Source organism: Bidens hawaiensis, unplaced genomic scaffold, assembly GCF_021521415.1.
Source record: "Bidens hawaiensis isolate Kalapana, Puna unplaced genomic scaffold, B.hawaiensis_p1.1 tig00008762_1, whole genome shotgun sequence".
In the NCBI taxonomy this organism is placed as follows: Eukaryota; Viridiplantae; Streptophyta; class Magnoliopsida; order Asterales; family Asteraceae; genus Bidens; species Bidens hawaiensis.
Window position 1 is genome coordinate 107,271 of NW_027491632.1, and position 71,837 is coordinate 179,107.

A 71,837-nucleotide genomic window follows, 5' to 3' on the forward strand; every position below is an offset into this window, starting at 1 on the left:
ATGTTGATTAAAAATAAATATAAAAAAATATTCAAAAGTAGGTAAAAGATAACTAAATAGGAAAAAAAAAACTAAAAGACTTTAATATGTTGAGTTAAAAAGAAAAATTGAATTCAAAATAAATAAAAACACTAGTTTGGTAAATAGTTTTCCAATAACACTAAAATGGTAAATAGTTTTTTCATAAAAACTACTTTAAAAAAAATTCCTTTTATTTAGTTATAAAGCTCACTTTAATATTATTATTTTATATAAAGAAATCTGTAGATGAATGATATATCTTCAAATTAAATGGTACATCTATCTTGAAAAAATGTGCAATAAATTCACCTTTGGCGTCTTTAGACCACCAGAAAGTATTATTCCCACTCTGTCATTAACTCGTACATACATCTGCTCATTTCCGACGAAGATTTCTGACACCGTTACTTCAACCCACTAATCTTTTTAACAATTAACCACAAACCCACTAATATTTTCGTCTTTCTTGATCTGGGTTTGATCCAGATTCCCTTTAATTTCATCAAGCACAAATCTTTACCTTTATTCATGGGTTCATAGGGGGGTTCTTGAACCAATTCGAAACATGGGTTGTGTGTCGTCCAAACAGACAATGTCTGTAACCCCGGCGGCGGATCATTCCGGGGGGTTCCGGGACGATGCGGCGGTGGGTTCTTGCCGGAGTATGGGTGGGAACGGCGGCGATATGGTGGCGCAGTTGGATAATAAGAGGAGGAGGAAGAAGAATATAAGGAGTGTGTCAGGGAGTGAGATGGGTGGGTCAGGGAGGAGTGAGGCGGTCAGTTTTAGGTTGGGGAATTGGCGGAGGTATGTGGAAGTGGAGCATGTGGCTGCCGGTTGGCCCGACTGGCTCAGTGCGGTTGCGGGTGAAGCAATTCATGGTTGGGTGCCTCTCAAAGCTGAATCTTTTGAGAAGTTAGAAAAGGTTGATTCATTATTCACTTCATTTCTTGTTAAATTGATTTGGATATTTTTGTCTTGGTTTTAGTTAGTTTGATTATTATCTCATTTAGGGTTAGTGATGCCGAAAAAGGCGAAAATCCTTATTTGGATCTTTATAAATTAAAGTGTCAAATTTAGGTTTGACAGCTGCAAAAACAAGCTGTGATAATCAGTTTTGGAACCATCCTAATACCCCATAATGGATGATGCAATACTAATATTTTTTTTGATTTTGAGGGCCACACCTCAATTTTACTCGTTAAATGGGGCCCGCATTGTGACTTGCACGACCGGCGTGTTTGTTTGCCATTGTGCTTCGAAAATGATTTATGTGATATGGAACAATCAAAGTATTATTGTGTTTAAGATGTGCTTCTGTTGATTGAAGCTGTAATAATCAAATAATGAGCTATGTGTGTTTGGCAAGTTATGGTTATTTAAGGATTTGAATATAAAATGACACTTTGATTATTAGTTTTGTTGTATCTACTCCTAAACTATTTTTCTTGTTTATTTATTTTTATTTTCGTGACCGTGAGGACCTGTTATGGTAAAGTCATAGGACCAGTGGAAGCTGGATTCAAACCTACATTTGTGCTTCTTAGGTGTTTGTTGGTTAATGACTATGTTATTGAATTTGCTTATATAGGTTGGACAAGGTACATATAGTAGTGTTTTCCGTGCTCGTGACCTAGAAGGCGGGAGGATAGTCGCCCTAAAGAAGGTGCGGTTTGACAATTTCGAACCCGGAAGTGTTCGGTTTATGGCTCGTGAAGTTATGATTCTTCGTAGACTCAACCATCCAAATGTCATGAAACTTGATGGGATAATAACCTCAAAGTTATCATGTAGCATATATCTTGTCTTTGAGTACATGGAACATGATATTTCAGGACTTTTATCATCCCCTGACATCAAATTCACCGAACCACAGGTTTGTAACACCAAAAATTTTACATTTTTATTAAACATAAATACCCTCAAACTTTTTGCTGATGTGGCAAATGACATGCCAGTATCTTTGACCGTGTTGACTTATATTTTGTCAAGGCTATTTTGAATTTAAAATTTTGAAAGTTGGATTTTTATCCCGTTAAACAAAATGACACGTCGATACCTTTGACCATGTTGACTTTTTTTTTCTTCCGTCAAGGTTAAGCTTTAAAGATGTTCTTGAATTGAAATTTTTTAAAGTTAGGATTTTTATCCCGTGAAACGTAGTTGGTTTCTTTTTTATGCGTTAACAATTTATTATAAAATCTAACGAGTTTTTCAAAAATTGAAACAGATTAAATGCTACATGAAGCAGTTATTGTCGGGACTCGAGCATTGTCATTCACGGGGAGTGATGCATCGGGACATCAAAGGGGCAAATCTTTTGGTAAATAATGAAGGGATTATGAAAATAGGCGATTTCGGGTTGGCAAATTTTTGTAATGTGGATCGTGACAGAAGGCCTTTGACCAGTAAAGTTGTTACTTTATGGTACCGACCGCCTGAACTTTTACTGGGGTCCACGGATTATGAAGCTTCGGTGGATCTTTGGAGTATTGGGTGTGTTTTTGCAGAGCTTCTTCTTGGTGTACCTCTTCTTCAGGGTAGAACTGAGGTAAAGTGAGTTTGACTTTTGGAGGTCAAAGAGATAGCTTTTGAAATTGCAAATTTACGAGCAAGGTGTGATCTTGGAATGGAATTATTTAGTAATCACGTTCACGTGTGTAATCAGTATAAAAGTATTGAAATAGAGTTTTCAAAGTTTATGGAGTTTAAATGGATTTGAGTTTGAGGGGCACTATGTTTGACATTTAAAAGTCAAATGTAGTGTTGAGTTTTATAATCAATACACAGCGTGGAAACTGGGTTTCAGAAATTATAAGATTGGTATAGTTACGACAATTCAGGTTTTTAAGTACTATGTTTGACTTTTAAACGTCAAACGGTTTATTTTTTTGATTTTCTGAAGTGTGAACCAATACATGCATTTAATTGAACAATATGAACTACCTTAGGAGATTGAGTTTGGACGATGCCATGATTGACTTTTGAATGTCAAACCGGTTGCTTTTCAACTTCCTAATTGATGGGTATCCCATAATTCCAAAAAATCATCTTAATACTTGTACAGATATTGGGTTTGAAAAACAAAGGAATTGTATCAATTTTAACTTCCAAGTTCTAAGAGTAGTATGTTTGACTTTCAAAAGTCAAAGCTAGATTTCTTTTTATAATGTTATTGAGTTGTTATTCTTTTTATCTTAACTTCAGGTGGAACAGTTGCATAAAATCTTAAAGCTTTGTGGATCCCCGTGTGACGATTATTGGAACAGGTCAAAACTTCCTCATGCTATGTTGTTTAAACCACAACGTCCCTATGAAAGTTGTCTACGGGAAACTTTTAAAGATCTACCCAATAACACGGTGGAACTCATAGAAACTTTGTTGTCTATTGAACCATATAAGCGTGGGACCGCCTCTTCCGCTCTTGCATCCGAGGTAACATTCAGACATTTTTGTAATTTGCATATGAAAATCGAACAATTTGATTATATATATTGGCAGCTTAGACTTTGATATGTTATTACAGTATTTCATGACAAAACCGTATGTGTGCGAGCCATCAAGTTTACCAAAATACCCTCCTAGCAAAGAGATTGATGCTAAGAATCGTGAAGACTCAAGAAGGCAAACCATTTTTACGCGTATACATAAGAGTAATATCAAGTTTGGAAGTGATTATTGTGACTTGAATTCACAATACTAAGTTTTTTCTTTAGATAAACTGATTTTGATTATCTGGTTAAATATATGACGAGTTTTGAAAAAAAAAAATGATTGTGTAAGGGTGAAATAAATTTAGTAGCTTTTGGCTTGTAACTTATGAGAATGCTACATGTGTTTTCAGGAAGAATCACGTTGGAAGAACACGCGGGCCTGAAGTGTCACGAAGATTGAGTAGAAAACCGAGTGGCACAAGTAAATTGGTGCCCGAGGAGGTCTCTCTATATATATACACGCGCGCGCGCACACACATACACATACTTATTGATGAATGACTATTTTTTTTACAGAATTTGTCAGACAAAACTGAAGTTAGGCTCAAAATCAACGGAAGTAGCTTAAACAAACAAAAAGACAATGACATAATCTTAGCTTTTGAGCCACGTAAGCCGTTTGAAAGCACAATAGGCACCGAGTCTCAAGGAGACATTACATTTTCGGGCCCGTTACAAGTTCCAGGTTCAAGTGGTTTTGCATGGGCTAAACGGCGGTTTGATGATTCATCATCTTTAAGGTCATTCGGTAGATCGAGTTCCAAAAGTCTTGTATCCGAGCCTGAAGTTACATTACATCAAAGGGAAACAAAACATACTGTCAAGATTGAACGAACCAGTTCTAGAGGTCGAGATTCGAAAGTTACATTTGATGGAGGGCCCCACGGTTACCCCTCTCGAGATCTATCTATGGAATTTTTCAAGAAAATAGATTCGGTAAGTTTGTTTTCGTTTGAATGAAAGGCTAGTGGTGGTAGTTTCATCCCGTTTGACTTATGAACGGGTCAAACGGGTAACATAAGAAAATTAGTTAAAAAGGAAACATGTTAAATGGGTTGAGCGGGTGAGAATCGCTAAACGTGTACTTTTAATGCATAAAACCTTTAAACCGTTTTTAAATGAAAAGTTGGATTATTATTGGAATAATACCATTTTTGTAATAAGATTTGACAAACTAATTGTTTTAAAACATTAAAGAAGTTTAGACAAAAGTGTATCATGTCAACTCAACCGGACTCCTAAAATCATATTTTACAAACCAATTACTTATAATGCATGACCTCCTACTTTATTTCATTTAATATGTTAGATTATTATTCCCATAATATAATTTTTGTAATCATATTTAACACTAACTATTTTGAAAAATATAAAAAAAAATTGAACAAAAAGATTCGTGTCAACTCAACCTAATCCAACTCCTTAGTCATTTTTATCACAATAATACAACTTTTGCAATCCTATTTGACCCTCTAATTATTTAAATAAAGTTAAGACAAAAGGTGATTGGTCAACCCAACCTAAGTCCTAAATCATCTCTGTCACAATAATATAATATCTATGTAATCATATTTAACAAGCTAATTATTTTAAAAAAATTGGACAAAAGGTGTTTCGGGTCAACCAAACCAACTCGTACCCAAAATTACTTTTTGACCCGTTAACGAACCCGCTCATTTTACCACCTCTACCAAAACCCATGAAGGGCTTTGTTTGTTTTCGTGTTTCTTGGTGCAAGTTTTCAACTTTTGGACTTGTTGACACAGATTTATCAGAATCAAGAAGACAAGATTGAGTTTTCAGGTCCTTTGTTAACTCAGCCCCACCAAATCACTGAACTTCTAGAGAAGAACGACCGCCATATCCGCCAAGCGGCCCGAAGATCATTGTTGCAAAAAGGTAAAAACCAAAATTCTTTTATAAAATATCAACAATAGACAGTTAATCACTTCCATGATTTTTGCAGGTAGGAAGAACGGCTGGTGAACCGACATTTTTCTTGAATCTGGTCATGGAATCTTGATCCATAGCCGTTAAGGGAATCATTATGACAGTTTAACAGACCAGAGTCGTTCGAATTACACGCATTTGATGGTCCTAAATTTTTTTAACCTCCATTGATTAGTTAAGAGTTAATTTTAGACTAATATCTTCTTTCCTGTAAAAGGAAGGTGATTGAAAATGAATGTATAGTAGCAAAAAATTTGCATTGATCTTTTTATGGTTTTGAATATTTACAGTAGTCTATTTTTGAGTTACAACTAAAATGACATGTACAACATCAAAAGTTGTTCTTTTTATAATGTTATTATTTGAGTTGTTGATGAAAGAACAAGTAGCTGGTGACGAACAACTTGTTACTGTCGACGATTGTTTATACTGAAAGACAAGTGGCTTGCTAATAATCTGTACATAATGTGTTGCTAACATTCATGGATGATAATAACGAACACATTCCGACAGGATTCCCATCATGTTCTTGCCGCAACGACTGGGCAATCCAATTATTATTAGTTATCTCTAAAGCTTACGTTGGATGATTCATAGCCTCGCCAGCTGCCAACAGGACAACGTACCATACAATACATGATGTAAAAACTTTGGTTTTTTGAGATTTACTACTTTGTCGTTAATTAACATGTAATTCCACTTACAAATAACTAAAAAGGTGTTAAACAAAACTTTTGGAAGTGTAGGTTGTTGCTCCAAGGAGTAAAAATAAGTAGGCCGTGTATAGTAACTTACCGCAATGTTTTGGTTGTTGATAAGCTTTGTGAATGAATGAAGTTTGACATGTTATTAGGTTAATAACACAATTTCACGTATGTTCAATTTTAAAAATTTCATGACCTGTTTATGCAAATAAGCTGTTTATGGAGTCATAAAAACACGCCCGATTGCACCCCCCTAGATCAGTCCCTAGCTAGAGTTGTTAAACCAAAGTCTAAATCTTTGCTATGTATTTGAAAATGATATAATTATGCCTTTTACCATCTTTAATTAAACCCAATTCATCAACTATATATAAATCAGTTTCACGGACATAATATACATCTATATATATTTAAGAAACCGTTAAAGCATAATCTAACATAGGCATATATATATGGAAATTCCTAAACAAACCCCCATGATGATCTTAAGCGAAAACAGGTTGGGGTCACGTTCTGGTCATCAAACAAAGGGTGTTCAAAGGAAAAAAATAAAAGCAATTATGGTTCTTCTAAATCTTATCTTGATTACATTATTCGGTAAAAAAAAATCATCAAAAAAAGTTATACCGAAAACCTCCTCTAGTACAAGTTTAGTTCTCTCAAACCCGTTTATTCTCATATCCCTAACATGCCATCACATACTTAGTAAAGTAGACCAGAAGATTAAAATGATTGAAAACTTTCACGTTACTTTAATATAAGATTTCTCAGTGTTTTATAAAAAAATATAGATGATCATATATTTCAGGTATAGTTTTGTGTACTTTTCAGTGGGTAGTAAATTCACCTTAATAATTAACTCTATAATCTATTAGTGAAGAAACACTAAGTGACACCGACAGATTAAGGATAATCTTAGGGTTAAGTAGATGTTTCCCACGAGGGTTAGGTCCGGCAAAGATGGTTATTCTTCTCAACCTGCAAAACAGACACCGTAAGCTCGTCACTGAGGGGGGGGGGGGGGGTTCCTCCTTGTGACCACCCTCCGGCGTGAGAATCAGACTAGATTGCTCTGAATATAAGGGGGTGTTTGGTAGAGGGATTTGATTGGGGAGAAATGGAATTAGAAATATTTCTTTTGTTTGTTTTCCACTTTTCATTTCTATTTCTCTTTCTATTTCTCTAAAACTAGAGAATTCCATTTCTCTTTAAAACAAAGAGAAATCCATTTCTCAGCAGCCTCCTCATAGCATGTCACCACTTCGTCTCCGGCCACCACCCCGTCTCCGGCCGCCACCCCGTCTCCGGCCGCCACCTTGTCTCCAAGTCTACAACCGCCACCTCGTCTCCAAGTCTGCAACCACCACCCCGTCTCCGCCGTTCGCAGTGGTGAACACAGAAATGGTAACCGGTTATAGGTTGCAGGTGGTACGGGTGAACCGAGATTAGGGTTTCAAGTGGTGGTTCGTGGTAGGTTAGGGTTTTCAGATGGTCGGGTGATTGTGGTCGCAGGTGGGTGACAGTGGTGGTGGAAATCGGCGGTGGTCGCAGGTGGCTTCTGATTATCATCATCATCATCGCCACCACAACCACCACCACAAAATCTCCAAAGAGGCAGTGATGACAGATCTGAGCCTCCTTTTTCTATATCTTATGTTCCAAAAATTTGAATCTTTTTAATTTCTTGTGTACTGTGGTTGAAGAAGGGGATTTGGTGGCGGCAGCCGGTGGTGGTGGGCTGTGGTTGAAGAAAGGGCTGTGGTGGTGGGGCGGTGGTGGTGGGGCTGTGGTGGTGGGGCGGTGGTGGTGGGGCTGTGGTGGTGGGGGCTGCGGTGGTGAGTGGTGTCAGGTTGGGTGGAGGTGGGGTTGGGTATGGTAGAGTTCTCTGTTTATTTTCTCGTGTACCAAACAAGAGAAATGATTCTCATTCTCTATACCAATTCTCTTTCTCTACAATTCCATTTCCATTTCTATTTTCTCTCCTTTTCCATTCTCTGTACCAAACACCCCTAAGTGTATATTGAGAGAAATAGCTAGAGCGAAGATAAGATAAGATGATCCTACCGTTCCAAGGTGTTGGAGTATTTATAGCCGAATGTAGGTTTCCAAGCAGGTACGGCCAGCTGTATATAATATTCCTTTTCCACCAACTATGGGCTACGTTCGTGCCACGATGGGAGTTGGTGGGTAGGCAGCGGCTGATAGTGACATTTTGTACTGGAGCGTGCTCCTCCTCGTACAATTTGTCGGTAAGCTGTCACCCTGTGATTGGTTCATGGGTCGCTTTTGTCAGATCTTGTTTATTTGTCCATACCTTGGTAGGTATAGTACAAAAGATCTTCTAGAAGTGTACGGACTGGCTCTTTTGGGCGGGAATATTCCCTCCCTGCTCATTCCTTCTTCAGGTGACATTACTGAAGTATAAGAGCTAGTGCCTTATGCGTGTAGCCTTACTGTTAGTGCGGGTAGCCTTCCTTCTTGGCTTGTACCCACAGCTGCGGGGACAGGCAGGGTACTGTACCAAGGGAGGCTTTCATGCAGGGACAGCTGGCTTACTGCGTGTAAGGTCTTCATCTCTCTGAGCATGGTGGGTCCTGCGGATCCAGTTGGTCTTTGTGCAGACGTACCTATTTAAGGTGAGTCTTGTGGGTCCAACTGGGCTTTGCGGGGACCTACCTCTTCAAGTCCCCCCAGTCCATTGTTCTTCTCATGAATTGTTAATAAGTGAGGTGAACTTTTGGACTTTAAGCAAGGGGTTTTAAAGGGGTTTTCGTTTTCTAAGGTTCTCCGTGGGGATTCTTCCCGCAGTTTTCCTAATGTCACTTGCAGAAAATTCCCGACTTTTTCTGCCTGATCTTTGGGTATGATGCGGGTAGGTGCGTAACCTCTCTGCAAGTCGGGAGCGTTGAGTTTCACTTGTGTAGATTCTCCACGGGGTATTGGTAATTTTAGACATAGTGATCAGTTATGTTAAATAACCAATTCCACCTTGAAGCTTCAAACAATCTAGTTCTCAACGTTTCCGCCATGCGGGGGTGTTATTTCCCTTTCAGCAAGCATGACCCATAAGATCCATCTTGGGTTCAATTCCCTGCAAGTGCTAAGTATGTGAAGGGTTTTGCCTTGACACTGTACCCGCACTTGTCTTATGGTTTCTTGTTTTCCAAGGTATCTTCTTGGCTTCAATTCCCTGCAAGTGTTAAGTATGTAAAGGGTTTCGCCTTGACACTGTACCCGCACTTGTCTTATGGTTTCTTGCTTTCCAAGGTAAGGGGGTATATTCCCTCTTATTTTTGAATCTTTTTGAATCTTTTTGAATCTTTTTTGAAATTCGGAGGGTTGGTGAAAGGATAAGGACAGTCCAAACGGTTGAAAGGACGTTGGCGTCTTCTGACGGTTTCAGGACGTGCAGGCAGTTATGACGACGTGACAGCATGTGGTCAATCGAAACTCTTTTTCAGGCGCGTGGGCGCGGGTTTTATGGCACGCGCCCTTTTGACACATGTTGCCAGCTTGCTTTATCCACACGTGTCGCCGTGTCATTGCTCCTGCGCCCCTTTTGACACCTGTTGCCAGCTTGCTTTATCCACACGTGTCGCCGTGTCATTGCTCCTGCGCCTTCTCTCTCATCCGCATTAAATTCATCGCATTCATTGCGATGAGTATATAAGGGGGAGATGGTGTATTTCATCCATCATCTTCACTTCACTCTCCTTTTCCTTTTAAGCGATTTCCGGCGAATACTCATCTTTTCCGGCGAGCATTCTCCTGAAACCGCTTTCTTAACACTAAAAAATGTCTTCTTCTACTCATGACCCAGAGGTTAACGTCGAGGAGTCCGACGTTTACCTCGAGAACCAGACGTCTACGTCCGATAAGGACGATAAGAGTACTGCTGGCGAGTGTCAGTGTACTCTTTCTTTCGATGTATACCATTACATCGTCAAGAAGTTCCTGCTGGAGCCTTATGAGCCTGAGTTTCCGGAGGCCAACCAGACGGTGTACGATGCCCCTAAGGGCAAGATAGGGGTTTACGCTTCGTTCTTCCTATATGGGAATCTAAGATTCCCATTAATGAAGTTCGTATACCGTGTTTTGGAGAAACACGGTGTTCATCTGACAGAGGTGCACCCAATGGCAATTGCCAAAGTTCGCTATTTCGAATGGGTGTGCCGTATTTTTGGTATCGAGCCCCGAGTCGACCGCCTGATGACCTTCTATATTTGGAGGTGCATCCAAGGTTGGTATACCCTTGTCACTCAGATCAAGGGTTTGAAGATCTGCGCTACTGAGCGTAGTCTTCGTTCTTGGAAGCGGGAGTTTTTCTACATTTCCGCTCGTGTCGTTCCCATCGCGATGACGCTCAAGAATGGGAGGGCACTTCCTAACCTTCACGCCTCCAACTACCAGGAGACGGAATGGTTCACCAAGATCTCCCAGGTTCAGACTCCGGTTTATCGCTTCGCGGAGTCTGGGATGGTGATGCTTGGGATGAGCCGCGTGTGGAAGGATGCCGGGTCTGGGACGCCGCAAATACCCATCGTTCTCGAATACAGTTTGAACTATCTTCCTTTTGGTACGCACCGTCTTTTGTGTTGGTTTAGGGTTTTCCTTCTAACATTTTTATCGTTTTTATTTTAGAAGGGAACAACTTACATTCGCTCTTGCACCCGCGGGAGACTGGTGGTCCCGCACGGTTGGGTACTCGTGATCTCGATGAGAACGAGTTGCCCATTTTGGAGCAGACTGCGGATAGATTCGTAGAGGTCTACCCGCCAGGCCACGAGATTTTAAGCGCCACTCGGCCAGGTAAGGAGTTCTTTAATCCCCGTCCTCTTCATGCTCAAACTTCTGCTGGAATTCCTCTGATCTTGTCATCTTCTGATGAGGAATCCGCAGATGGGCCTTTTATTGTGAGGAAGAAGAAGGCGGCCAGCGTGAACGGCAAAACGAAGGTTGCTACCTTCGTTGACCTGGTGAATCAGTCTGATTCCGAGACTAAAAGTGAGGAGGCGGCGGGGAACCTTGGTGGTGGCGAGACCATTGTCTCAGAGGTTGAGACTGTCACTTCCGAGCCGCCAAGCGTTGCGAAGGTAACTGGCGTGAAGAGGCCAGTTTCTTCGGGTCCATCTCCGCCTGTCAGGGCTTTCAAGATCAAGAAAACTAGTAAGTATACTTTTTGTGTACCTTTTCCGCATTTCCTTCCGCTTTTGTTTTTTATCTTTGGTTTCTTTATGCAGGAGTGGACTTATCCGCTTTTGAGAGCGGTGTGGGAGGAAGTGGTTCAGGACCCACGACGATAGGTTTGGTCAACCTATCCGAGGCGATGACCCAGGCGGCTGCGCCTGTTTCTGGTACTGGTTTAGTTGCTTATACTGTTGAAGCAACTGTTCCGGTTATGACGTCATCTGTCATGGCTGCTGTGCCGACGATGGCGTCCAGTTTTGTTGCTGCGTTGAGCAGTTCAACTTCTCCGCCGGCCGTCAGTGCCATCTTTACTGCATCACTCACCGGACCGGCGGTGACTTTTTCTGCGAGCTCATCTGCAGCGGCTACCACGGTTATGAGTTCATCTCAAATAAGTTCATCTCCGATGGTCTCTACCTCAGTGGCTTCTACAGTGTCAACGACTACTTCGTCCTTGGCCGGTTCTTCAGGTATGTTTAGAGTTGGGACCTCTAGACTTACCTCTGTTGATGAGGGAGTCCAATCTTTGCCTCCTTCCCATCTCCTTGACCTCTTGGATGGATATCCTTTAGGTTCGGGTGATGGGTTTAGCGGCTATCGGCCTGTTATCGACTTTACAGGTGCGTGGGGTTACTTTGGCCTGTTACCCCTCCTTAGTCATTTTCTCTTAACTGTTTTTTGTTGTTGCAGTTTCAGATTCCAATGAGGTCTATGCCCCAAGGTGGAATATCCGCCGAGGCACGACTCTCAGGACGGCCGCAGATTGCGTCGACTGGGCGCGCCATGCCGCTCCAAGTGGTGCATTGGGGGAGGCAATGGTTAGTTACCAGGAAGGCCGGTTGTCCACTGAGCTCCGCATTCTTCTCGCTCGGATGCAGCCGCGTGTCGAGTTACTTTGTCGTGAAAACGACAAGTTAAGGACTGCGCGTAGCTTGGAGGGGGCTCAGGTGCGATCACTGAGAGAAGAAAATAAGAAGCTTGCCACCACCGCTGCTGAGAAGGAAAAGGCCTTCAAGGATCTTGAGGCCGAGATCCAAGCTAGGCATGAGGCCAGTTCCAAGGCTACTCAAGCTGTTAATGAACAGCTTAGGTTGGCTAAGGAAACTGCGCGTAATGCGACTGAAAGGGCCACCAAAGCCGAAGCTGTTGCTGAGCCTCTGCGCGCTGAGAATGAAGAACTGAAAGCTAAATTGGAGAAGCTTCAGCAGGCTCATGATGCTTTGGCTTTGGAGGACGCCAAGAAGCTACAAGAGCTCTTGGATCAGAAGGGTGTGCTTGATCGCACTGAGCGCAAGCTTAAAAGCGTTGAGGAAGCTACTGCCAAGGAGGTGTTGCTTGCCAACCTTAATAAGATTGAAGCTGAACGCGCACGCGATCAAGCTCAAGCTACCCTTCAGGAGGCTCTATCCCATAAGGATTGGCTTCTGCGAGAAGCGTTTCCGCAGGTACGCACAGCTCAATTATTCTTCGCGTTTTGCTTTCTATACTTAGAAAATTATTTTATATATATATATATATATATATATATATATATATATATATATTTGTTGGTTGTGCATCGGATTTTCGCGAACACATCCTATGATGATGCCATGATCGCAGCCCTCAACGCTTCTCATGAGGATGGAGAGAAAGCTGGTTTCCTACTTGGCCTAGGATTTGCAGAGAAAGGCATCTCGCCTTCCAAATTTCCTTTACACGATGTTGATACTGAAGCTGCCTATGACCAAGCTGTGAACCAGTATGCTGCTTTCTCTCATCCGGTTGTGGAGAAGGTTAATGAAGTTGCTGCTGCTGATGACGGGCTAGCTGTTCTCAAATCTTTCCTTGAACAGCCGCAGCCAACTGATGGTGCGGGTTCAAGTGGGTTTGGAGGGAGTGGTCCCGAAGCCTGAATCTTGAGATTCCTCCTAGCCGTTAGGATAGATTTGTATTTTTTGTAGGCGGGTAGATACCCAGCCATTTTGTAATGTTTGAACAGCTTTTAATGTGAATATAAATGTTTTGTTAACGCCTTGCCTTGTAAACATTATATGATTTGCTCATGCATATTTTAGTTTAACTTAGCAATTTTCTAAGTGTTTTGAATAAGTTAACCTTTCGACGCGTGTCAGATAATAGGTTAATGTTCTGTTTCCTCTATCATGATTGTGCGGGTAGGACCGTCACTTTCACTTAGTAGGATGACCAAACTTCATCTATGTCTGACCTGCGTGAAGGTTTTCCTCATCTTCCCCTTAGAAATTTTTACTGTTTTTGTGTTTATGCGGGTTGTGCCGCTTTCCACACGTAACGGCTTACTTCCTCCCTCACTTATTTATGCGGTGAATACCGGCATATCAGTGTGGTCAGTTCATAAGTATAAAGGTAAGGCTATCAACATCAATGTGATAAGGAGAATCATTTCCATTAGAAGTGGCTCTAGGCCTTTTCTTTACAAGTTTGGAATTGATCTACATGTAACATCTGCGTAATTGAGATCCATTCCATGTTCTTGGGATGGGGGTGCCATCGAGCCTTTCGAGCCGGTATGCGCTTTTTCCCAGAACTTCTTTTATAGCGTATAGCCCTTCCCATATCGGGGCCAGCTTTCCTGGGTGTTCCTGGTTCGAAGCATCGTTGTTACGCAGTATGTAGTCTCCTATATTGAAGTTGCAGAGTTTCACCCGCGTGTTGTAGTACTTTTGCATTTGTCGCTTGTAGTTCTCTTCACGCGCTGCGGCTAAGTCTCTGCGCTCCTCGGTTAGCATAAGGTCTAACCGTCTTTCCGCATCATTGTCTTCTGGTTGAGTTATGACTCTTGGTGAGGGTAGACCAATCTCGATTGGAACCATGGCTTCAGTGCCATAGGTGAGGCTGAACGGGGTTTCGCCCGTGCTTGCTTTTTTCAGCGTTCTGTTTGCCCAAAGGACATGTGGAACTTCGTCCACCCAGCCGGATCTATGCTCCAAGAGTCTTTTCTTTATGCCATTGACGATGCTTTTGTTTGCTCTTTCCACCTCATCATTACCCTGCGGGTGTGCCACTGAGGTAAAGTTGTGGGTGATTTGAAGCTCTTTCAGCCACTTTTGTAGCTTCTAGTAAGCAAAGTTGGTGCCGTTTGTTATCGCTCACCAAATTCTGTGGAAGTCCAAAACGACAAATAATAAATTCCTAAATAAATTTTTTGATATGTTTTGCGGTTGTTTGGGCTAGGGGTTTTGCTTCTATCCACTTGGTGAAGTAGTCGATGGCCACCACTAGGAACTGAACGTTCCCTGCTGCTATGGGAAATGGGCCTGTCACATCGATGGCCCACTTCTGGAATGGCCATGAAGAAGTGACTGGAACAAGTTCGTTCTTCGGGCGATGCGTGTTGGGTGCGTAGAGCTGGCAGGATCTACATTTTCTGATGTAGGCCAGCGCATCCGTATGCATCCCCGGCCAAAAGTATCCCGCGTTGTTTAGCTTGGCTACAACTGCGCGTGGACCTGCATGTACTTCACAGATGCCTTCGTGTACTTCCCTTAGGAGGTAGTCGGCATCTTGGTCGTCAACGCATCTGAGGAGTGGGCCAAGAAAATTACTCCTGTAAAGTATGTCATCAACAAGTTGATAGTTCAGTGATTTACAGCGTATCTTTCTTGCTCGTGTCTTTGACTCTGGTAGTACACCCGTCGCAAGGTAATTTATGATTGGCGTCATCCATGTTTCCGTGCCAGTTTGGATGACACAAATTTCCTTGTGCGGGACTGATGGTGCACCAAGAAGTTCAACGCGGATGTCCTTTCCCAAGTGGGTGAAGGCCAACGATGCAAGCTTTCTTAACGCATCCGCAGATTTGTTTTCGCTTCGCTTGATGTGCACAACTTTGCAATCGTTGAAATCGCGCATAAGGGTTTTTGCTTGTGCGAGGTACAGGGCCATTGTGTCGTTCGCGGCCGTGTACGTCCCGTTTATCTGGTTGGCTACTAGCATGGAATTCACGTGGCTTCCAAGTTTTTCACCCCCATCTTACGCGCAATTCTTAATCCGGCCAAGAATGTTTCGTACTCCGCTTCGTTATTCGTGCTTGGGAAATCTAGCCGAATAGCGTAAGTGTATTCTTGGCCTGCTGGGTTAGTTAGTTTCAACCCTGCGCCTGAACCCTCTTTGTTGACTGCTCCATCAGTGTAGAGTCGCCAGACATCGTTAATGTCTTGTGCTGGGGAGGGTTGAGCCTCTTACTGGCACTCTTTTTCCCGCGAAGCGGGGACTTCTGCAATAAAGTCGGCCAAGACCTGGCCTTTTATGGCTGGTCTTGGCTTGTACTTTATCGCGTATTCTCCCAACTCAATTGCCCATTTGGCTAGGCGCCCTGACAACTCGGGTTTGCCTAGAACGTTTGCAAGTTTGAAGTTGGTGAGAATGGTGATTTGGTGGCCTTGGAAATATCGTCTTAGCCTGCGTGAAGCCTGTACAAGCGCTAAGACTAATTTTTCCAGGGTGGAGTACCGGGTTTCCACGTCTATTAAGACGCGGCTTACATTGTAGATGGGAATCTGGATGCCTTTTCGTTCTACTAGTAAGACTGCCCCGGTTGCCCTGTCTGTGGCGGAGAGGTAGAGAATTAATTCCTCCCCCACTTCTGGTGCTGTGAGCGTTGGGAGTTCGATCAAGCGTGACCGAATCTCTTGAAAAGCTGCTTCCGTTTCTGGTTTCCAGCGGAAGTGCGTTTTCTTCAAGCAATTTCTCAATGTTGACACGAATGGGAACGACCTATCCGCATGGTTTGCCAAAAAGAGGTTAAGTGCGACTAGTCGTCCATTCAGTGTCTGAGCCTGTTTGATGGTAGTAGGTGATTCCATTTTCATAATGGCTTCGACCTTTTCAGGGTTCGCGCTGAAGCCATCTTTGGTAACGATGACTCCTAAGAACTTCCCTTCTTCCATCCCAAAGGAACACTTGCTCGGGTTGAGCTTCATGTTTATCTTTCTGAGCGTGTTGAAAGTTTCTTCGATGTCTTTCAACATCGCTTCTGGCTCAAGGCTTTTGATGACCAAGTCATCCATGTAAACTTCCAAGTTCCTCCCAATTTGGGCATGAAACTCTTTGTCCATCAGGCGTTGGTATGTGGACCCGGCATTCTTAAGTCCGAATGGCATCATTTGGTAACAAAATGTGCCATCGGGCGTCCAAAATGCGGTTTTATCTTGATCGTCAACAGCCATGTGGATTTGATGGTACCCTTTATACGCATCAAGGAAGCATTTAAGGCGAAACGGTGCTAATGAATACACCTTAAGGTCAATTTTGGGTAACGGGTAACAATCCTTGGGGCATGCTTTGTTTAGGTCTTTAAAATCTATGCACATGCGCCATTGTTTGTTGGATTTCGGTACCATGACGGGATTTGCTACCCATGTTTGATATTTACTAACGCGTACGATGCCTGCGTCAAGGAGTTCCTTGACTTGGGTTCTACACGCGTTAGCCTGTTCAGCACCCATTACGCGACGCTTTTGTATGACCGGCGCAAATGCCGGGTCACACTTGAGCTTATGCTCAGCCTTACTTCGAGGTACACCAGTCATGTCAGCTGGTGTCCACGCGAAGATGTCGGCATTTTTTTGCAACAAACGTTTGAGTAAGGTGCGTGTGGGGTTAGTGATCGTTGGGCCAATGGTAACAGCCTGGTCAGGGTATTTGCCATTGAAGGCCCATTCTTCTGGTTCAGAGGTGGTTGGTTTAGCCATTTTTGGTTTGGGTTTAGATGAGACAGATGCGATGCATACCTGGGGAATGCCCGTGATCATAGCAACGCCCTCGGCTGTTGGCCATCCCATCATCCCATGGACTGAAGACACCACGACATTAAATCTTGCCATCCCATCTCTCCCAAAGAGAATGTCGTATGTGTGGTGTGGCTTCCTCATTACAACGAAGTCCACGTCTTCTGTGCGGGAGTACTTCCCGTCCGTGAGAGTGACGGGGAAGGATAAGATACCCAAGGGGGTGTTTGTGTTGCCATCGAGCCCTTCCATCGAGGCGTAAACTGTTTCTAGGCGTTTTTTGTCATCGTCGTCTAGCTTGTCGAAGAACTGCCTATACATGACCGTTGACGAAGCGCCATTATCAGCAAGAGTGCGGGAGGTGATGTAGTGCCCCAGCTGGCTTTTGATGACTATGGGGCCTTCTTTGTTGGGCCCTCCTGGCACACGCGGGAAGCGCACTTCAGCTTCCTTCCACGCAATTGGCTCTGTTGTTCGTCGTTTTCTTCCTCTGACGTTGCCATGAACCATGTGAATGCTAATGTCGACGGGTTTTCGTCCATTGCCCTTGTACCGATTGTCATTCCTCCCTCCGTTCTTGATTGACGCCACGAGGTGTGTGAGTTTCCCATCTCTGACGAATGTTTCGACGATATCCTTCAAAGATGTGCACTCCTCCGTGGTGTGGCATTTTGTCCCGTGGAAGTCACAGGATTTGCTCTGATCAGCGTTATGACGCTGTCGGATTATTGGAGCCTTTGGCCATGGGAGCTTCTCGGTGGCAAATATCTCGGTGACGCTTTTGGTGAGTGGCGTCCATCTGGGATTCCGGTTCGACGAGTGCATGTTGTCCCTTCCGCCTAAGAGAGGGCGAGAGCTGGATGAGGTGTCAAAGTTTATCCTTGACTGCCAAATACCAAGCTTCCTCTTTTTATTTTGTCGGGCGGTACGGACGTTATTTTCTCTTGTTCTCTGCGTGTAGAGGTTTGTGCTATGGGGAAGATTTCTACCCAGTTGCTTCTCCGTTTCGGCAAAGCGTTTAGCTGCCGTCATGATGGCATCCCACGTGGATGGCATGCCATCTTTACCTGTCAACGTGCGTATGAGCTCTGGGTACTCAGCGCCCTGGATGAAAGCGGCGCGAACAAGATCTTCGCTTATAGTGCTCAGACTTAGCTTCTTCGAGTTGAAGCGAGTGATGAAGTCTAGCAAAGATTTGTCTTCCTCTCGGATGCAGTTGAGGATCGTCCATTGCTCTTCAGTATATTTTCTTTGTTGACTGAAGTGCTGGCTGAACTTGTGCTGGAAGTCTGCCCAATCATAGATGTGGTGGACCGGTAGACGATCAAACCACGCTCTGGCTGCCCCCACGAGCGTCATCTGGAACATGTAACACCATGTGGGTTCCGTCCAATTACTGACGGTTGCCCCCGCTATAAATCTGTTCAAGTGATCGTCCGGGTCAGATATGCCATCGTAAGTGCCTATGTTGGACATCTGTTTGGCACTCTTTGGAGCGATTGCTTCCGCAATGTCCCTTGCAAATTTGGACGTTCCCGCATTCGCAACAGTTGGTCTGAAAGTTTTGGAGAAGTCACGTGGGTTTCCCCCCGTGTTCTTTGGTTTGAAGGTTCCCTCGAAATTTCTTCTCGAGTGGAAGTCTGCTTCTTTACGCTTCCCTTTCGCCTTATGACGAGGGTTTGCGTCACTGTCAGATTCTTCCCAATCTTCATCATCCAAATACTCGCAATCATTGCTCATGTTGAGCTGTTGTCGAGTGCTTCCGAATTCGCCATTGGCCTGTTGGAGTGAACGTAAACGTTCGTCCAACTCGGCTTGAAATTCTTTCTGACGTGCTTCCGCCCAAGCTTTAACTTGATCTAGTGTTTGTCGGGGAAGCCTCGTCTGTTGTTTCTCCAACCGGGTATCAATGAATCCCAGGGGAGGATTGTTTACTGCACTTGCCCCGGCTTGGGTAACCGGGGTAGTGTTCGTAAAAATCGTGTATTCACCGGTGTTCCCCCCAATAGCTGGGGTTGTGGTTACCGGAGTTTCTTGGTCACTCGGTGGCTTTGGCATCAGAGTAACCTTAACCATCTTTCCAGAAGTTTGAAAAAACTGAGAAAAAGAAGAATTAGTTCTAGCTTAATGCACGGATGGCGCCAATGAAGAAACACCAAGTGACCCCGGCAGATTAAGGATAATCTTAGGGTTAAGTAGATGTTTCCCACGAGGGTTAGGTCCGGCAAAGATGGTTATTCTTCTTAACCTGCAAAACAGACACCGTAAGCTCGTCACTGAGAAGGGGGGGGGGGTTCCTCTTTGTGACCACCCTCCGGCGTGAGAATAAGACTAGATTGCTCTGAATATAAGTGTATATTGAGAGAAATAGCTAGAGAGAAGATAAGATAAGATGATCCTACCGTTCCAAGGTGTTGGAGTATTTATAGCCGAAGGTAGGTTTCCAAGCAGGTACGGCCAGCTGTATATAATATTCCATTTCCACCAACTATGGGCTACGTTCGTGCCACGATGGGAGTTGGTGGGTAGGCAGCGGCTGATAGTGACATTTTGTACTGGAGCGTGCTCCTCCTCGTACTATTTGTCGGTGAGCTGTCACCCTGTGATTGGTTCATGGGTCGCTTTTGTCAGATCTTGTCTATTTGTCCATACCTTGGTAGGTATAGTACAAAAGATCTTCTAGAAGCGTACGGACTGACTCTTTTGGGCGGGAATATTCCCGCCCTGCTCATTCATTCTTCAGGTGACATTACTGAAGTATAAGAGTTAGTGCCTTATGCGTGTAGCCTTACTGTTAGTGCGGGTAGCCTTCCTTCTTGGCTTGTACCCACAGCTGCGGGGACAGGCAGGGTACTGTACCAAGGGAGGCTTTCCTGCGGGGACAGCTGGCTTACTGCGTGTAAGGTCTTCATCTCTCTGAGCATGGTGGGTCCTGCGGATCCAGTTGGTCTTTGCGCAGACGTACCTCTTTAAGGTGAGTCTTGCGGGTCCAACTGGGCTTTGCGGGGACCTACCTATTCAGTTAGCAACTTCAAAAAATAATTAAAATGAACATAAATACCTATTTGAACCAAAAAAGGAAGGAAACAAAAACAACTATATATTCCAATGAATATTTTCTAGAACGTGTTTACCACTCTCGGACTATAAAATTCTCCGACTAGAATAAGAAAAATCGTTATTAGTCATAGACTAATACTCTTTTAATAATAAAATACAAATATGTGTCTTTTTTTACCTTTTAAATATTATTAGACATAGACTTATATTATTTAAATAACAAAAATTGTGTGGTGTGTACCACTCTCGGACTATACAAGACATTGAATTGAATAAAAAATTATTAGTCATAGACTTATATTATATTTTGTCCTTTTAATTATATGAAGAGAAATGAAAGATGCAATATATAATAATAATAATAATAATAATAATAATAATAAAGAGAAAAGGTAGCTGAAATGAATGATGAATATATATATATATATATATATATAGAGAGAGAGAGAGAGAGAGAGAGAGTTGCATGTTGGATCGACAATTAATTTGACAAACCCTAACAACAATAATAATAATAATAATAATAATAATAATAATAATAATAATAATAATAATAATAATAATCTTTCAGTCAGTGAGAAGACATTGATGTTCATGTTAAATTACCTGAATCAGAAAATAATACTTGTTGATGAGTATACCTCGCAATTGAATTTGGCGAATTAATTAAACGGCATGGCGCTGTTGAGACGGTTGTTTTATCGTAAGCCACCGGACCACCTCCTTGAGATCACCGATAGGGTTTTCAGTACGTATTGTAATTCATTCATTTTATTTATATATAATTATAAATCTAATCATTTGCACTTGGATTTCATTTTCGATGTAATTTTTACTTCATACTTACCAATTTAGCTTCTAATTGGTACGTACCTTGTTATAGTGTTACTTATGTTCAATTCAATGAAGATTAATTCTCATGTAGCAAGCTCCTAGATGATTAAACAATATCACATATTCACTTTTGATTTTCAAAACATACGTACATCCAAGTAGATGCCATATTATCTAACCTTTTTTCCTTTATTTATTTCACATGCAGTCTTCGATTGCTGCTTCTCAACTAATGTGCTGCAACCAGATGCATACAAAACTTACATCAATGCCATTCTAGCTCAGCTTCAACAATACTATCCTGATTCTTCTTTCATGCTTTTCAACTTCAAACAACCACATCACCAAAAAACTCAAATTTCGGCTATACTATCCGAGCGTGATATCAAACTCACAGAGTACCCTTGGCAGCATGAAGGGTGTGCCATGTTACCATTACAAGTTGTCTGTCTTTCCTTGCAGTCATGTGAAAACTGGCTTTCGCTTTCAGACCAAAAAAACGTGCTTCTAATGCACTGCGAAAGAGGAGGGTGGCCCGTTCTTGCTTTTATGCTTGCAGGGCTTCTTTTATTTACCAAACAATATACAGGTGAACAAAAAACACTCGAAATGGTATATAAACAAGCTCCGCACGAGCTCTTTAATATATTATTGCAATTGAATCCTCAACCGTCACAACTGAGATATCTTCAGTATGTCACCAAGAGAAATTTAGGGATTGACTGGCCACCTGAAGAAGCACATTTAGCTATAGATTGTGTTATACTTCGCTTCCTTCCGCTAATTGGTGGAAAGGGTTACCGACCCATTATCCGTATATATGGCCGTGACCCGCTTTTAACAGAATCTGATAAAAGCTGTAAGCTTTTATTTTCCACCTTAACGCCAACCTCAAACACCAAGAAGCATGTTCGCTGTTATCGAATGGTAAAATGTTTGCTTCCTTGTTAATGAAAACTAGATGTGGCAAAACGAGCCGGATGGGTAACTAGTCAAAACAATGGGTTGACCCAAAACAGTTTTTGTTTCAGAATGTTTCTAGTACAGAAGTAATGTTGTTTCTACAAAAATCTTATTGTTTGAATAAAGATAACACTTTGGTCAATTTTAATCTTGCAACTCATTTGACCAGTTTCCTTTCGAGTGTTTTTGTTTACTTGTTAGATATAACATATAACTTAAATCGACCCCTTGTTAACGGGTCGAAATGCCCATATCTAGTGAAAACATATGGAAACACAACTTGCTATGTAATATAATCTTGTAGCTTATGACTGCAGAATGAATGCCGGCTGGTAAAGATAGATATTGATTGCCGTGTTCAAGGGGATATTGTTCTTGAATGCGTTCATTTAGAGGATGATTATGTAAAGGAGGACGTGTTGTTTAGAGCAACGTTCCATACGGCTTTTATCCGGGGTAATGCATTGATGTTGGCTCGTGATGAAGTTGATCTTAAGTGGGATGTCCGGGAACAGATGCCAAAAGACTTCAAGGTGGAGGTAGGTCCCTGACTTTGACCTTTCTATGCACTAATTAGAGGTGGCAATTTCGACCTGCTTACTTCAGAATGAATCAATTTATGTTGTGTTTTATTTAAAACGGGCCAAACAAAAATTATTATCAATGCATACAACATTCTAAATTGTTTTACTATATTTTGAATATTTTCTTATAATATTGTTTTGTGATCATATCTGTGTAGGTACTTTTTGTGGATGCTGATCCTCTACCATCTGTTATCACCACAGACAGAGTATCTGCTGATGGAAGTGAGACAACTGGCAGTGGTTCAGCTGATGAGTTCTTCGAGATTGAAGATATACTTGAAGACAATATTTCAGAATTTGAAGCAGAACTACATTCATCTCAGCATCATGTGTCATATGATAGGAATCATAACCATCATGTTGAGGTTGACTTGAGTCTGCAATCAGTGGAAGATGTTAACATAAAAAACACATTAGTAAGAGACGTAGATTTGAAGCTAGTTGTTGATTTGAAGCCCACAATAGTCCAAGAGGTAAATATGAAGTCTACAATGTTGGGTACGGGTGACTCTGATAAAGTGGAGAGCTCGGAAGTGAAATCGGATGATTTATCAGAGGAAGTGAAAACCATCAAAGATAAAGAAGAGAATCAAAGGGCGAAGAAGGTTGAGCCCACTTGTCGAAAGATGTCAAAAAAGGAAATTCCGAAAAATGCAAGACTGGCGAAACCGAATGCTGTGTCACGATGGATTCCGTCTAATAAAGGGTCGTTTATGAATTCCATGCATGTACATTATCCATATTCTAGACATTTGAGTGCACCACCTGTGGTGACACCATTGAAAGATTCTCGGTTAGTAGAGAAGAAGAAAGGATCAAAGAAACAAGCTTCATGTCCACCATCTTTGGATGTAAAACGAGTGACAAAAGCTAATGATGGATCACTTGAATTGCCAAAACATTTGAAAATTTTGGAAATTGAATCAGCGGTGGCGTCTTCACCAGAATTGTCACTATTGCCTTCTCCACCTCCAAGTTCTTTGTCCAACCTCTCACAACCACTACCAGCTCCTGCTACCCAATCACTTGGTGATGATTCTACAACTAAAAAACCTGCACATGATGGTTTGGTAGTTACACCTATAGTCCTTAGGGTACCATCTCCACCACCGTTGCCCTATGGTGGCACTCCTCCACTAGGTGTTCATGCACATGCACCTCCTCCATTACCTGGAGGAGTGCCTCAACCTCCACCACCTCCGCCTCCGCCACCATTTGGAGAACCACCTCCACCTCCACCTATGCCACCATTTGGAGGAGCGCTTCCACCTCCACCACTACTAGGAGGACCACCTCCACCACCGCGACCATTTGGAGGACCACCTGCACCTCCACCACTACCGGGAGGTCCACCTCCCCCACCTTTTGGAGGACCACCTCCGCCGCCTCCACCACCACTAGGAGGAGCGCCTGCACCTCCACTACCAGGAGGACCATCTCCACCACCTCCTCCGCCATTTGGAGGACCGCAACTACCTGGAGGAGCACCTCCACCTCCTCCACTACCTGGAGGAGCACGGGGACCTCCTCCACCGCCTGGAGGAGCTCCTGGACCTCCAGGTGGCCCTCCACCTCCACCTGGTCGATTAGGTGGCGGCCCGGGTAGAGGTCGTGGGCGTGGACCTGCAGTGAAAAAGTTTAACCTAAAGCCACTACACTGGAGCAAGGTAACGAGGGCTATGCAAGGAAGCTTGTGGGAGGAACTGCAAGCACAAGGGTAACCATCATTCTTCTTTGCTTTCTATATTTGTTGCTTCATTTTTTCTTTTGTAAAATAACTGAATCTTGCTAAGAAAAATCTTATTTTTATTGCTTCATTTAATAAAATCCAGTATTTGCATGCATGCATTTATATATCATTTATTCTAACAACTAATGTTGTATAACTGAATTGTAGTCCGCCAGAATTTGATATTATAGAACTTGAGGCACTTTTCTCCAACATAGCCCCCAAAAAAGCTGCTCCTAAAGAGAGTGATAAAAAGGCTGCTAGTTCAAAACCTGAAAAAATCCAATTGGTAATGCAATATAAATTTAGTTCTTTTAATTACCTTGTACTTTTCAATATTTTGGTTTTATCTTATAATCGAAAAATACCATTATTTGTGTTCTTTAGATTGATCTGAGGAGGGCTAATAACACGGAAATCATGCTTACAAAGGTTAAAATGCCTCTACCTGACCTAGTGGTAAGTGCCGATTTTATATCAAATGTTTCTGTTAATTTGATTTGGTATGCGGGATAGTGATAACAACTTTGCGTGTCACCTGAAGGATGCAGTTTTAGCAATGGATGAAACACTTTTAGATGTTGATCAAGTAGAAAATATTCTTAAATTTTGTCCTACAAAAGAAGAGATGGATCAACTCAAGGTGAAGCCACCACTCATATTGATGCATTTACTTGGTATTTTAGGGGAAAAAATAAAGAAGTTTCTTAATTCTAACTGAACCTTTCTTTTCTTCATTTTCCCATTAAAGTATTAATCTTATGCATTGTGATTGTTCAGAATTTTACAGGCGACAAGGATAAACTGGGCAAGTGTGAACATGTGAGTATCAAGATTATAATATATATATATATATATATATATATATATATATATATATATATATATATATTTTATTTAAGATTATCCATGTATGAACAACTTATCTTATCATTCTGTTACCATTGTCTCCAGTCTGTCAAGGTTCAATTTTATATAAGAGTCATAATCAGGACCTAATAACACTCAAGAATTTAACCGTGTTGCAGTTTTTTCTGGAGCTAATGAAGGTGCCACGCATGGAGACGAAATTAAACGTTTTCTTATTCAAAATTATGTTTAACACACAGGTTTGTGATTGTGGGTTGAAGGTTCGCATGATCTTTGTTTTTTTCATCATCTCATATCTCCATTCTTTCAGCTTGCAGATTTTAAGAAGAGTTTAGACATTGTAAACTCTGCATGTGACGAGGTGCTTCATTATTATAAATGCAATGGGGTGGAAATTTCGACCTCTTAACATATACACGGGTTGATTCTGGTTATCTTTTATTTCTAACAGGTCAAATATGTAAATCGGTTAAGCTAGAGGATCAAAACCTTCTTACTTGCTTTATTAAAGAACATTTTACTATTTTTGTAGTAAACTAGTAATACAGTTTCTCTAATCATATTTATCACATTGATTATTCATAAAGTTAAAAAAGTAGATAAAAAAGGTCTTTATGGGCCGTTCTAGCCCGACATAACCCGTGTTTGCTTAAACTTATAAATTACCATTTTTTTGGCATGAACCCACTTTGACCCGTTATTCAACCCGTCCAAATTTTCACCTTTAGCTCTATTGTTTTATCTTAATTTATGTCTGCATAATCCAGTTCTGTTGGTTTATTAGGTCCGGAGATCTGTCAAGTTGAAGGAAATTATTAAGAGAATTTTATATTTGGGGAATACATTAAATCAAGGAACTAATAGAGGTAATAACATCACTTAACCCGCATTAAATAAAAGGTATTGGTATCATTTTGCAGGTTTCCTCATGCTACACTAAATTTTCAGGTGCTGCAGTTGGCTTCAAGTTAGATAGTCTTTTAAAATTGACCGATACACGAGCTTCAAACAGCAGGATGACTTTAATGCATTATCTCTGCAAGGTAACATTTTTGGTTCCACACTCATGTACCTTAATTGTTGACGTGCCATAAAACTTTAAAATTTTCTTTCTATAGGTTGTTGCCGCCAAATCACCAACTCTTTTAGATTTCCATGAGGATCTTGTTAGTCTAGAATCTGCAACAAAGGTTTGAATTAAAATAAACCGTGTCGGTTAGTGACTACAGCTAGTAGTTTACTTATTAAAGGTCTAACTTGCAGATACAATTGAAAACTTTAGCAGAAGAAATGCTATCACTTACAAGTGGATTAAAAAAAGTGAAGCAAGAACTCGATGCATCTGCAAACGATGGCCCAATATCTGAAGGTTTTCATAAGGTTGGTAAACATTTTATAGGGAATTTTATAATAGATTTTATGTTTTAATCTGAATTCTGATCAATATATTCTCACATTGTTAGACATTGAAGGAGTTCATTGCCAATTCTGAGGCTGATGTGATGAATGTAACAAATTTCTATACCGTTGTGGTAAATCCTTGTCAATTCAACCATTAATTTAGGAACATGCTTTTAACTGGCCTTATTTTGTTATGAACTTAACATAGTCAAGTGTTAGTGTTTATTTTGACAGCATAAATTTGAATTGTTTTTCCCAGAAATTCAATATTATCTCACAAAACCACCTTTTTCCCTTGCGATATAGTTGCTTTTTTGGATTATTTTATTAAATTGTTTCGGTTGCAGGATAGAAATGCTGATTCATTGGCCCAATATTTTGGTGAAGACCCTAGTCGTTGCCTTTTTGAACAAGGTATGTCTTCTTATAATTACCTCTTTACACGTAAAATATTAAAAAAAAAACAATTAACACAAAAGGGGGCCAAACAGGTAAAAAATTACCCAAAATGTTTCAAATGATTAGACTATTATTGTTTATTGAAATAATATAAACTTTATAACTATATTTAACACATTAACTGGTTGTTTTTCGTCCGTGTGGACTGAAATGGCAAAAATACTGAAACTCCCTTACTTTAAATAGACAAGAAAGACCGAAATGCCCTTACTTTATACTTAAACAAAGAGACCGAAATGCCCTTACTTTAACAAAAAACAAAAAGACTGAAATGCCCTTCCTTTATACCTAAAACAAAACGACTAACATGCCTGAAGTTATAACAAAATAAATTAACGGAGTCATTTGGACTGAAGTGACAATTTTGACCGAACCACATGGTCGAAAAATGAACTTAACTCTAAAACAATCTTATAGTTTTGGACCAAAAGTGCTTCTCGTCAATAGAACACAACCGACCCGTTTCAAAATATACATAATTACTTATTTTGTCATGCCACCCAACCCAACCCGGCCCATTTTCATTAAGACCTTATATTGATTATGCAGCTACTCAAACCCTTCTAAATTTTGTGAGGCTATTTGGAAAATGCCATGAGGAGAACATTAAACAGGCTGAAGTTGAAAGAAAGAAAGCCGAAAAGGAGGCTCAAATGGAAAAGGAGGGTGGAAAAAAGAGCGGTTGAGAAGTAAACACACGATACTTAAATTGATATTCAGAGAGTCCTTGAAAGTGGATTTCATGCGAAAAGTCAAACTGTCGGGTCAATGAAGAATTTGCTAGTCTGCTGCCAACCAGACCAGAAACCGAAACACAACTGATGATGAGAAAGGTCAAACTAGAAGAATCTATGGGACGGGCTTGCAGAACTCAGATGAAAAAAGTCAATATGTTTGGTGTCAATGTAAGCACCATAAAGAAGGCAGGATTCCACCCTTGAAGATTATTTGAGGGATCAATATTATGATCTCCATGAAACCATTGTTGTATCTGCTCCCAGAATTTTACGGACCCCATCTGGCCATAAATTCTGGGTCCGCTTGGCTGCTCGTGGGGCGCATATGACAGTGTAGCATAACGGTGTACAGATTTCTAACCTTGACTAACTTAGCCGTATACGTTTATTCGTCATCGTATCATACCCTACCCACATTAAGGTTGTTTGTTAAGTTCCCTTTTTAAACAAACGAGTTTTATGGGAACCGAACGATGATGGAAGTGCAATGTATATAAAACTAAAATGGAAGATAAAATAGGAAACATAAGATAGGCTGTTGAATGTAATTGTTGTACCAGGAGATATAGGCTGTAGATTTTTAGATTAAAAATGCGGAATTTGTTGGTTCTATGTTATCACATACTGAGTTTTGAGTGAGATTTTGGCTGAGAATTATGATCAGAGTAAATTATGTAAATTGTAACTGTGGTATGTTAAGTTTCGACTTTGGTTTTTAGATTTGAGAAATTATGGCTATGGTCTTATTGTTCACTTGACCATCGCGCCTTTGGTACTCAAAAGTGTGTTCCCAAGTTTAAAATCAACATTCTGGCTTTTATGTACTTGCAACAACTCTTATGAGTTATATAACCAAAATCAAACTCTTGAGAATGTTATAACATTCAATATGTTTAATTATATCTATAGACCTAAACCTCTCAGAGGACATGGTTGAGGATATGAATTCTTGAAGACTTAGAAATAAGGCTAAGGATTTTTAGGGAGAAAGGAATACCTTAGAGGCTTTTTTGCTTCTTTACCTAATTTTGGTCACACACCATTATGTTTCTCTTCTCATATAGTTCTATATGGTTATCTATACATGTATTGGTAATTTTACTAAGTGTTATTATCAATTTTACTACTATTGTATGTTGATGCCACTTATTTTCTCCCATACTATGTTACTTTGAGCTGAGGGTCTCACTGGAAGCCACCTCTCTATCCCTTCGGATAGAGGTACGGTGTGCCTACATCCCACTCTCCCCAGACCCTACTTATAGCTTTGCTATGGGTGAGATTCTACTGGGTATGATTGATTGATTGAAGAGATGCTGCAATTTAGCCCATAAACAAATGACTATAGTTGCGTAACGAGACTCACTTTAGATAGAAATATAAAATGGCCTTAAATAGACTGTTTTTTTCTCTCAACCTGTTTCTTCATCTCCTCCTTGTTCGAGTACAACATTACACTAAGGAACCATTTGTCCCCTCTGTTTTCAAGGCCAAATCCTCATCTCATCCATTATTCTCACTTACCATACCATCTTCCATGGGAATTTTTTTTCAAAGTGGTGTTTATTCAACAAAAAAAAAAGGAAAACAGGGAAAGTAAAAAAAAAAGGGAAATGGTGTATCCGCTACCGCCAACAGCAGATTAGGAAGAACCAGGTTGAAAATCGTTTTTTTTAAAGTGGTGTTTATTCGGTAAAAAGAAAACGAAAACGGGGAAGTAAAAAAAAAGAAAAGGGAAATGGTGTATCCGCTGCTGCCAACATGCAAGCTCCTGCCAATTTAAAGGTATGAGGTAGAAGAGTTGGTAATATTTTTATTACCCACTTGCCAAACATCCACATTGACCCAAGCCATAATTTTAAAGCTGCACAAATTTAAAGCAGGAGGTAGAAGACGAGTAGGAAAATATATACACCTAATCCGCTAGTGGCAGTAGGGGATTAGGTTCTTTTTTCACTTTCAGCTTTTAAGTATTTAAATAATCCAAATGATTTTATAATGCACGTCGCTGGTAGCCCAACTGGTAAGTATATTAGTTACGGAATGGGAGGTCACGGGCAGAGGGCTGTTCACGAACCGAGCCGAACCGAGCGAGCGTCTGCTCGAACTCGGCTCGAATTGAAACCGAGCGGCTTGGTTCGGTTCGAATTTAAGGAAACGAGCATAAAAGTCTTGCTCGAACCGCTTAGTTTACAACCGAGCGGCTCGGTTCTGCTCGATTTGGCTCGAATTAAAAAAGAAATTATAATAAAAGTTGCAACATTAAGGTTATGGGATGAGCGGCAGAGCGGCGGAGCAAAACAGTGGCAGAGCGGAAGAGCAGTGGAGCAGCAGAGCGGCACAGCGGAGGAGCGGCGGAGCAGCGGAATGGAGAGCGGCAGAGTAGACGGAAATTAGGGTTGTAACAATGAGAAGAGAGGAAGAGAATAGATGTCTGAACTTTGAACCAAGTCACCAACGATGTTAAAGTTTTATAATTAGGGTTTGCTTTTAGTTCTTTTTTTTGGTAATTTATGTTGGGTTTTTTTTATCGGGCTGGCATTGGCATGAATGGGCTTCATAACATTTAGATATATATATATATATATATATATATATATATATATATATAAGTTAAACATAATACTTAGACCCTATCGCGAGAACATATATATAATTATATATAAAATCAATTAAAAATATTCGAGCCGAACTAAACCGAGCAGACATTTGCTCGTTGCTTGGCTCGTTTGCAAACCGAATCGAGCAGAGCGGCTCGTTTACAATCGAGTGAAAAACGAGTGAGCAACTTTCGAGCAATTTTCAAGCGAGCGGCGAGCGAGTTCGAGCGACGAGCGCTTTGGACAGCCCTACACGGGCTCAAACCCCTCCCAGCCCGTTTTTGGTAAAAAAATTTTAAATAAATTTCCATCATTTACTTGTTTTTAAATAACTTTCCCCGCTAACTTATTTTTTGCTGTGACTTTTTTTGAGTAACTTTCGTCATTCAATTTTTTTTTTTTGTGAAGAACAAGTTATCAACCCCGTTTTTGTTCTGTTTTCTTCCGTTAACTTCAGAACCCCATCTAACTAAATTTTGTATTTTTACCTAATAATAACATTATATAAATTGAAGATTAATGATATAAATTGAAGATTAATGTTACAATTAACCAAGGCAAATGACACGACTTACAACTAAATTTAGATAACATAAAATAAGTAGAGGTACAATATGATGACAATACAACAAACGCTAAACAAGGTCGGGTTCCACGCGCCACTTATATAATTCAAGAGCCATCTTACGTCGGTAGTTAGCACATGCCTCATTAACGTCATTTTCAATCACTAAGGGCTTCTTTTTAACTAACATTTCCATTATCATACAAAACAGAACACCTGAATTAGAAGTGTTACCCTTGTCTTGAGGCACGTTAACTTCACTTAAACCGATAACCATTTCTGTTTTCTCGTATGAAATATTCGAGTTTCTCCAGTAACGTATACGATCAAGAAACCATGGGAAAAACACTGATAACATCTCCATTTTAGCGCTTTAAAGTTTTTCATTTCTCCACCTTTTATCTGTCCATGGTTTCAAAGCGTGGAATGGAGATGTTATCAGTGTTTTTCCCATGGTTTCTTGATCGTATACGTTACTGGAGAAACTCGAATATTTCATACGAGAAAACAGAAATGGTTATCGATTTAAGTGAAGTTAACGTGCCTCAAGACAAGGGTAACACTTCTAATTCAGGTGTTCTGTTTTGTATGATGATGGAAATGTTAGTTAAAAAGAAGCCCTTAGTGATTGAAAATGACGTTGATAAGGCATGTGCTAACTACCGATGTCAGATGGCTCTTAAATTATATAAGTGGCGCGTGGAACCCGACCTTGTTTAGCGTTTGTTGTATTGTCATCATATTGTACCTCTACTTATTTTATGTTATCTAAATTTAGTTGTAAGTCATGTCATTTGCCTTGGTTACTTGTAACATTAATCTTCAATTTATATCATTAATCTTCAATTTATATCATGTTATTATTAGGTAAAAAAACAAAATTTAGTTAGATGGGGGTTTGAAGTTAACGGAGAAAACAGAACAAAAACGGGGTTGATAACTTGTTCTTCACAAAAAAATAATTGAATGGCGAAAGTTACTCAAAAAAAGTCGCAAAAAAAAAAAAAAAAGTTAGCGGGGAAAGTTATTTAAAAACAAGTAAATGATGGAAATTTATTTAAAAAAATGTTACCAAAAACGGGTTGGGAGGGGTTTGAGCCCGTGACATCCCATTCCGTAACTAATGTACTTACCAGCTGGGCTACCAGCGACGTGCGTTATAATATCATTTGGATTATTTAAATACTTAAAAGCTGAAAGTGAGAAAAGAACCTAATCCCCTACTGCCACCAGCTGATTAGGTGTATATATTTTCCTACTCGTCTTCTACCTCCTGCTTTAAATTTGTGCAGCTTTAAAATTATGGCTTGGGTCGCTGTGGATGTTTGGAAGGTGGGTAATAAAAATATTACCAACTCTTCTACCTCACAGCTTTAAAATTGGCAGGAGCTTGCATGTGACACTTGCAGTTTTCATGTTGCATTAGGCAGCATTGATTGAGCATTTATGGCAGCTTTATTTCACGGGTTGAACATTGAAGACACAACATGTAATAAAACAAAATTAGGTGGGGGTTTGATATAAACGTCGTTAGTTCAAACGGAAACGGAATAAGGAATACTTATCCTAATCCGCCATTGGCAGTGGAGAAATAGGTCCAATGATGGATCCGCTCCAGCCAATGGCGAATCCAACTCCATTTTCTTCCTAATTTGCTGCTGGCAGCAGCGGATACACCATTTCCCTTTTCTTTTTTTTTTTGACTTCCCCGTTTTCCTTTTTTTTACCGAATAAACACCACTTTAAAAAAATTCTTGAAAATCAAGTAGGATCCGCCATTGGTAATGGCGGATTAATCATTGGGACCTATTCCGTCACTGCCAATGGCGGATTAAGAAGAACAAGTTTACAACCCCATTTTCTTCCGTTAACTTCAAGCTAGGTTTACCCAACCTAACAAAATTTTGTTTTACCTGCTGCCTTTATTGTCTTCACCTGTGAACTACCAGGTGACATTAAATCAATGTTGTCATGAAAGCATCATGTGAAGGGGATAAGGCTGAAAAGAGGAAATCATTCAATGCATGTGTTCAAAGCTGCTGCCAAAGCTGCATAATAATTGAAAGACTCGTGAAAAATTGCAGGCCACTCACATGCCTAATGCCTGCCATTTGCCCGTGAGTTGCTGACCATCACATGCATAAATATCAAAGCCGTAATTTTAAAGCTGCAAGTGGTAGGGTTTCTGGAGGTAGAAGACGAGTCAGAAAAAAAAAATTCTTCCTAATACACTACCTCCAATAGCGGGTTTTATTTTTTGTTCCTAATCCGTTGCTAGCAATAGAGGATTAGGGGTTTTATGTTTTGTTCCTAATCCGCCATTGGCAGGAGCGGACTAGGGTTTATTTTTTTTCTCCCTTTTATCATTTAAGTATTTAAATAATCCAAATGGTGTTCTAACGCATGTCGCTAGCAAGTACATTAGTTACAGAATGGAAGGTCACGGGTTCAAACCCCTTCCAGCCCATTTTTGGTAACATTTTTTAAAATAAATTTCCATCACTCAGTTATTTGTTTTAACTTTCCCCATTAACTTATTTTTTGTTGTAACCTTTTTTGAGTAACTTTCACCATTCGTAATTATTTCTGAAGCATTCAAAATTTTGTTTTTCAAATCAAAATTATTAGGTTTTCTTTTGAACCAGCAAAAAAAAAAATTTGTTCCTAATCCTCTATGGCCAATAGAGGATTAAGAGTTATATTTAAAACCCTAATGTGTACACGGTATTTTCAAAGTGGTGTATAAATAGTGAGAGTAGAAGGTAAATTACTTGGTAATTCATCATCGACTATAAAGGATCCTAACGTCATGTATGCTAGCAGTCCAACAAGAGTCATTCCCAAGGAGTTATGTTATCTTTGTGGTGCTCCTACTTTCTACCGTATGATTTGCGATACGTGGATCCTACATTGTGCAAGCGATTATGTATTTATTATGTTGATCAAATATATCTTTTGATTAACTAATTATCTGTTTTCTTAGTGTAGTTGTGAGCTTCCTCAGCCTGAAGCACTCAGCCTGAAGCAAAAGTACACCCTCCGACACAACCCCTCTCACCGGAGTTAACTTTTGACCAGTTGAATCCAGACTAGTTAGAAGACCCAGATGTGTTAAAGAGTATTTATGAAAACGAAGGGAAAAAGGAAGTTGAACCGGAGTACCACCATTACCCGTATCCTGGAGAGCACTCATCGAATTCGGAGTGGTCAAATGATGATTGGCATTGGAAGTAATCTATGTTTTATTATAGTTGTTATGTGTTTTTTAATGTGTTTTTAATAAAGTTGTTATGTGTTTCATCAATTTGTTTTTAATCAACTTGTTTCTTAATTCTTGTTTTCTTAATTATAGTTTGTTTCTTTTTAACACTTTAAAATCTAGAGGAATAAGTCATAAAATTTACTTTAACAAAATAAAAAACAAAAAAATTGAATTACCATTTATAAATTTACAATTTATAAAAAACAAAAACAACTCACAAATTACTTCTACTAAATACTATATATATAACACCCCCACCTTCTACTAAATACTATATTCTCAAACTCACACTTATACAATATCTACTAAATCTCACACTCAATCTTACAAACCACATCCAACATCTCAAACCCACACCCAAATTCACCCACGAAAATGAATCCGAACGTGTATCTCAACCCAGGTCCAAGCAATGATACTCTTTTGTACCTAGGAGCCGAACACCGAGCCCGAAAGTTGTTCCTCAATCCACGAGAGGGGGAGACTTCTACATTTTATTTTAAACGGGGGATGGTACATTTTGGGTGCGAGCCATGGAAGGTATCTGATATGGTTTAAAATATACATGTTATTATATAAATATTTCCTACAGTTTCAAGTATTTTGAGCCAGTTTTTTAATGAATATATTTTTATTTGGCTCATAATTGGATCTTAAAAGGTTAAATTTTAAATGAGCTAAATTATAGTATTCTCACTAAACTTGAGACCAATGAACGAAGAGTCCAACTCATTTTACATAATACTAGACATCATATAGTAGTATTATTGTTATTGTTATTAAAGTTTTACTATTTAAAAGTATGATGTTTAATTAAAATCTTAATATCCACCGTTTATTTAATGCTGACAGTAAAATCAAGATGATTCCAGTGGTATATCTAGCTCGGTGGGCCATACACTAATGATAAAAAAATCATGTTCATAAGCCCATCACAAAAGAAATATTATGAGACGGTTTGTGATTTAAGAGAAAATGGACTCCAAGGCTAATCAAGTAAATAAAAAGAGAGAGAGAATTGGGCCTATGAAATTAAACTTGTCCGTGGCGTTTGGAGTGGGGCTCAAGTTTTGTTAATTATAGAGAATTATTTAAAACCCTATTAATATAAATAAAGAGAGGGCAGCAGAAAAAAAGATAATATATAGATTGGAGCCGACTACTGTTTAATTGGTTTTGGTCGCAAGGTGTGAAAGAACACCATAGTAATATATTAATTGTTGGGTCTTGTTTTGTTGGTAGAGAAGCTCACGTGAGGAATTCAGAAGACAGACAGAAGAATGGAGAATAAAATCAAAGGTTTTAATATAAAAGAAACAAAAGTCCTACACACAATTGTGACTTGGTGGTATGTTGTTTTGGCCGAGGAGGCAAAAAAGAAAGAAAGCAGATTAGAATATATAATAATACTTTTTTTGAGCCAACATAATATACATAATAACTTTTGGTTTTGTGTGGCTGTGGAGCGAAGATAAAGTCAGACCAAGAAAGAAAGTCAGCCAAACAATAAAAGCATACACAGTTGGTTTGTTTTATTAACTTTTTATTATGAATTATTTTTGTGAACTATATTTTATTTTTGTTTCATACTTTTATTTGAGTAGCTAAATATTTTATACTACCTAAGTTTTGGTTGAGCACTATGTTATATTAATGGTTTGACGAATTATTATTTGACGTTGGTTGATTTAATATTATGGTAAAGTTTTTAATTGGTTTAGTCATAATATTATTGAGTAATTAAATCTAGTTTATTGCTTTAATATTTATTTCACTTGTGTTAAATAGTTTTTTGGTGATTGTTAGGCACATGATTAGGTTGTCTACTTTGTGTTTTCAACTTGTTTGCGGTTTATGGTCGAAATAACCGTAGGAATAATTTATAAAAGTTTATTAGATTTTATTGTTCTATCACTAGAAAGGTCAGGAGGCAATTTAGTGTTGTGTCATCTTTGTCTTTTGCGGGTTTGGGTAATAATTGCACGGGAGTGAGTTATCCTAGGTCCATTAGATTATTGTGATACAAGTTGTGTTTAAGTTAATTAAAAATACCCTCTTTATATTAATATATATTGTATTCGAAGAGACCGGGAGGTGATTTGAGTTTTGGGGTACCATAGTATTATTAGGCAAGGTGAGACCGGGAGGTGATCCAAACCTTTAACAATTGATCTTCACATGTCATTAGAGTTATAGGATGTCGTTGGTGAGGCCGGGAGGTGATCTAGCGTACTTTAGTGGTCTTTAGTGTCATATTTTTAAGATATTGTTTTTCAAGCAAGTCAAGTTCGTCAGCTATTAATTTAACTAGTAGGATTCCATTACCTAGGTAATCGTTTCTCATATTTATTTTAAATCCCAATTTTTATAAAGTTTTATTTTTAGTTAATTTATAATTAGTTAAGTTTATTAGTTTAAGTAATATAAAAAAAATATATAAATCAAAAGAAAGTCTAGATTAGTAATCTTTTAGTTTTAATAATAAGAGTTTACCCATAGTGTCCTAGGTTCGATATCCGATCTTACTTGTTAGCTACATTGCGTCCGGTACACTTACCGATTGTGTGTGGTTTTTTAGGTGCATTCGGTAAAACTTGGTTTTTAATATTATATACGATTTTCACACATCAAGTTTTTGGCGTTGTTGTCGGGGACACTAGCAAATTCTTTGTTTAAACCGAGTTGATTATCTAATCTGTTTATATGTTTATTTGCTTTTTAGTTGTTATTTTTCCTTTAGGTGCCTTTACTTGCTATTTGTGCCTTTAGGTTTAGTTTTTCCTTAATTTTTTTAAATAATAAAATAATTTTTGTTTTAGTTTATGCATAATACCCGTTCTCAAGGCCCACCTTTATTCATTGCATCAAAAGAGCCTGAGAAAGAGTTTCAGGAGCGACATAAAGAGATTACATATAGCGAGAGCGATTCACCCGAAATCCAGGTTAGCGTCTCTACTCCTAGAATAGATATGGGCGACGCCGTTCTACCGCCAAGACAAACCGTTCATTCTAGAGCCAACGATGGCATCATGGGAGCCCGATCTGCAATTGTCCGACCTTCTGCGACTAATAACCAAAACTGGCAAATTTCCTCTCACGCCATGAATTCTATCACCAATTCTGCTAAGTTCCACGGCTTGAATGACGAAGATGCTCCGGGAAACCTGTCCCGATTCGTGCGGATATGCAAAACTTTTAATATTAATAATATCTCGTCCGACGTCATTCATCTTAAGTTATTCCCGTTTTCACTTTCTGTCCCTGCAGCCACATGGTTTGACTCTCTTCCGAATGCCTCAATTGCCACATGGGCTAACTTGCAATCCAAGTTCCTTAGGAAGTATGTCCCTCCATCGAAGGCCGGACATCTACGCGAGCAAATCCGTTCTTTTCATATGGACCCCGACGAGTCCTATTATTCTGCGTGGGAGCGTTTTCAAACTCTTATAAGCCGTTGTCTTCAGCATGGCCTAAACGATTGGGCTGTGGTTGAAAAAATTCAATAACGGTCTTACTCCCGGAACCCAACAGCGGTTCAATACCGCTTTAGGAAGAAACATGCTCGATAAACTCACCATAGAGGAGGCTGAAGAAATGTTCGAGAGCATTGCATTAGGGGATCAGCATACACCGAGTAGAAGGTCCGTCTCGGCTGCCAAGGACGCAACCATCTCAGCATCACGTGGAGTGCATTATGTTGATCAGAATACGAGTATGTCGGCAGATGTGTAGGCACTGAAGAGGGAGGTCAAAGAGTTTAAATTACAAGCTCGTAGGTGCAAGATATGCCGTGGAAATCACGAGACAGCCGATTGTCCCGTTGATTCTCAGAAGGAGGTAGATTTTCTTGCTAATCAAAACCTTCCTTCAATTTTGGGTGGCGAAACAATAATTCTAACTCCAATTGGCGGGCAGGTAACACCGGTTATCAGCAACGCCATAATCTATTCCAAGAACCCTCCCCCGAACCTACTCCTATACCAAATAGTACTTCCAAGATCGAGGAAATGTTGGCTAACCAATCTCAATTGTTAAATCAGCTCATACAATATGATGCCAACACCAAATCCACTATTTTGCAGCATGAGACATTTTTGAAGGGACAACAGGTCGCATTTCAGAATATCGAGGCTAAGTTTGGTGAGTTGTCCGCAAAGATTGATCAACGACCCTCGGGGAGTCTTTCAAGTAACACCGTCCCTAATCCAGGTCCCACCTATTCTAAACCATTTCAAAATTCTCAGGCCAAGGCAGTGACTACCCGAAGTGGGAGAGGTGTCGTTAGAGATATACCAAGTGAGGAGGAGGAAGTTGACGAGGAGATGGAGATGGAGATACCGCTTGATAAGTTGAACCATAGGCGAGGCCCATCAAGTACCTCACGGTCAGGCGGTGCTTTAGTTGAGAAGTAGAAGCAGGTTGAACAGGAACCGGTGCACGTCTATAAGCCAAAATCGCCATATCCCGGTCGCTTAGTGAAGAAGAATGATTTGGAGCAGTACTCTAGGTTTCTCGACATGCTTAAGAAGCTCCATGTGAACATTCCGTTTATTGAAGCTCTCGCGAACATGCCAAACACGCCAAGTTTCTGAAAGATTTGCTCACTAATAAGAAGAAACTTGAGGAGCTTTCGACTGTTACTCTTAGTGAGGAGTGTTATGCCGCCGTACAAAACAAGCTTCCTAGGAAGATGACAGATCCGGGCAACTTTACCATTCCTTGCTTGATTGGTAATCTTCAAGTTAGCAATGCTTTGGCCGACCTCGGTGCAAGCATTAACCTCATGCCCTATTTTGTGTTTGCCAAACTTAACGTGGGAGAGCTGCTTCCCACCCGAATGAGTATCCAGCTGGCAGACCGATCTGTGAAGTTCCCAAGGGGCACTATGGAGAACATTTTGGTGCAGGTGGACAAATTCATCTTTCCGGTCGACTTTGACATTCTCGATATGGATGAGGACTCGAACGTCCCGCTCATCCTCGGCCGTTAGTTCTTAGCCACCGCCTTCGCTCTCATCGATTTTGCTGATGGCAAATTGACTCTTCGAGTTCATGATGACACGGTCACATTCGACGTGCAGAAATCCATGAGGCATACTCAGCAGCATGATGACACTCTCTACTTCATCGACACTTTCATGATGCATGTAAGCGACTATCTTACGAAGGTCTTTCAGAGAGACACGTGCGACACACAGATCATCGATGTGGAAAATCAGTCATTCGAGATGACATAATTTGATTTTGAGTTGCAGGAGAAGGAGGAGCAGCAGTTACCTGAAGCAAGAGGACACAAGCCGATCATGAGTTCCCAAATCTTTTCTAATGTCCTTGCGGTTGAAGAGCGAGAGTTTCCAATTGAAAGCCATCAGTTGAGAACCCCCCATCTTTAGAGCTAAAAGATTTACCATCTCACCTCGAGTATGCATTTTTAAGGGAGGGGTCTCAACTTCCCGTCATCATCTCTTCGAGTTTGGAGACGGAGGAGAAGGAGAAGTTGATGGTTGTTCTAAAATCTCATAAGCATGCCATCGCATGGAAGCTTATGGATATCAAAGGTATAAACCCGTCATTCTGCAAGCATAAAATCTTTATGGAGGACAAGTTTAAACCTGTGGTGCAGCCGCAGAGGAGGCTTAACCCGAACATGCAGGAGGTTGTCAAGAAGGAGGTTATTAAGTTGATCGATGCTGGTTTGATTTTTCCGATCTCCGACTCCGCGTGGGTTAGCCCAGTCCATGTGGTCCCTAAAAGGGCGGTATGACAGTTATCACGAATGAAAATAATGAGCTCATACCAATACGGACTGTAACAGGGTGGCGAGTTTGCATCGATTACCGCAGACTTAATGAGGCCACACGAAAGGACCACTTACCGCTTCCATTCATCGATCAGATGCTTGAGCGTTTGTCAGGACAACAGTTCTACTGTTTTCTTGAAAACTTTTCTGGTTATTTCCAGATCCCCATCGCCCCGGGTGATCAAGAGAAAACCACATTTACATGTCCGTTTGGCACATTCGCGTACCGACGCATGCCATTCGGATTGTGTAACGCTTCAGCCACATTTCAGCGGTGCATGGTGGCCATTTTCCATGAGTTAATCGAGGATTCCATGGAAGTCTTTATGGATGATTTTTCTGTCTTTGGGAATTCATTTGATGATTGTCTACATAACTTAGATCGAGTGCTCTCTAGATGTGAAGAGACGAACCTTATGCTTAATTGGGAGAAATGTCATTTTATGGTTCGTGAGGGTATTATTTTAGGTCATAAGATTTATATTGCGGGGATTGAGGTAGATAGAGCTAAGGTAGACACCATTTCCAAACTTCCACCGCCCACTTCCGTGAAGTATATTCATAGTTTTTTAGGTCATGCGGGATTCTACCACCTATTTATTAAGGATATCTCGAAAATCTCCCGTCCGAAGACCCAGCTTCTAGAGAAAGATAGGCAGTTCGATTTTAGTGAGGAGTGTTTGAGGGCCTTTGAGTTGATTAAGGAGAGGTTAGTGAGTGCTCCTATTCTTGTTGCTCCTGATTGGACTCTTCCTTTTGAGATCATGTGTGATGCGAGCGATTTTGCTGTTGGAGCCGTGTTAGGGCTGCGTCGAGAGAAACATTTTCATCTCATCTATTACGCTAGCAAGACCCTTAACAATGCTCAGGAGAATTACACCACGACAGAGAAGGAACTTCTTGCGGTTGTTTTCGCGTGCGATAAATTCCGCTCCTATCTCGTGCTTTCTAAGACTATCATTTTCTCTGATCATGCGACTCTACGTTACTTCTTCGCTAAGAAAGATGCGAAGCCCCGACTCCTTCGTTGGATCCTTTTGCTTCAGGAGTTCGATAGAAATTAAAGATAAAAGAGAAGCTGAAAATATCGCGGCCGAACACTTCCGGCTAGAAAATTCCGACATGGACAAGACCCGGGAACAGGAAATTGGTGATGAATTCCCGGGTGAGGCTCTACTGTATGTAAAGGCGAGTGATGAGGGGTTTCCATGGTTTGCTGATCTTGCTAATTATCTATCCTCTGGTAAGTTAGTGCCTGGACTGACATATCAGCAAAAGAAGAAGTTCTTTGCAGATATCAAGTTCTACATTTGGGAGGATCCGTACTTATTCCGTATTGGCATGGATCAGGTGATTCGGCGATGTGTTTTTGGTGATGAAGCTCGTAGTATTCTTCGACATTGTCATGAGGGCCCGACTGGTGGCCATTTTGGTGGGTCTTATACCGCCAAACGCGTGTTTGATGCACGATTCTATTGGCCAACTATTTTTCGTGATGCGTATGAGTTTGTTCATTCGTGTGACACGTGTCAGAGAGCTGGTAACATCTCATCCCGAAATGAGATACCCCAAAAGCCCATCCAAGTGGTTGAGATCTTTGATATATGGGGCATTGATTTTATGGGTCCGTTTCCTATGTCTAGAGGGAACAGATACATCCTCGTTGCTGTTGACTACGTGCCCAAATGGGTGGAGGCTCAAGCCTTACCTAGAAATGACACACGGGTTGTAGTGGGATTCCTTCGAAAACTCTTTGCTCGATTTGGTACTCCTAAGGCCCTGATCAGTGATCGGGGTACCCACTTTTGTAATGCTCAGATGGATAAGGTTTTGAAACATTATGGGGTCACCAATCGAATTTCTACGGCCTACCATCCTCAGACTAGCGGTCAAGTGGAAAACACCAATCGTGGCACTAAGAGAATCTTAGAGAAAACAGTAGGGCACAGTCGTGAGGACTGGGCTGAAAAGCTAGATGATGCACTCTGGGTCTTTCGTACTGCATTCAAAATGCCTATCGGGACCACTCCCTTTCGGCTAGTTTATGTAAAGGCGTGTCATCTTCCCGTTGAGTTAGAACATCATGCGTATTGGGCTTTAAGAGCCGTAAGTCTTGATTTATCTGCGGCAGGAAAGAGTCGTTTTCTTCAAATTCACGAGGTTGAGGAGTTACGGAATGAGGAATATAAAAGAAGTTGGGGGTATAAGGAGCGGACAAAGGAATGTCATGATAAACATATTAAGGGTCCCAAAGAGTTTAAGTGTGGGGATAAGGTTCTTCTATATAATTCCCGGTTGAAGTTGTTTCCGGGTAAATTGAAATCCCGATGGGCTGGCCCGTTCGTTGTGAAGGAAGCATTTCCTTATGGAGCAGTTGAGATAGAGGTTGATGATGGACATTCTTGGAAAGTGAATGGGCACAGACTGAAACATTATGTTGGAGGTCCACTTGGAGATCGCGAGTAGGAGGCGATCTACCTTGATCCGCCGGGAGAGTAGAGGAGGAGAGCACACTCGGGACTTTGCCCGAGTTGTATAGTTTGTACAAAACTTAGTTGCATTATTTTCTTTTATTTTTATTCTGCTTTATTTATTTTTCTTTGAGTCTGTTTTTTAATCCTTAGAGTCTGTTTGATGTTTGCTTTGGGTTGTTTTGAGTTTTATTTTGCAGGATTGGATTTTCTTGTTCGTACTCAATCTCCATTCGGATGAGGATTAGGAAGAACCAGGTTGAAAATCAAGTAGGATCCGCCTTTGGCAATGGCGGATCAATCATTGGGGCCTATTCCTGCCAATGATGGATTAAGAAGAACAAGTTTACAAGCCCATTTTTTGTTCCGTTTTCTTCCGTTAACTTCAAGCTAGGTTTACCCAACCTAACAAAATTTTGTTTTACCTGTTGCCTTTAATGTCTTCGCCCGTGAACTACCGGCTGACATTAAATCAACGCTGCCATGAATGCATCATGTGAAGGGGATAAGGCTGAAAAGAGGAAGTCATTCAATGCATGTGTTCAAAGGTGATGCCAAAGCTGCATAATAATTGAAAGACCAGTGAACAAATGCAGGCAACTCACATGCCTAATGCCTGCCATTTGCCCGTGAGTTGCTGACCATCACATGCATAAATATCAAAGCCGTAATTTTAAAGATGAAAGTGGTAGGGTTTCTGGAGGTAGAAGACGAGTCAGAAAAAAAATTTCTTCCTAATACGCTACCTCCAATAGCGGGTTTTATTTTTTGTTCCTAATCCGCTGCTGGCAATAGAGGATTAGGGGTTTTATGTTTTGTTCCTAATCCTCCATTGGCAGGAGCGGATTAGGGTTTATTTTTTTTCTCCCTTTTATCTTTTAAGTATTTAAATAAACCAAATGGTGTTCTAACGCACGTCGCTGGTAGCTGGTAAGTACATTAGTTACAGAATGGAAGGTCACGGGTTCAAGCCCATTCCAGCCCGCTTTTGGTACCATTTTTTAAAATAAATTTCCATCACTCACTTATTTGTTTTAACTTTCCCCATTAACTTATTTTTTGTTGTAACTTTTTTTGAGTAACTTTCACCATTCGTAATTATTTACGTAGCATTCAAAATTTTGTTTTTTAAATCAAAATTATTAGGTTTTCTTTTGAACAAGCAAACAAACAAATTTGTTCCTAATCCTCTATTGCCAATAGAGGATTAGGAGTTATATTTAAAACCCTAATTTGTACACGGTATTTTCAAAGTGGTGTATAAATAGTGAGAGTAGAAGGTAAATTACTTGGTAATTCATCAACGACTATAAAGGATCCTAACGTCATGTATGCTAGCAGTCCAACAAGAGTCATTCCCAATGAGTTATGTTACCTTTGTGGTGCTCCTACTTTCTACCGTATGATTTGCGATACGTGGATCCTACATTGTGCAAGCGTTTATGTATTTATTATGTTGATCAAATATGTCTTTTGATTGAGTAACTAATTATCTATTTTCTTAGTGTAATTGTGAGCTTCCTCAGCCTGAAGCAAAAGTACACCCTCCCACACAACCCCTCTCACTGGAGTTAACTTTTAACCAGTTGAATCCAGACTTGTTAGAAGACCCAGATGTGTTAAAGAGTATTTATGAAAACGAAGGGAAAAAGGAAGTTGAATCGGAGTACCACCATGACCCGTATCCTGGAGAGCACTCATCGGATTCGGAGTAGTCAAATGATGATTGCCATTGGAAGTAATCTATGTTTTATTATAGTTGTTATGTGTTTTTAATGTGTTTTTAATAAAGTTGTTATGTGTTTCATCCATTTGTTTTTAATCAACTTGTTTCTTAATTCTTGTTTTCCTAATTATAGTTTGTTTCTTTTTAACACTTTAAAATCTAGACTAATAACTCGTAAAATTTACTTTAACAAAATAAAAAACAAAAAAATTGAATTACCATTTATAAATTTACAATTTATAAAAAACAAAAACAACTCACAACTTACTTCTACTAAATACTATATATATAACACCCCCACCTTCTACTAAATACTATATTCTCAAACCCACACTTATACAATATCTACTAAATCTCACACTCAATCTTACAAACCACATCCAACACCTCAAACCCACACCCAAATTCACCCAAGAAAATGAATCCGAACTTGTATCTCAACCCGGGTCCAAGCAATGATACTCTTTTGTACCGAGGAGCCGAACACCGAGCCCGAAAGTTGTTCCTCAATCCACGAGAGGGGGAGATTTCTACATTTGATTTTAAACGGGGGATGATACATTTTGGGTGCGAGCCATGGAAGGTATCTGATATGGTTTAAAATATACATGTTATTATATAAATATTTCCTACAGTTTCAAGTATTTTGAGCCATTTTTTTATTGAATATATTTTTATTTGGCTCATAATTGGATTTTAAAAGGTTAAATTTTAAATGAGCTAAATTATGATATTCTCACTAAACTTGAGACCAATGACCGAAGAGTCCAACTCATTTTACATAATACTAGACATCATATAGTAGTATTATTCTTATTGTTATTAAAATTTTACTATTTAAAAGTATGATGTTTAATTAAAATCTTAATATCCACCGTTTATTTAATGTTGACAGGAAAATCAAGATGATTCCGGTGGTATATCTAGCTCGGTGGGGCATACACTAATGATAAAAAAATCATGTTCTTAAGCCCATCACAAAAGAAATATTATGAGACGGTTTGTGATATAAGAGAAAATGGACTCCAAGGCTAATCAAGTAAATAAGAAGAGAGAGAGAATTGGGCCTATGAAATTAAACTTGTCGGTGGAGTTTGGAGTGGGGCTCAAATTTTGCTAATTATAGAGAATAATTTAAAATCCTATTAATATAAATAAAGAGAGGGCAGCAGAAAAAAAGATAATATATAGATTGGAGCCGTCTACTGTTAATTGGTTTTGGTCGCAAGGTGTGAAAGAACACCATAGTAATATATTAATTGTTGGGTCTTGTTTTGTTGGTAGAGAAGCTCACTTGAGGAAGTCAGAAGATAGACAAAATATTGGACAATAAAATCAAGGGTTTTAATATAAAAGAAACAAAAAATCTACACACAATTGTGACTTGGTGGTTTGTTGTTTTGGTCGAGGAGGCGAAAAGAAAGAAAGCAGATTAGAAAATATAATAATACTCTTTTGATCCAACATAATATACATAATAACTTTTGGTTTTGTGTGGTTGTGGAGCAAAGAAAAAGTCAAACCAAGAAAGAAAGTCAGCCGAACAATAAAAGCATACACAGTTGGTTTGTTTTATTAACTTTTTATTATGAATTATTTTTGTGAACTATATTTTATTTTTGTTTTATACTTTTATATGAGTAGCTAGATATTTTATGCTACCTATATTTTGGTTGAGCACTATGTTATTTTAATGGTTTGACGAATTATTATTTGATGTTGGTTGATTTAATATTATGGTAAAGTTTTTAATTGGTTTGGTCATATTGTTGATTAATTAAATCTAGTTTATTGCTTTAATATTTATTCCACTTGTGTTTAATAGTTTTTTGGTGATTGTTATACACATGATTAGGTTGTCTACTTTGTGTTTTCAACTTATATGCGGTTTATGGTCGAAATAACCGTAGGAATAATTTATAAAAGTTTATTAGATTTTATTGTTCTATCACTAGAGAGGCCGGGAGGCAATTTAGTGTTGTGTCATCTTTGTATTTTGCGGGTTTGGGTAATAATTGCACGAGAGTGAGTTATAATAGGTCCATTAGATTATTGTGATACAAGTTGTGTTCAAGTTAATTAAAAGTACCCTCTTTATATTAATATATATTGTATTCGAAGAGACCGGGAGATGATTTGAGTTTTGGGGTTCCATAGTATTATTAGGCAAGGTGAGTCCGGGAGGTGATCCAAACCTTTAACAATTGAGCTTTACATGTCATTAGAGTTTTAGGGTGTCGTTGGTGAGGCCGGGAGGCGATCTAACGTACTTTAGTGGTATTTAGTGTCATATTTTTAAGATATTGTTTTTCAACCAAGTCAAGTTCGTCAGCTATTAATTTAAATAGTAGGATTCCATTACCTAGATAGTCGTTTCTCATATTTATTTTAAAACCCAATTTTTATAAAGTTTTATTTTTAGTTAATTTATAATTAGTTAAGTTTATTAGTTTAAGTAATATAAAAAAAATATAAAAATCAAAAGAAAGTCTAGATTAGTAATCTTTTAGGTTTAATAATAAGAGTTTACCCATAGTGTGCTAGGTTCGATACCCGATCTTACTTGCTAGCTACATTGTGTCCGGTGCACTTGCCGATTGTGTGTGGTTTTTTAGGTGAATTCGGTAAAACTTGATTTTTAATATTATATACGATTTTCACACATTAGTGTCATACAACTAGAGGGTAGAGTTTTGTGGTATATTGATTCATCTGGATTTGGCGTATTGTTCGTTGTGGTTATAGGAAACTTGACTGAGCGTTGGTAGAAGCTCTGGTTGAAAGGTGGCGGCCCGAAACGAACACGTTGAGGCGACTGTCACCTTGGAGGATGTTAACGTTCTATGGGGGTTACCCATAGAGGGCGAGGCGTTAGCTGGGAACGAGGAATCGTTCGACTACAACCAACGAAGGGATATGTGCCTTACTTATTTGGGTTTGAATACAAAAGAATCTGATTATAAAAATCAATTTTCAAACTCATATGTATAGTAGAGTTTATGTTAGAAAATCCAATATACGAAGAATCTACTGGTATAGAATGTATTCAGCGTGCTCGTTGTGTCTGCCTAATAGTTGCTTCTAGCAACATGTTAGCAGATACAAATAATAGGAAACTTGACTGAGCGTTGGTAGAAGCTCTGGTTGAAAGGTGGCGGCCCAAAACGAACACGTTGAGGCGACTTTCACCTTGGAGGATGTTAACGTTCTATGGGGGTTACCCATAGAGGGCGAGGCGTTAGCTGGGAACGAGGAATCGTTCGACTACAACCAACGAAGGGACATGTGCCTTACTTATTTGGGTTTGAATACAAAAGAATCTGATTATAAAAATCAATTTTCAAACTCATATGTATAGTAGAGTTTATGTTAGAAAATCCAATATACGAAGAATCTACTGGCATAGAATGTATTCAGCGTGCTCGTTGTGTCTGCCTAATAGTTGCTTCTAGCAACATGTTAGCAGATACAAATAATGGGTACGCCTCATTACATTTACTATCTCAGTTGAAAGACCCTGAAGTTAGTGGGTAACTGAGTTGGGGTTCTGCTGTCCTAGCGTGTTTGTATAGAGAACTCTACAAGGGAACCAAACCCGAAACAAAGACAGTTGGCGGCCCAATGTCACTGCTACAAGTATTGGCATGGACCCGGATTCGAACAATGAGCCACACAATTGTCGATCAAGAAATCAATTGGAGACATCCATATGGAGCAAGGTATTAAAAGATCTTATAATTATTTTATAACGTTTGGTTGTATTAAATGTTACGTTGACTGTTTAGTCGTTTGAATCATATTTTATAATATTGGGTTGTATTAAAAGATTTTAAAATGTTGGGATGTATTAAAAGATTTTAAAATAATATAAATATCTATTATCACAAATTTAGATCTTAAAATTGTTGATTTTAAAATAATATAAATATCTATTATTATGATTTAAAACTTTTTGCATGTTGACACTTAAAAAAAAGACAGAAACAAAATTAACTTTTGATAATGGTTAACAAGTATCATTTAAACAAATATATAAAATAGATGTATTTTTAATTCCCTAAAATTGGATTAAAGGTATTTTTATTTAAATGAGAAAAAAAAATTTCTTTTTGTGATAAACGTTATCTTTTAAATATAAGTTTAACTAATTTTGAAAATAATAATTATGCACACTTTAATTTTTATTTTATTTTGAATATCCTAGATAGAGATTTAATCTCGATTTATTATTATATTTTCGTAGATATTGTAACACTTATTATTGTATTTTTGAAGGTGGGCGGTTGTGTGGTGTATGGCGTATTGCTCAACATCTCTTTTAAAGACGCATTCAATTAATGCCTTTATTGGGAGCATTATGCTTTACGATATGTTCGTGGTGAGGTTACTCCATCGTCTATTCCCACTTTTATCTATCGCACAGAGGTACCGCCACGCTTCTTTATTTGTCGCCTTAAGCTCATCCATCAGGCGATCATACTTTCTTCGTTGTGTTGTGCATCTAATCTCCCAACACATCCTTTTCAAGCTCACACTCTTGAACTTCGTCATGAAATTGCTTCTTACATGCCTTAAACAAAATCGATGGTAGGCGTGGGGTTCATTCCATGATTCTAAATTATCCATGGCGTGTTTTATGCCTGCATGCATGCCCGAAATTACTCACAGCTTTCACCTTGTGGGGTCTTCAACGTTGTCAGCAAATTGTTGAAGAAACCACTTCCAGCTCTCGTTTGTTTCCTCATCCACCAACGCGTACTCAATCAGCAAGATCATGTTGTTTGCGTTTTTGGAAACCGCCATCAATATTTTTTGTTGGTGCATTTTGTGACCGTCGCTATGCAATTCTGACCAGCGGAACGCCACAGGCGAAGTTAGAACAACTTCGCCAACGGCGAAGTTGTAATAACTTCTGCCTTAGGCGAAGTTATCACAACTTCGCCATAGGCGAAGTTATGAACAACTTCGCCTACTGACGCCTACTGAAGTTTATATATATATACGTGTGTCTTGTTTAGGTTAAGGAATCCAGTAATTAGTGTGTGTTTTGAGCAGTTTGTTTGTTTAGAGAGAGTAAGAGACAAGGAGAGTCGTGTGAGACGACCCGAGGTAGAGCTCACATCGGGTCAGTCGTGTTTTCTGTTTATGTTCTGTATGTCTCGTGGTTGATTATTATATATAAGAATCTGCAGATTTGATTATCCCGTTCTTGTATTTGTTCGTGTACGTGTTCGTGTTCTTCATCTCTACACCATTAACGAGTCTAGGAGGATTCCCCACTCCTAGACCTCGTGCGGATCTCGTATCTATCGGCGACGCCCCGGGGGGACCTACATGTGGTATCAGAGCCTTAGGCTCTTATGCTATGGTTCGAGATCTGCGTTTTGGTGTTTCTGGCACGTTTCTGTGCATTTCTGGCCGAACAGCGCCGCAGGCGAAGTTATTGTTTATCAGGCGAAGTTGCCGTCACTGTTCGTAGGGTTTCAGCGAAGATATAAGGTCTGGAGAAGTTATGGACAGGCGAAGTTATAGCCAGGCGAAGTTATGAACATGCGAAGTTGACTTTAGGCGAAGTTAAAAACAAAAAAAAAAAAAGAGTATTTTGGTGTTTTCGTCTGTATGGCCAGGTGTACACGATTATTGTGAGACCGGAGATGTTGTTCCGTCAACGAGTGAAACTTGTTATCTCTGGGTCTTACGTGTGAACAAATACGTGTCAACTCTGGATATGGAGTTGAGTTTGAGAATGGGATATTGATTGAAACTGGATATTGACACATATTTGGGTGTTTGTGGGCAATGAAATTGTTGTTGTTCGAGGTTGACCAACTGAAGAAAGTCAAATTGAACTGAAGGTTTTCGTCATTACTGGATTGCGGTCAGAGCATATTATTTATGTTATTTTCAAGGCGTTCGAGAATTGGATCCTGAAACGTGATGCTTATTTATTAGAGTGAAAATTCTGGAACAAGTTGGATTTAATCGGGAACTAAAGTGTTTATCTTCTTGATCGTTATCCCTAGTGATTGAAGATGCTTCGGATTAATTAATGGTCATGTGTTAGATTCTGTCAAGGTGGTTTTGTGATGAAATTGATCACTTGATGTTGAGTAGTTGAAGATTAAACCTTATCGTATGCCGACGAGTTGGTGAAGTTGTGGAGGAAGCCCAACTTCACGTGTTGGTGAAGTCAGATGGACTCACGTGATTGGTTGAGATGATCTATTGGCACGAGGATGCATGCATTTCAAAGACCTCAATCGTTATAGTCGGAGAAGCTTACACTGAAGGGGAGATCTGATATGGAAGACGCTGGGTGATTGGTAGATTTGTGAAGCTACATGACAGTTTCAGACACGGCTGGTTGTTGAGCAAACAGAAGATCATCAGTTAAGAGGGAGTCTGTTGGTGCATGTTTTGTAACAGATGATCTTTTGTGTTTGTTAGAATTGAGAGCAACGGTCAAAGGGGAGACTGTTGGTGCATTTTGTGACCGTCGCTATGCAATTCTGACCAGCGGAACGCCACAGGCGAAGTTATCACAACTTCGCCATAGGCGAAGTTATGAACAACTTCGCCTACTGACGCCTACTGAAGTTTATATATATATACGTGTGTCTTGTTTAGGTTAAGGAATCCAGTAATTAGTGTGTGTTTGAGCAGTTTGTTTGTTTAGAGAGAGTAAGAGACAAGGAGAGTCGTGTGAGACGACCCGAGGTAGAGCTCACCTCGGGTCAGTCGTGTTTTCTGTTTATGTTCTGTATGTCTCGTGGTTGATTATTATATATAAGAATCTGCAGATTTGATTATCCCGTTCTTGTATTTGTTCGTGTATTTGTTCGTGTACGTGTTTGTGTTCTTCATCTCTACACCATTAACGAGTCTAGGAGGATTCCGCACTCCTAGACCTCGTGCGGATCTCATATCGATCGGCGACGCCCCGGGGGGACCTACATGAAATTGTGAAGTCAGATGGACTCACGTGATTGGTTGAGATGATCTATTGGCACGAGGATGCATGCATTTCAAAGACCTCAATCATTATAGTCGGAGAAGCTTACACTGAAGGGGAGATCTGATATGGAAGACGCTGGGTGATTGGTAGATTTGTGAAGCTACAGGACAGTTTCAGACACGGCTGGTTAAAGAGCAAACAGAAGATCATCAGTTAAGAGGGAGTCTGTTGGTGCATGTTTTGTAACAGATGATCTTTCGTGTTTGTTAGAATTGAGAGCAACGGTCAAAGGGGAGACTGTTGGTGCATTTTGTGACCGTCGCTATGCAATTCTGATCAGCGGAACGCCACAGGAGAAGTTAGAACAACTTCGCCAACGGCGAAGTTAGGACAACTTCACCTTAGGCGAAGTTATCACAACTTCGCCATAGGCGAAGTTATGAACAACTTCGCCTACTGAAGCCCAGGCCCGAGAATGTTTTATATATATACGTGTGTCTTGTTTAGTTTTAGTAATCCAGTAATCCAGTAATTAGTGTGTGTTTTGAGCCGTTTGTTTGTTTAGAGAGAGTAAGAGACAAGGAGAGTCGTGTGAGACGACCCGAGGTAGAGCTCACCTCGGGTCAGTCGTGTTTTCTGTTTATGTTCTGTATGTCTCGTGGTTGATTATTATATATAAGAATCTGCAGATTTGATTATCCCGTTCTTGTATTTGTTCGTGTATTTGTTCGTGTACGTGTTTGTGTTCTTCATCTCTACACCATTAACGAGTCTAGGAGGATTCCGCACTCCTAGACCTCGTGCGGATCTCGTATCGATCGGCGACGCCCCGGGGGGACCTACATGTGGTATCAGAGCGTGTTGGTGAAGTCAGATGGACTCATGTGATTGGTTGAGATGATCTATTGGCACGAGGATGCATGCATTTCGTTTGTTTCCTCATCCACCAACTCCAGCTCTCGTTTGTTTCCTCATCCACCAACGCGTACTCAATCAGCAAGATCATGTTGTTTGCGTTTTTGGAAACCGCCATCAATATTTTTCCCTTGTAAGTGCCCCTAAGATGGGTAGCATCTATAGAGATCATAGGAATGCAAAAACTAAAGGCTTCAATACTTGGAAGGAATGCCCAAAATACATACTTGAATACTGAGCAGTCACTTGGACTATAGGGATGATGTAACCACTGGACAACGGTACCGGGGTTTGCTTGTTATAGTGCCATTATGTAGCTTGGTAATTCATGGAAGTTTTCATCCCAGCTACCGTATATGTTTTCTATGGCATTTTTCCTAGCAGCCCAAGCCTTGCCGTAAGTGATATCAACATTCAGTTTCTCTTTGATCAGAGACTGAATTTGTTTCACAGTATACGATAAATTTGCAAGAACTTGTTGTTGGATGTGGGCTGCTACAACTTTTGATCTTAGGGCTCGGTTGTTGTTGCGAGAAACAGTGGTGAAACACGAGTGAGCCGGTGTCCATGCTGCCATTTTGAAACAATTGGAATCTTTTAATTTTCTTGTCGTGCATGTCTAAAGACATGGTTGAGAGACATCGTGCTGGTTGTTTATTTGTTTGATACTTTTACATTTCGCTGTGAAGACTTTGGGTCGGGTTTCTGCCACAAATATCTCTCTGTTGTGGTTGATATTCCACATTCTAACGGCGTAATCAACTTGGGCTTTTGAAGTGAAATACATATTTAAACGTATTTCTGGATCTTTTTCGACCCAAAGATCCATTTCATATTCCGCAAAATTATCCATGGGAATATAGTCTTCATCCATTCCTCTACCAACAACATTAAGGGCAGGAAAATGGGTAAGTCCCTGACTTTGTTGTTGCGGCAAAGGATGGAGTGGTTCGTCGTCCTCCGATTCATATACTGAAACATATGGTTCACTCTCTGATGTTTCTTCAACTTCTTCGGCAAGAGAGTCTTACAAGAAAAAAATTAATTTATTACCTTTTACAACATTTTTTTGACAATAAAAATAATTAAAACGGATGTAAAAAAGGAAGTATAAAAACCTCCATCGTGGTCTTTAATGATTGAGGAACTACCATGCTCATGTTGTTGCAAGTATGGAACTACCGTCGTCCACGCCACATGTAAAACAGGTGTAACTAGGAACAAGGGAAGCTAGTTGGTATGTTAATAACATATCACTTTCTTGGTGAATATGTGCGGTATAAGAAGCTCCATTGAAGTCGTAGTAGAGTGTTAACTCTAGACAACAACATTGACGGTCAATTTGAACACATCTACATATGTTGTCAACCAACTTGGAATAATTGATCTGTTGAGAAACTAAGAAAGTAGTGCTATGAGTTCCCAGAGCACCCATAACAACCTCGTGTGTGTATGGCACTTCACCACCATAATATAACTGCACTACAAAGGTGTTGAATGGCAAAAGAAGAAGACATTTGATGCTTGAATGAGGAAGTTGAAAGAGGAAGTTGAATGAGAAAGTTAAATTACAAAGTGGTTGAAGTAGGGTTTATAATTAAATGAGGTGGTATCTTGTATGGATGGTGGTATTTATAAGTGATTTACTAAAATTTATAAAATGATTTAATACATATTATTATTATTATTATTATTATATTTACTAAAATGAGTGAAACGTGTAACCTGGTAGTTGGGACTTTGGTAGGTAGTATTAAGTTGGTAGAACTATACGACATAGATTTATTGATGAGTGGTATTAATTTGTAAGAGATAAATACATCTTGTTTCAAACGATACATTACCCACTTTCAACTATAAATACATACTTCATATTTAACATTTTCACATCAACCCTACCATCTTTCAAACACTTAATTTTCTTCCAAATGGCGCACCGAAGAGACAAAGAAGAAAATTAAGAATTGTTTTCCTCACAACCAGTTTCCAAATCGGCAAGATGGACTGATGATGTTTGGAGGCGTTTAACGAGGCCTCATGCAATAACTTCGGCATCTTCTTCATATGTTCCCGAAAACCCCCACCCCCACGAAAAAAATAATTATGCAGTTTCTAATCCATCGAAAACAAGTTGGCCACGAGATGTAGTTGAGTTTTATATTAATTGAGACGCCCCATTTTGCTATACAAAGTTTTTACCCATGAAAAAACTCAATCGAAGTTTATGGGGTACTTTGTTAGGGTACGAGTCCAATGGTTCCCTTTCTGATACGGTAAAATTCTAGAGTTTTATATACTTTTATATAAAGTTTTATATACTTTTAGATATATGCTTCATTAAATGACTAACTAATATTTTTGATAAATATGTTTTTAGCACATCGAAGCGTGGACAACAAGATTGATGATCGTTCGATACACAAAATTAAGAACTAATCCAGATTTAAGACTTCGTTGGACGGTGTTGCCTCTATGTTTTTATGACGAAATGAAAAACGAAGACTTTATAGTTGCCATGGAGCTAGCCAGAACAAAAGACCCATATCCACGATTTTGGGAGGTTGACCAAGTGTATATTCCGTTTTCGTTTCATTCTGGTGGTGATTGGTTACTCGTTCGTATAGATCTGCGAACGATGGAAATTACCCAATACTGGACAGATAAAAGGTGGAGAAATGAAAAGGTTCAAAGCGCTAAAATGGAGATGTTATTAGTGTTTTTCCCATGGTTTCTTGATCGTAAACGTTACTGGAGAAACTCGAATATTTCATACGAGAAAAAAGAAATGGTTATCGGTTTAAGTGAAGTAAACGCGCCTCAAGACAAGGGTAACACTTCTAATTCAGGTGTCCTGGTTTGTATGATGATGGAAATGCTAGTTAAAAAGAAGCCCTTAGTGATTGAAAATGACCTCGATGAGGTATGTGCTAACTACCGACGTCAGATGGCTCTTGAATTATATAAGTGGCGCGTGGAACCCGAACTTGTTTAATGTTTGTTGTATTGTCATCATATTGTACCTCTATTTATTTTATGTTATCTACATTTAGTTGTAAGTCGTGTCATTTGCCTTGGTTACTTGTAATAGTAATCTTGAATTTATATCATGTTATCATGTTAGTTCACGAGTCTTGAAGGAGTGGCAGCATGCATGTGAACCTGCATAAGACTGTGAAATCTGAAAGCTTTAATAAGGTTGTTTCTCTTTAATAATGCATGATAGATGAAAGTTGGTAGGTCAAAAAAGGTTACAAAAAAAAATAAGTGAATGGTGAAAGTTACTCAAAAAAGGTTACAACAAAAAATAAGTTAATGGGAAAAGTTAAACAAAATAAGTGAATGATAGAAATTTATTTAAAAAAATGTTACCAAACACGGGCTGGGAGGGGTTTGAACCCGTGAGCTCCCATTCCGTAACTAATGTACTTACCATGCTGGGCTACCAGCGACGTGCGTTAGAACACCATTTGGATTATTTAAATACTTAAAAGATAAAAGGGAAAAAACTAAACCCTCCGCTCCTGCCAATGGCGGATTAGGAACAAAACATAAAACCCCTAATCCTCTATTGCCAGCAGCGGATTAGGAACAAAAAATAAACCTTTAATCCGCTATTGGAGGTAGCGTATTAGGAAGAATTTTTTTTTCTGACTCGTCTTCTACCTCCAGAAACCCTACCACTTGCAGCTTTAAAATTACGACTTTGATATTTATGCTAGTGATGGTTAGCAACTCACGGGCAGATGGCAGACATTAGGCATGTGAGTGGCCTGCATTTGTTCACGAGTCTTTCAATTATTATGCAGCTTTGGCAATGTAACACCCCATAACCGCAGCGGAAACGTAAACGGGATGCAACAGACGCATCTGATATCAACAGCATTGCTTATAAAGAAAACACCACTACATTAATTTATATCGCAATACATTGTTCCGAGTTTCGTTATCATCTAGGCGTTAACACATAAGTTTTACCGATTATACGTTAACATATTCAACACAAAATAAAGATCACTAAGCTTCCACAAAATAGCACACATCATCAAGCACGTATCACTCATTCCAATTTGGGTGTACCTAGAAAGCATGTAAAGAAAACGGGTCAACTACGAATAGTTGGTGAGTTTCACTAATTTAAATAAACCATGACAAATCATTATAGTAATCATATATTAGCGATGAAATTATGCTGAGCCTACAAGTGAAACCTCTGTTAACCCAGAGACACATCCAATAACCTCTGGGGACACTGTTAACCCAGAAACACATTTAATAGCCTCTGGGGACACTGTTAACCCATAAACACATTTAATACCCTCTGGGGACACTGTTAACCCAGAAACCCATTTAATAACCTCTGGGGACACTGTTAACCCAGAACACTGTTTCGGGCCTTACACTGTTAGCAACTCAGACAATTACCATCTTAATACATTACCGTACGATTCCCGTACAATAAACATTATATAAATACATTCATTTCCATGCGATTCGCATGTACTTAAACATTTTGATAGAAACATGCTTTCCGCCCCGGGAAAATATTTAAAACAGTTCAGTAAAAAAGGGGCCCGTGAAACTCACCTTTTCGTGAGCAAATAGGTAACACTGTGCACGGCTACCGGTCCGGATATGTAATACGATCCCTAAGTCGTTACTATACAATTTCTATTAATATAACTTAAATTCGTGTTAACCGGTACGTCTGGGGACACTGTTAACCCAATACCGTACACGATCCGGGGATAATGTTAACCCCGAAACACTTCTCAGGACTTAGATTGTGATATCACTTAGAGTTCTTTAATCAAAACTACCTTTAGTTTGTTTTCCCGTTTTGCGTGCCTAGCACGGTTATCCGTTTTTATGTTTTCAAAAAAAATGAGTTTGGTCACACACGACCCGAAAATAGTTGTTACTGATATTTTAATTAAAGTGGTGAAATTAGAGCACGGTTTAGACACCCCGTTTGGCCGCGGGGCCCGTTTCCGTATTTAATACACCGGAAACTGCTAAATCGGGTAAAATTACCCAAATCATCCGAATTATTTTCGGATGATTTATTTTTACTTGATTAACTTAGTTTCATGAAAATAGTCCATTTTTAGGGTTTTTATACACCAGTCAGCTCGCTTAGGCGAACTTTGCCGGTTTACGCGTTTTAAGCTTTAAAAGTTTGTTTTTATTTTCTATTTAGCACAAATAATTATCGGTTTAGTCTCGGATCTTGAAATTTTGAACAAATCACTTTTTGACAGTGGGGAATTTTATAAAATTATTTCCATAATTAATTTTTATATTTAACATTTATTTATCTATTTTTAAACGCCATTTAAACACTAAATATATCGAAATTCCAATACGATTCACTGTATATTCGAGTATAATTCGTACTGTGAATCATATATACTCGTATAAATGCATTATAATTCATATATTCAATATTTAATAACATGTAAATAGTATATACCGGCTAGGGTATACCTGAATTTGCCGGAATCGTTACAGGCAACAACTTTGAACACATGCATTGAATGATTTCCTCTTTTCAGCCTTATCCCCTTCACATGATGCATTCATGGCATCATTGATTTAATGTCAGCTGGTAGTTCACAGGTGAAGACATTAAAGGCAGCAGGTAAAACAAAATTTAGTTAGGTTGGGTAAACCTAGCTTGAAGTTAACGGAAGAAACAGAACAAAAACGAGGTTGTAAACTTGTTCTTAATCCGCCATTGACAGTGACAGAATAGGTCCCAATGATTGATCCGCCATTGCCAATGGCGGATCCTACTTGATTTTCAAACTGGTTCTTCCTAATCCGCTGCTGGCAGCAGCGGATACACCATTTCCCTTTTTTTTTACTTTCCCCGTTTTCCTTTTTTTTTTGTTGAATAAACACCACTTTGAAAAAAAAAATTCCTTCCATGGATTCTTCGCCATGCTCTAACAGTGGTGGTGGTCGGAGTCTTCTTGGTAGATTTGGAAACTTTGATTAGGGAAACGAATTTGAGGGGTTTGGAAGATTGGATTCCAAAATTGGGGATTATGGTTCTTGAATTGGTTGGTTCAATTAAAAAATTAGGGATTAGGGTTCCAAGAAGGGGAGAAACAGAATCATGTCATTCAATTAAAATGACATGTTGAATTTGGTAATAATGCACAGAAATGATGGTGGCAGCAGTGGTGTGGGGTGGGTGGTGTTGTCTGGTGGAAGAGAGCGAGAGGGAGAGAGAGAGAGAGAGAGAGAGAGTGATGTATTTTTATATATTGAGTGTTTTTTTTTGTTAAACTATTTGTTATTTAATAGGTGAAATGACTTTGCCCTCACGTGCCTTGCACATGATCTGACTTAATGAGAAAAACTTTATCCATAGGTGAAATGACTTTGTTATTTAATAGGTGAAATGACAAATTTTAATGCTGAAAATTTATATAACTCGCCAAAATATAAACTACGAATTTGAATTGAATAACTCTCAGTTTATTATAATAAAAAATATAAGTTAAAAATTAATCACAAATTCATTTATCCATAATCACAACTTTGATGAGGTTATATAAACCGTGACTAGGTACATTAGAGATAGACTCGAACTCCTAATTAAATAATAAATAAAATCTCCATGTTTATCTACTAATCTAATTAGCTATCATAAATTAAATATAGCTCATTTAATTTATCCCTTATTGATTCAATTAATTGACCCAATTTTCATAACTCGGAAGTCACGCCCAACTCGGAAGTGACCCAACTTTGACACTATGTTAGTGTCGAACAATACCATTGTCAAGACTTTATATACGTGTCACATTTTCTTTTAACATGCAACCAATCAAAGCCTGTACATAGGAGTTCTTGACGATTGTGACGCGACACAACCTTTAACCCATATGTCTTGGTTGCATCATATGATAGAAACAAGTTGATGTTGATAAATAAACAAGAAAAATGAAGATATGTGTAGATGGAAATTAGATCGGCTCAACGTACCTTAACTTCTAAATTTTCATCACGCTCTTCCACCGAAAATATCAAATCAAGTGTTTCTTTTTTTTAGTATGAAAAAAGATGAATATTACTAACGTGACAAATTAGAAAATGAACTACAAGTAAAAGAGAGTGGTTTAAGGTACGTTTAGCACAACCCTCTTTAAAAAACATAGTAAAGCTATGGATTAAAGTACGTTTAGCACAACCCTCTTTTAAATCCCTTATTATTAATTATTTTGTCAATGCTGCTGAGTACTCAAAGTTGAAAGTAAACAAATCTTGAAAATGAAACAAAACTTAAGCTTTTCGTTAATCACACCAACAACTCATCTTCTGATGTAAATGTGATCTTCACATATTCTAATTCTAAGGTAATTTATGATACCCCTTTTTCATAAACTGTTTATGAGCTACTAAACTATTGTATTTTACTTCATTCAGTTTCTTGGATTATTTTAGAGACAAAATTAGGGTTTATATTAATTGTCTACTTCTTATGATGAATTCATCAATGGCTAACTGGTTTGTATGGATTGTTTTGAATGTGTATTCATGGTCAACAAGTATAAAGATTTTAAAGATCTTCTGTTTATTATGGGTGATTATCTTACAGAGATGATAATACATACTCTGGGTGTGCATTTAAACTAATCAATTTTCAGTCATTCCATGGAAAATGATGATTATGACTGTGATTTTACTTACTTATTTTAGGGTCAAAATAATAAGATTTGGGCAACTTTTTCCGATTATTGTGGGACCCACTATCGTGTTTTTATTTATCTTGTCATTTGTAAGAAAACCACAGCAATTTTGAAAAACACAAGAATCTTTAGCAGTGGCAGACTGAAATCGTTAACTCACGAACGGGTCGATTACGGTTATGTTTTTATCTCTGATGCAAAGTCACAATCTTTATACTCATAATTGTCACTAAATACTTTTAAAAAAATAAAATTTTGGACAAAATGTGTTTTGTGACGGGTTATATGTTAGGTTTTTACAGCAAAATATGTACGGGACAGATAGAGGAGGTGGTAGTGTTGATACATTATTACAAAACTACAAGCTTGGGAAAACTCTTGGTCATGGTTCTTTTGGTAAAGTCAAAGTGGCCGAGCATGTTTTGACTGGATACAAAGTGGCCATCAAGATTCTTAGTCGAAGGAAACTTAAGAATCCTGAAATGGAGGAAAAAGGTATCGTCATATTTCATAGATTTAATTGTTTTTTTTATATTTTTTATTGTTGATTATAAAATTGTTCTTTTATTTGTGATGTGTATGTAGTGAGACGAGAAATCAAAATTTGTAGATTATTTGTACATCCTCATATTATAAGACTTTATGAGGTGATAGAGACACCCCTTGATATATATGTTGTTATGGAATATGTGAAATCCGGGGAGCTATTTGATTATATCGTGGAAAAAGGGAGGCTAAATGATAATGAAGCTCGGAAAATTTTTCAGCAGGTATGTTCATGTAAATATTTTCTTTGTTAATTAATATATATTTGTGAATTAAAATCAAGATACATTTTGTCTAATTTTATTTATATAGTTAATGTGTTGATTACAATCGCAAAGAAATATGTAACTATAATCATAAACGATAATCTTGTTTTAGATAAAATTTACAGATTCAGATTATGACTCTATTTTATATTTTTTTGGTTATTCTACTATTGTTTTAACGCGTTATGTTTTTATAACACCAGTTAGTAATTTTCCAACATATATGATCATTGCTAAAGTCTTCGTTATATCTCATATTTCATCAGTAGAAATATTTATATTATTATAATCTTTGCAACTTTATTTACATTAAAACAGATAATCTCGGGTGTGGAATATTGCCACCGTAATATGGTGGTCCACAGGGACCTTAAGCCGGAAAATATTTTATTGGATTCACGAGGCAATGTTAAGGTTGCTGATTTCGGGTTGAGTAATATTATGAGAGACGGGCATTTTCTTAGAACAAGTTGTGGAAGCCCTAATTATGCTGCTCCAGAGGTAAATCATGTGTTTTTTTTTAAGTTTTTAATGAATGTTGATTTAGATTGTAATAACAGGGTGATAGTTGATATGCAGGTGGTTTCGGGTAAACTTTATGCGGGCCCTGAGATAGATGTGTGGAGTTGTGGGGTTATCTTGTATGCTCTTCTATGTGGCACTCTTCCTTTTGATGATGAAAATATTCCTAATCTGTTTAAGAAAATTAAGGTACTATAGTCTTTTGCCTTCTATTTATAGGTGGCTAGGGCTGTAAATGAGTTGAGCTGATACGGGCCAGGTTCGACATGGGCTCAGCTTGTTTTCTTCACGAGCAGAGATGTTGCTCGAGCCAGCTCGCTTATTAAATAAATATAATTTTATATTTAACGCATATTGATATATATAAATAATTTTAGCATACACATAATTCATAATTTATAAACAAAAGAATTTATAATCTCTGCATATTACAATTTGTGTTACACTTTTGGGTTATAGTTTATACATATTAAAATTTAGGCTATAATTAAAACGAGCCAATGAGCCGAGCTTACCCTGGCTCGAGCTCGGCTCGCCTTATTTACAAACAAGCCAGTTTCGTGCAAGCTTTTTGAAAGATGATTGAGGTGACAAGAAAGTGTATTTCTAATGCATACGCATGCTAAACTGCTTTGTTCAAAGATTTAAATTATTATTGCGATTTAAATGGACGTGGTTTGTTTTGATCGATCTTAAAAAAGTTTTGACATTTTTATTTTCAGTCAGGAATCTATACTCTTCCAAGTCATTTGTCACCCGAAGCCCGTGATTTAATTCCAAGAATGCTTGTTGTTGATCCCATGAAACGAATAACAATTGCTGAGCTCCGTCAGCACCATTGGTTCAAAAGTCAACTTCCTCGTTACTTAGCGGTCCCTGCCCCAGATGCAACCGACCAGCTCAAAAAGGTATGTTAGGTAAGGGTTGGGTCACAATCCAAAATGATTTCAGGTCAAACGAGTAATCTTCTGATTCTGCTTAATAGGGGTGGGGTGTGCACGGGTTTGAGCTCAAATCGAACCAAAAGCTGACCATTCGCTTTTTGGGTGTTTTATTAAAACCAATGTGTTTCGGTTTATAAAATGATGAATTTGGCAAGTTTCTTATAATATATAATCTATCTAACTCTATGTTTCTTTTAATTATCAGCTTGATGAGGACATCATTACAAAAGTGGTCAACATGGGTTTTGCAAGAAGCGATTTGACTCGATCACTTCAAAGTCGTGTACAAGATGATGTGTGTTACCTCATTACTTTTCTTATAAAGTTGAAAAAACTTTAAATCTTTTGCTTGTTTTACGTCTTGAGTCTTTTCTTACCAGGCTACAGTTGCATATTATTTGCTGTTTGATAACCAAACTCGTGTGGTTGGTGGGTATCTTGGAGCTGGAATTTCAGAGTCCCTGGTATGCAACTTTTATTTTAAAAAATATTTCATGTTCATAAATACTAAAAAAGTAGCAATAGTTATCTTCCTTAAAAATTTTATTATAATAATCCAATCGTATTTTAAGTAGAAATTGTTACCTTCCTTAAAAGTGTTATAGTTTGGTGTTTGAAATTTGAATATTATTTGGTGCAGGAAGGTAATCTTGCTGCTATGAATATAGACAACGTCCCGGACCGAGATCATTTATTAAGGTCCAATTTGCCTGGTGAAAGAAAATGGCAAGTTGGGATGAAGGTTTGTTAAATTTTGTCTAATTTTGATAATTAAGATATTTGAGTAATAAGTTGGACTTTAACTTGGAAGTCAAACCTATGACTTTTCATGCACAATTTTGTTGACTTTTCATATACATAACATCAAATTGGATTCACTAGCGTCATGTGGTAGAAATTTTGGTTGGATATTAATATCTGTTCTTGCATTTTAATCCTCACATTATTAAAGCCTTGTGGCACTTTGTATAAATTTTGAGAAGGGCAAATACCATAAAAAACCAGCATACTTAATGTTTTTTCTCATAAAAGTCGGTCAACAATTTTTTGCATATAAAAGTCCCTGAACATGCTAATTTTGGACACATGTTTTGTTCATAATATAGGTTTCTTTTTTCATTCTAGCCCATTCATCAACATAATTGATTTGTTACTTGCTTTAATGGATTTCTTTCATTACAAACAAGTATTAATATCACTATATTATTTATTTCGGTGCTTCGTCCATTCGTTGGAAATAAATAATAGAAAAAGAGAAATAAAGTTCATAGTTCGTTGGAAATTGCATTATGTGAAAATTTTTGAATGTATCTTATCTGGATCATTATTGGTTAAAGCATGTGGGTTTCAACTTTCAACATAAGAGTAATTTGGTTGATTAAGTTGTGTGTTTAATTGGTCTCATCCTATGGTGCAGTAACCGAATGAAAAGAAAACATTATGAACAAAATATGTGTTTTTATGTTTGTTCATTCAAGTAAAAGATAATTAAATCTCATTCAATTTATAACTTTTTTTCATGATTGCGTTCAAACTTAGCATGTACAGGGACGTTTATGTGCAATAAATTGTTGAGGGACTTTTATGAGAAGAATCAGAAACTATGTTGGTTTTTTATGATATTTGCCCTTTGAGACGTGATTAAATTTCTCTCGAAGATCTAGAAGTATTTGTATTCATTTCAAAGTTGAAAGATTTAGTCCATTTGATCTTGAAAGTCATATTGTACCTTTTCTTTTCCCAACTTTAATCATCAATTATAAGTTGTGAAATAAAAGATATAAATTTTGCCTTTTAAAGTCAAACTTACAATTTTTCTCTTACAAATTGATATGTGTTGTCAGTTCAACCCTGACATCCTCAAACAACTGGTATTAATTTGAGAAAAAAAATTATTATTATTTTGTTGATTTAAGATATCTTTATTCATTTAACAGCTAAAAGATTAGTCCTTTTGACTTTAAAGGTCAAACTTGGCCTCTTTTCTGATGACCAGAGCTTTCTTTCTCATATCTTAGTCATAGACTACAACAATTTATTAAAATAATGTCTGTTGTTGGGTTTTGAAGATTACAGCAAGTCCTCGTGATATAATGACACAAATTCTTGAAGTTCTGAGAAGCCTAAACGTCTGCTGGAAAAAGATTGGGCCCTATAACATCAAGTGTATTTGGGCTCACCTTTTGTACGAGAACGATGGCATTAATTCTGCTAATATTCGATCACAGAATGTTGTGAAGTTTGAAATTCAGGTAAAAGTAAAGCCCATTCATTTTCTTTAGTTTTGTTTTTTGGTTTGCTTATGTAAATGTAAAGGTGGTGAATGGGAGGGTCAAACGGCTCTGGGTCAGAATTGGTAATTTTTGTACAGGTTGAAATGAGCCTGGTCAAGTCGAACGGGTCGGGTCAAAATTGGTAAAATTTTGTATCAAATGGGCACGTCTAGAGGTGGTGCATGGGCACGTCAAATGGGTCCGGGTCAAAATTGATAATTTCTTTGTGTTTTTCGGTTTACCTACGTAAATCTAGAGGTTGTGAATGGGCATGTCAGACATGTGCGGGTCAAATTTGTACACGTTAAAACGAGTAGAGTCAGGTTGAATGGAAACATTTTTTAGTCCATATGCTTCTAAATTTGAAAATCAATTAATATGAAATATATATGATTACAAAAGTTATATTTGTTTAAATAATAATCTAGTTTTTCAGATAAAAATGATTTAGGATGTTTTATGTAATATAAAGATACTTTATATCCTTTCTAGTCTTGTAATCTGTTAACCTATATCTAACTCATTCATTACAAATGGGCCAAACTTTCCTATGTAAATCAAATGAACAATTATTTGATCTTTGATTTGACAGCTTTACAAGACTCCAGATGACAGATATTTGTTCGATGTCCAACGGGTTAAGGGTCCCCAGTTGGTGTTTCTTGATTTCTGTGCTGCTTTGATACTGCAGCTAGAGACTAGCATCTTGTATACAAGATCCAACTGCTTGTGAATACTCTGTTTCATCTACTAATTTTTGTAGATTTTGCTTGTTTCCATATACTTGGATCATCAATTTTGTTCGGAAACTTTCTTGTAATTTTGTAGTTTCTTGTAAATTTGATCCAGTTCAAATAAATTTTTTTTCCAATTCAAATAATTTCACAAGTTAACCCGACACCCTGTACAGGTTTTGCAAAGGACCTGGACACAGCATGCTGTTTTTTACCTTTCTTTGAAATTAATGAACCTAACATTTCTAATGCAAGTTGTAAATATGAAATCATAGAACAATGCATAAACTTTTACTTAAGCAATACATAATATAGTGATTGTCAAGTTTCTTAAGCGCAAGATATATTAAAGCTTACCAGATAAATTCTAATATTTTGGTACCGGAACCTCTTATCACCTGTGAAATATTAAAACTTCTCTATATCTTTTTGAAAACTTGGCGCTTATTTTTCCAGCCCGGAAGGACACGTGGCAACGTAGACGAATTGCATTCACATGTTCCCATTTTTAAACTCACTCGTAATAATACAAAACCAATAACTGCTAAAAATAATCATAGAGTATAAATGTAGAATCATACAACACATTAAAAAAAGGTTGGGACCAAAATTGTGACAAGATTATTGCATCATAAAATTTAGAAAATATATGTATACTTTAATTTCAATCAATTTTAAAGCCTTATTCCTCGGCTTTCATGAAATGATATGCCCTCCTTAACCTCTGCAACAAAGAACACATGGTTAGTTACAAAAATTTGCTACATTTGAATAACTAATGAAATAAATATGATTAAAAAAAACAAAATTATCATAACAAAGAAAACGGTACTTTTTTAAATGTATTAATAGGTTTATAATCAATGATATTACAATAATAAATAGCGGTGCATGTTTTTTTAAAAGAATAAAAATTTAGAAGTCCTACCGTTGTAGTATCTCTAATGCGAAGGAGGTCCAATCTTTCTTGTGGTCTTCGATGCGTTAAAGTAGCAAGCTGCATCGATAACGTGGATACAAAGATTATTAGTAAGATTAAGACATGGTTTAATCAATTAAATGCATACAAACAATTGCATAAAAGAATATCAAAATAACTAGCTTCTTGTTACGGGCCAAAAAAAGGTCAGGTCAGCTTGAGTTGACCCGAACATTATTGTACAAAACTTTTACGTTTTAAAGCAATTAGTATCACATATTATTTAGAAAACCTATATTAGTTCAAATATATTATAATTATTTATTCAACTTTCAACCCGTTATAACTGTTTTTTTTGCTAAGTTAAGAGAGGAAAGATAACCAAACCTGACGCGTTCATCATTAAACGGGTCAAATTTGCCCTTGTACATATAAATATGCGTACCCAAAAACTGAAGCTTTCAAGATCGGTTGTTGAAGGCATCAAACCTTCTGCTTTATGCAGTTCTGTAAGCCTCATTTGATCTGCATTAAAAATCCCATTTATATACATGATAATCTAATTTTTGAATATATAAAATCTCTATAAACAACTAGTGTATCAGGCATGATTAAGAAAATTGCATTATTTCAATAATAAACTTTACACATTCTCGTTTGACCCTATTTCTTATTTTAACGTATGGTATAAAACATAACCGAAATTGACCCGTTTAATTTATATGATTCTACCTCCACGTGCTGCTTCTTGAGCTGTTCGTATCCATGATCGAGCATATTCCGCCACTATATCTGTCATATCCTGCAACTATAAGCATCAAAAAACACCATGTAAAAATGGGCTCGGAATGCTATACGGGTCAAAATGGCGAGTCAAATTGAGTTAGGTTGGCATGTACACGTTTTGTTAGGGGTGTAAATTTCCAACACACAAACACAATACGAACCTAACATGAAACTCATGGGTTTGGGTTTAGGCTAAACAGGTTCGGGTCAGTTTCGAGTCGAACATGAAAACTTGTAACGGGCCGGTATCTGGTCAACCTGGCAGGTTCGAGGGTTGACTTGTAAGTGGTGTTGGGTTCTGTGGTTTAATAAGTAATCACAATGATTTTAGACATTTGTGATTTTTTGGTGTAATTTGTAATTTTACGTTAGTAATATACAAATTTTCGGATTAAACAGGTTGTTTTCATGTCAACCCACGAATTCGCAAGTTCGTTTTTGAGTTTTGACACAATTTTGCAGTTTGTGTTCGTGTAAAAATCATGGGTTTGTGTCGGTTCAACCCGTGACCTGTTTAACACATCTAGTTTTTATCCATTTTTAAATAATAACATAAATAAATACACACTTTAGGCGATTCTATGCATTAAGCATAAATTTTTACTTATTAAAATGAATAATTTTAAATTGTTTTTTAAAGATCCAAAACAATCCAATTTTATTTATTTTTAATTTACTTTCAGATTTTAACCATTTTATATTCGATTTTGTTTTAAGAAAATACAAAATATATTATATTTAATGACTAGCCAATTTCTATAAAAGAAAATCAAGAAAGCCAAGGTAACTTTTTTTATTTTATTTCTGAGTTTATTTTTGGAATTCAGGCGGTTGCATTCATTAAAAAGACTTAAGAGGCGATTTTCAATATGATTGGCACATTTGACCCGTTCTATGTTATAGTTATATTCATTATTTGACCCATATGACCCGTTTGAGATTTTAAAAAGACAACAAATGACTCATTTATAAGTAAACAGGTCTAAATTGCCACGAATATAGAACACATGAAAGAAGACAATGATCCCATTTAAATAATAGTGTATTCCCGTTATACCCTTCATTTTAAACCTGGATTTGGAGGCTAAGGTATTACCAAAACTATTGTCATAACAACAATTTATCGACAAACCGCAGGTCAAACTAAAAGACAAAGTCAAAGGTATAATTACATCAGATCTCTCTTTTGTTCCTTCTGCTGGAGTCAAATCATGCACCCATTCAATCTCAGCAACACGGTACCTTCATAAACAAAAAAAGGGATTAAAATATTCATATCAAACTTATAACAAGACAAGAACTTTTGTCAGCCAAAAGGCAACATTCCACCATCATCAACAAAATAACATAGAAAAAAATTCAAACAAGAATGGTACTAATGCTAACCCGTCTTGATCCCAATTTCGAAGGATTCGACATCTTCGTCTACTTTCAACCTGCGTAAAATTTGATAATTACAGGGTCAATAACAGATGAAGCTTTAAAAAAAATTAAAAAAAATGCATAAATATATAAAAATAATTTATCAAACAAACATACCTAATAAAATCCCATATATGTGTCTGTGTGTGTCTGTGTGTGTGTGTATAGGGTTTGGATCTCTTCAGTACTCCAAAAAGGTTTAAGAACTTTTAACAACCAATCATTTTATTTATTTTATATATTTAATATTTTTTTAGAGTACTTTTGTCATCTGTTATATGTAATTTTACGATTACATATATGTGATCACAAGTTTACATATGTAGAATAACCAATTCACACATATGTAATCATAAAATCACATATAATAAATGACAAAACAACCCTCAAATAATATCAAATATATAAAATGAATAAAATGATTGCTAAGAGTTCTTCAAGTTCTTAGATTTTTGACGTTCTGAAAAGATCACGGTCCTATATATATAAGAGAGAGAGAGAGAGGAGAGAAAAAAGAAATTTCACCTCGAGGAAAAATAGCCCATCTGGAAGAGGCTCACAACTACATGATTAGAAACAGTTTATTAATTACAAAATAATGAGCTACAGACAAACTTGTGTAAGATACAACTTATATCAAGACAAATGATTTAAAAATACTCTGTTATTTCCACTTCACATGCATAATCAGCTATAGATCCTGTGGATTCAAGTGTAACCTACATTAAGAAAAAACACAAATCAGACCCAAGAACAGCGAGTTTAAAGTGGTGGCAAAACTGAAAAGTAAAAAGAACATTTAGCTAAACAAGTCAAACGGGTTGAAAGTCAACCAAAGTGTAATTTTAATGCATAAAACCTTCTGAATCAATTTATATATATAAAAAAACACTATAATATTATCTACCATTCCCATTCGTCGATTTCCTTCCATGATTCTCCTCACCTGTCATTTAGACATCAAATTGAAGTCTTAAAGATAGTCCTTTACAAAATGAATCTTTGATAAAAAATGTTCAACAGAAACCACTTGGGCACTTGGTCTATAAAATATCAAAACGCATAATCAGTTTTAAAAATAGGAATAATATAAATCTCACCATAAGTCTGTAACGGGCTTCAAAAATATTCAAGTGGAATTTTTGGCAAGGTAGAACAACATCCAACACAAAAAGAGGTAAAAAATCAGGGCCCATATTGGTCAAACTGTCATTCTCTAATTTTCTTTCTGCATATTCCGCCGCGAAGTTCCTCTCTATTATATTTTTCAGTGTCACACTAGATAAAAAGAAAAGGAGAATTCAGTACTATTTAAAATCTAGAGTTATTATGCTACAAAAATTGTATCTTTCTCAGATTATACTTATCAGATTATACATAAATAATTTATGTATAAGGAGTCAACTCATGAAAAAGTCAACATGGTCAAATTTCAATGAAGATAAGGGTTAACCAGCTTTTGGCGCCACATAAAAAAAAGGTCAACATGGTCAAGTTCTAAAGAGCATATCTCACCTAATTGCACAAGTTCTAGGACTGATGAACAGAACCGTTCGGCACAATGGGCATCGGTTTCTTAATATTCAAGGGTCAAAATGAATATTAGCGAACTAACATGTTGAAAAAAATCTAGTGAGATAAACAAAAAAATTCAACTCACCTCGGTCCATTGACTGGAAGAGGCATGACCGACAAAAAGTATGTCCGCATGGAGTTGTGATTGGTTCATAAAGCAACTTTAAGCAAACAGTGCAGTCAAAGTCATCGGTCCGTGGTGTTTGACCATGGTTTCTCTTCCCAAAAAGATTGGATGTGAACTTTTCTAATTTCTTTAAAGCGTTGCTTCATTACACCATAAACAGAAAAAACTTATTATAAAATGAGCAAATATATGAAACTGTTAATAACTTACCTTGAAGCATCAACTTGAAGACCCGTAAGAATTACATCACGGGCTCACTCAAACTTTTCTAACTGCCAGAGAAAAATGATTACATGAGTAATAGAACTACAAAGTATCAAATGATTATGCAATAGATGATTTATAATCTACTCACCAACATGAGTGCATTTGCCTTAAGGATATATGCCATTTCAGAATTAGCTTTTAACTTCATAAACTGCTCAGCATCCTTCAATGCAAGCTGAATAAGCAAATTTCAAAGATCTGAAAAATTCGAAAAATGACAATAAACCGAGCCTGAAAAATAAGGATCACATACATTAGCATGGGTTGTAGGATCAAGCCCACTTAATGGTCTTAGTTCAGACAAAGAAGCCGGTCTGTGTTTCACAAATTGACCAATCCTGGTTCAAATGATTAAAGAGATTAGTGCTAGTGAGACGTTAAACATATTGATACATGGGGAAGGTTCATGAGATAAGCGCAAAATTATGAGAAAACTACTACCAATCAATCAATTTAATTTATTTTATTTCAAATTTTTTTATTATTAGGTTAAAAATGTAAAAAAGATAATAAAAATTATATATATATGTAAGCCCACAAAGTGTAATTTCGTGAGCTACATATTTTTTAGAAATCTTTTCTATGTTTCTACATTTCAAAGTTTATAATAAGAAGAAATGGGGATTTGTTAGTAGTAGTTATAAAGTTTTTTCATGATGATACATAGAAAGAATTACCTGAGGTAAGCAGCACATCGGTTGCTAAGAATGAGAGGATCATCGGGTTTAATAATATGAGCTTTGGAGTAATAATTGACAGCCTGATTAATAATAATATTACTCAACGACTCAGAGATACGGAATTATATTAAAGCAACAACTGAATAACGGGATGAGAAGAAGGAAGATGTACCTCCTCGAAGCGTTCATCTCTGAAAGCTTTGTTACCCTTCTTCATGAAATCATAAAGATGATTAAACCTTGCTGTATCCAACAAGTCCCCTTCATTTGCCTGCCAGCAACACAATCATATGAATATGATGATAGGGGTGGGGTGTTGAATAAAATCGAATTAGAAATTTGAATTGAATAGTAAATATCCCCCCCTATATGATTGATGATTGATCAATATGAAGGTAAAACACAAACATGTATACATGTATATGATATTGATATTGACATCAAACTTCCTAACAAATTCATATCATAAGCAGAATTCATCATCAATTCAATTAAATTAAATTAAGGAAGAAGAAAGAAACAAACTGACTCACCGAAACGAAGTCCTGCACATCTTCAACTCCTTCTAAGTTGAATCCAGAAGCTTCTTCGTGTTCAGTAGCCATGCCAACACAATTCAACTCAAGTCAACTCAACAACAAGAAGAAAAGTGTATAATAATAATAATAGTGAAATTGAAGCCAATAAGATATCGAGAGGTTGTAGGATAACAGCAGCAGCAGCAGCAGCGTGTTCTTCCTTGTATCCTTCGTTTCATACACGGACCACATTCACTTACGTCTCTCTATGCTTCATTTTCATTTTCATTTTCTCTATCTAGATTGATTAATAGTAAGAATAGATTTACACTAATTATACAAACTTTGAATTTTACACCTTTCGCTCGCAAAATCAACAATTAATTGAATTAGAGTAGAGATCAAAAATCAACCACCAATCTCACCCACACAACTAACTCTTTTCTACTTCTACTTGTGTGGCCTGGCTATCCATCATTATTTGGGTTGGGACTCTCACAAACTAACTTTATATTATATAAT

The 71,837-nt window shown here is 38.2% G+C and overlaps 3 protein-coding genes and 1 pseudogene across 4 annotated transcripts; 3 read left to right on the forward strand and 1 right to left on the reverse strand.

Moving 5' to 3' along the window:
* Nucleotides 1-300: 300 nt before the first annotated feature.
* On the forward strand, nucleotides 301-5,773 carry LOC143529916 (protein IMPAIRED IN BABA-INDUCED STERILITY 1-like). The gene is made up of 9 exons (XM_077025600.1): nucleotides 301-946; nucleotides 1,613-1,897; nucleotides 2,252-2,572; nucleotides 3,229-3,456; nucleotides 3,548-3,645; nucleotides 3,866-3,956; nucleotides 4,032-4,451; nucleotides 5,282-5,414; nucleotides 5,482-5,773. Exons 1-9 carry the CDS (start codon nucleotides 587-589, stop codon nucleotides 5,499-5,501), a joined length of 1,956 nt encoding a protein of 651 aa, XP_076881715.1. The 5' UTR covers nucleotides 301-586; the 3' UTR covers nucleotides 5,502-5,773.
* Nucleotides 5,774-20,841: 15,068 nt separating this feature from the next.
* On the forward strand, nucleotides 20,842-27,828 carry LOC143529885 (formin-like protein 20). Its single transcript, XM_077025569.1, has 17 exons — nucleotides 20,842-20,914; nucleotides 21,209-21,927; nucleotides 22,281-22,502; nucleotides 22,706-24,267; nucleotides 24,448-24,568; nucleotides 24,667-24,738; nucleotides 24,824-24,922; nucleotides 25,060-25,101; nucleotides 25,308-25,388; nucleotides 25,460-25,510; nucleotides 25,934-26,015; nucleotides 26,098-26,192; nucleotides 26,268-26,339; nucleotides 26,413-26,529; nucleotides 26,613-26,681; nucleotides 26,898-26,964; nucleotides 27,559-27,828. The coding sequence occupies exons 1-17, from the start codon at nucleotides 20,842-20,844 to the stop codon at nucleotides 27,693-27,695; spliced, it is 3,681 nt and encodes a 1,226-aa protein (XP_076881684.1). The 3' UTR covers nucleotides 27,696-27,828.
* Nucleotides 27,829-59,286: 31,458 nt separating this feature from the next.
* LOC143529900 (SNF1-related protein kinase catalytic subunit alpha KIN10-like) lies at nucleotides 59,287-65,107 on the forward strand. Its single transcript, XM_077025584.1, has 11 exons — nucleotides 59,287-59,403; nucleotides 60,039-60,231; nucleotides 60,322-60,506; nucleotides 60,867-61,049; nucleotides 61,128-61,259; nucleotides 61,793-61,978; nucleotides 62,220-62,309; nucleotides 62,395-62,478; nucleotides 62,655-62,756; nucleotides 64,084-64,266; nucleotides 64,880-65,107. Exons 2-11 carry the CDS (start codon nucleotides 60,045-60,047, stop codon nucleotides 65,018-65,020), a joined length of 1,473 nt encoding a protein of 490 aa, XP_076881699.1. The 5' UTR covers nucleotides 59,287-59,403; nucleotides 60,039-60,044; the 3' UTR covers nucleotides 65,021-65,107.
* A 456-nt stretch (nucleotides 65,108-65,563) lies between these two features.
* Nucleotides 65,564-71,603, reverse strand: LOC143529917 (uncharacterized; annotated as a pseudogene). The gene is made up of 18 exons (XR_013134754.1): nucleotides 71,331-71,603; nucleotides 70,970-71,068; nucleotides 70,795-70,877; nucleotides 70,371-70,455; nucleotides 70,206-70,292; nucleotides 70,061-70,122; nucleotides 69,808-69,990; nucleotides 69,664-69,723; nucleotides 69,249-69,426; nucleotides 69,056-69,094; nucleotides 68,809-68,867; nucleotides 68,674-68,710; nucleotides 68,113-68,162; nucleotides 67,899-67,968; nucleotides 66,673-66,748; nucleotides 66,386-66,465; nucleotides 65,950-66,018; nucleotides 65,564-65,745 (listed from the first exon to the last, which is right to left on the reverse strand). The product of XR_013134754.1 is annotated as an uncharacterized LOC143529917 (transcript).
* Nucleotides 71,604-71,837: the final 234 nt, after the last annotated feature.

Excerpts from the sequence above, each read along its gene's own strand:
- LOC143529916 (XM_077025600.1), top strand. The coding sequence starts at position 587 with ATGGGTTGTGTGTCGTCCAAACAGACAATGTCTGTAACCCCGGCGGCG. Across the intron at positions 3,457-3,547 it reads CTTCCGCTCTTGCATCCGAG|TATTTCATGACAAAACCGTA; the intron begins GTAACATTCAGA and ends ATGTTATTACAG. Across the intron at positions 4,452-5,281 it reads TTTTCAAGAAAATAGATTCG|ATTTATCAGAATCAAGAAGA; the intron begins GTAAGTTTGTTT and ends TTGTTGACACAG.
- LOC143529885 (XM_077025569.1), top strand. The coding sequence starts at position 20,842 with ATGGCGCTGTTGAGACGGTTGTTTTATCGTAAGCCACCGGACCACCTC. Across the intron at positions 20,915-21,208 it reads GATCACCGATAGGGTTTTCA|TCTTCGATTGCTGCTTCTCA; the intron begins GTACGTATTGTA and ends TTTCACATGCAG. Across the intron at positions 25,102-25,307 it reads AACTGGGCAAGTGTGAACAT|TTTTTTCTGGAGCTAATGAA; the intron begins GTGAGTATCAAG and ends ACCGTGTTGCAG.
- LOC143529900 (XM_077025584.1), top strand. The coding sequence starts at position 60,045 with ATGTACGGGACAGATAGAGGAGGTGGTAGTGTTGATACATTATTACAA. Across the intron at positions 60,232-60,321 it reads TCCTGAAATGGAGGAAAAAG|TGAGACGAGAAATCAAAATT; the intron begins GTATCGTCATAT and ends ATGTGTATGTAG. Across the intron at positions 62,757-64,083 it reads AATGGCAAGTTGGGATGAAG|ATTACAGCAAGTCCTCGTGA; the intron begins GTTTGTTAAATT and ends TGGGTTTTGAAG.